At 37.1% G+C, this 72,089-nt stretch overlaps 1 protein-coding gene across 1 annotated transcript; it reads right to left on the bottom strand.

Annotated features, from left to right (window-relative positions):
• Positions 1–16,995: 16,995 nt before the first annotated feature.
• LOC131065596 (golgin candidate 2) lies at positions 16,996–42,909 on the bottom strand. The gene is made up of 6 exons (XM_058000158.2): positions 42,425–42,909; positions 37,207–37,329; positions 18,818–19,000; positions 18,631–18,712; positions 18,354–18,418; positions 16,996–17,876 (listed from the first exon to the last, which is right to left on the bottom strand). The coding sequence occupies exons 1-6, from the start codon at positions 42,707–42,709 to the stop codon at positions 17,472–17,474; spliced, it is 1,143 nt and encodes a 380-aa protein (XP_057856141.2). The 5' UTR covers positions 42,710–42,909; the 3' UTR covers positions 16,996–17,471.
• Between the last annotated feature and the right edge of the window lie 29,180 nt (positions 42,910–72,089).

Below are 72,089 nucleotides of genomic sequence, written 5' to 3'. Positions count from 1 at the left end.
CTTTTCCCAGTGAAATGAATTTGTAATAAAGAATTATAAATAAATGTAATTAAGAAATATTATTATAATTATGAAATGGTGTGACTTTTGTAACCACCCTTGGGATATTATTAAAACCAGTAAATTAAAATAAAGAGGATACAAACATGGGGAGAGAGATAAAAATGAATTAGAGGACACAAGACGTAAAGGCTAGGGCCATTGGTTGGTATTGACCATTAGAGAAGGGTCACATAGTGTGTTTCCAACTCGAGGTACATTGTACACTCAGGAGTGTCCTAGCCAAGGCTATGTATTTATGTCATGAGGCATGTGTGGTTTTGTGTAAGAATCAATTCCTTCAAGTGTTCTTATACCATCAATCTTATATTTGATCTTAATCTCTTATCTTTTCTCTTCCTATTTTGAAAAATCTTGATAAAACCTCAATCTTGATATCATGGTGGAGAATGAATAATGGAGTATGGTCATTGCTTTTTTATTTGAGTCTTGTAAAGTCACATTCAACACAAGGGGATACCAAATTCACTGGAGTAATACTTTGGTGTACATATATCCATTTTTCCTAATAAAACAATAGATGATGATACAAAGTATAACAAAGAAAGAAAAGAATCAATCCTTTCACATATCCATCTATCTTGCATATCTCATCCATTTCACACACTTGCCTTCCATTTCATTATTCATTTATATGCTTCACCTTACATTTGATCAATGGGTGTGTCCTTGCTTCTAGTTGCACTCACTCATTTCTTGCACACACAATCACGTCCTATTCTTCAACCTATCATATCCTTTGTATCATGAGATTGACTCAAAGTTTATTTTTCTAGTCGATCTCTCAAGGGGGTATCCATCCATCCTTCTATCATATTTCTATCATGCTAATGGAGTATATCACTAGCTTCATTTTTCTTGAAACAATACCATAAAAAGTGTAGTACCCCTTCTCGATCATACTTTTTAGACTCATGTTTGATTGTAGTTGACTATTCAGTGGATACATTATTGTTATATTTGATTTAGACTTTATGCGATGTTATTACATGCTTTAACTTGATATGTAGTGTATGCTTTCATGCAGTATTTCATTACTTATGGTAAATGTGATTTTTATGGATTACTGACATGGACTGACACATTTATTTTATTTGTGTGATGCGTTATTTACATGTTTCATGTTTGCAAGTGTATGGGATGCGAGGGGATGATTTTCCTTCACTCACTCCAGTGAGACGAGGAACATCACGACTCTCCTTCATCGGTGTGTGTGTGTCAGGACTATTTATATATTTTTCTATATGCACGTGTGGCTATTTGATGTGAGACATTGCAGGTACAAGTATCGGGTAGGTACGGGGTATCGACTCCACCTGGTTTCACAAGTTTGAGCGTGCCTTATTTGTCCGATGGGAGTGGAGGAGATTGTTGTTAGACCCTCAATTGAACCGCAGTTACACTCATGTGAGTGTTGTCAGTCGGTCATCATTTTCTGTTTGACTGGTATGCGAGTCATAGTGCTTTGGTATTTTTGTTTTGTGAGTCGTCGTATGGTCTTCTCTCGTTTTGTGTGCTTCTAGTTATTGAAAAGATTTAAATTGAGTAAATAGTGTTATTTAGTGTTGGCGTATTTAATTTAATTATATGCCTTGAGTTTATTGATTTAATTAAATAAATGGAGTTGTTAAATTAAATGGTTAAATTGCATGTTATATTGTGAAAATAGTTGTATTAAATTATTTGAAAAAGAAAGAAGTTAAATGCCATGCTAATTGAATTTTAGTGCAAATGTTGAGTTAAATTCATGTGGGAAAAAGAAAAATAAATAAAAAGAATTTCCATTTACCTTTTTGTTAGCTTTTAGATTTTATTTTTGTTTAAAAAGAATTGTGTCATGGAAAAGGGAAATTAGACTTTATTACTTTTTAAATATCTTATTCCTATTGGTGGAGGAAACTTTTAACCTAAAATTTTAGGTTGAAAATATTTTTGGCTATATTACCTAGGAGTTCACAGGAAGGAAGGAGGCATTTTTGAAAACCAAAACTTGGAAACCATTTGGAAGGAGGAATCTGGATTTTGGAATTGGTATGCAGGATTGAACTCTTCTATAGTTTTCTTCCTGGATTGCTTTTCAAGTTGGATAGATTGCCCTCTCTTGTTGCAATAAAAAAATTTGAATGTTTTGAGCTTTTTCCCTGTGTGTGTGATTAAAATTTGTTAAATCTTATTGGAGATTCTTGTTGAAAGTTTGATTTGGAAATAGAGTAGTTTGCTACTGAATTTAATTAAATCCCAAATCAATGTGTTTTTGTTCAAGAGATTTTTCCAATATCTTGTTGGTTGTGTGCTTTCAAATTCTTGCAAAAATTTGGGTTTTTTATTGTTTCTCAAATTGAGTAGTGAGAAATAGATTTTGTTTTCTGTTTATTTACAAGTTTTTATTTGTTTAAGATTAAGGGGGTTATGCTGGCATAATTTTGTTAATTTGCCTCTTTGCATGATGCAAGGATTTTTCCTATGTGTGAAGAAATAAAGAAATGAATCAAATCCCCTCTTATTTCTTAAAATTCTTTTGAATTTTTGCCCAAGATCTTTAGATTTGGGTCTTTTATGCTTTATTGGTTTGATAGAACTCCTTATTGAAAAATTTCATTGCAAGAATAAAATTATGTTCATTTCCAGTGAAGTTATTTGTTATAAGTTTAAAAAGAAATGTATATCCAACAGCATGAGGGCCACTTGCGACAGGTATTGCAGTGCTTGAGGGAGAATCAGCTTTATGCCAACTTGGCGAAGTGTGATTTCTTCCAGTCAGAGGTGAACTATCTTGGTCATATAGTTTCAGGAGGTGTATCCATGGATCCTTCTAAGATCCAAGCCATTGTAGATTGGCCAGCGTCGACCAATGTCTCAAAGGTTCAAAGTTTTATGGGTTTGGTCGGATATTACCGTCACTTTGTTTAGAGTTTTTCCCGGATAGGTCACCTAATCACTTCTCTTCAGACAAAAGGGAAGAAGTTTGTTTGGTCAAAGCAGTGTGAGTCAGCTTTTCATACCTTGAAGGAACTCCTTGTTAGTGCTCCAATTTTGGCAATTCCTGATCCATCCAGAGTATTTATGGTATGCACAGATGTCTCTTTAGAAGGTATAGGAGCAGTGCTTATGCAGGATGGTCGTGTGGTTGCCTATGAGTCTCGCAAACTCAAGGAGCACGAGCTGAACTATCCAGTTCATAACTTGGAGTTGGCAGCTATAGTGCATGCGTTGGTTAGATGGGGACATTTTTTGTTGGGGCGTCGGTTTGATCTGCATGGTGATCACCGTAGTTTGCAGTATATTTTCACGCAGTCGAACTTGAATGCTCGACAGCGAAGATGGATGGAATTCCTCTATGAGTATGATTTTGAGGTTCGATATATTCAAGAAAAGGAGAATGTAGTGGAAGATGCTTTGAGTCATAGGCGACATGAGGTTGCAGCATTGTCCCTTGGAGTGGACTTGAGACAAAGAATTCCTGAGATTCTTCCTCGGGACACCTGGTATCAGGATGTTAGAGTCGTGACGAAGTCCAGAAGACCATTAGAGGGTAGATATTCTAGATATAATCTTGAGGCAAATTGTCTTCTTCAACATCTTGGACAGATCTATGTACCTCCTTTGGAGGGTCTTTGCATTTTGATCATGACTGAGGCCCATCGTGCACCTTATTCAGCACACCCTGGTGTCAAGAAGATGCACACAAATCTTAGATAGATATATCATTGGGCTGGTATGAAACATGACATTGTTGATTTTGTGTAAAAGTGTTTAGAATGTCAACGAGTGAAGGCAGAGCATCAACACCCTGTAGGGATTTTACAGCCTAATTTGGTATCGGATTGGAAATGGGATATCATTTCCATGGATTTCATAGTGGGGTTGCTTGTTTCTTCACGTAGTCATGATGCCATCATGGTCATTGTTGATAGATTGACCAAAGTTGCTCATTTTGTTCCTATTCGATCTTCTTATACAACAGCAGTGCTGGCATGAGTTTTCTTGGAAGATGTGGTGAGGTTGCATGGGATTCCTAGGCGGATCATTTCTGATAGAGATCATGCCTTTACTTCAGCATTGTGGACCTCACTTCAGCATGCTTTGGGGACCCAGTTGAACTTCAGTTCAACTTATCACCCAGAGACCGATGGTCAGACTGAGCGTGTGAATCAGGTCTTGGAGGACATGCTTCGCATGTATGTTATGGACTAGCACTCGCAGAGGGAGGAATATCTTTGCCTAGTGGAGTTTGCTTATAACAATGGATATCATAGCTCCATAGGCATGTCTCCCTCCCAGGCTTTGTATGGTCATCCTTTCTGAACTCCTTTGAGTTGGGATCGGTTAGAGGATAGGGTGTGTTTAGGACCGGATATGCTTTGAGAGATGGAGTAGCAAGTTGAGCAGATTTGTGGGCATTTGGTAGCTGCTCAGGACAGGCAGAAGAAGTATGTCGATGCTCATAGAGTGGATCGTCAATTTTCAATTGTTGACCATGTGTTCTTGAGAGTGCATCCGTGGAAAAGTCCGATCCATTATGGAAAGGGTTCTAAGTTGGCACCCCGTTTTGTTGGCCCTTTTGAGGTCCTTGAGAGGATAGGACTCGTTGCCTACCATCTTGCTTGGCCACCGAGTCTATCCCGCGTCCACGATGTCTTTCATGTTTTTGTTCTTCAACCTTATCATCCTGATGTGACTCATATTCTTGATTGGAATGCTTTGTGGGTCGAGGATGGGCAACTTTCCATGGAGCTCGTGCGCATTCCTCAGCGTCAGGATTTGACCCTTAGGGGTTGTACCATCAACCAGGTCAGGATCCTATGGGACCCAAATGATGAGTCCTCAGTGACATGGGAGGATGCAATGAAGATGAGAGAGCTTTATTCTTATCTGTTTTAGGCTTCCAAGAGTAAGCCTAGTTTTGGGGGAGAGAATGCAGTACCCCTTCTCGATCAGACTTTTTAGACTCATGTTTGACTGCAGTTGATTGTTCAGTGGATACATTATTGTTATATTTGATTCAGACTTTATGTGATGTTATTACATGCTTTAACTTGATATGTAGTGTATGATTTCATGCAGTATTTCATTACTTATGGTAAATGTGATTTTTATGGATTACTGACATGGACTAACACATTTACTTTATTTGTGCGATGTGTTACTTACATGTTTCGTGTTTGCAAGTGTATGGGATGTAAGGGGATGATTTTCCTTCACTCACTCTGGTGAGACAGGAAACGTCACGACTCTCCTTCATCGGTGTGCGTGTTGTGTCTGTTTATATATTTGTCTATATGCACGTGTGGTTCTTTGATGTGAGACATTGCAGGTACAAGTATCAGGTAGGTACGGGGTATTGACTCCACCTGGTTTCACAGGTTTGAGCGTGCCTTCTTTGTCTAATGGGAGTGGAGGAGACAGTCGTTAGACCCTAAATTGAACCACAGTTACACTCATGTGAGTGTTGTCAGTCGGTCGTTGTTTTCCATTTGACTGGTATGCGAGTCATAGTGCTTTGGTATTTTCGTTTTGTGAGTCATCGTATGGTCTTCTCTCGTTTTGTGTGCTTCCAGTTATTGAAAAGATTTAAATTGAGGAAATTGTGTTATTTGGTGTTGGCATATTTATTTTAATTATATGCCTTGAGTTTATTGATTTAATTAAATAAATGGAGTTATTAAATTAAATGGTTAAATTGCATGTTATATTGTGAAAATAGTTGTATTAAATTATTTGAAAAAGAAAGAAGTTAAATGCTATGCTATTTGAATTTTAGTGCAAATGTTGAGTTAAATTCATGTGGGAAAAAAATAAATAAATAAAAAGCATTTCCATTTACCTTTTTGTTAGCTTTTAGATTTTATTTTTGTTTAAAAAAAATTGTGTCATGGAAAAGGGAAATTAGATTTTATTACTTTTTAAATATCTTATTCATATTGGTGGAGGAAACTTTTAACCTAAAAGTTTAGGTTGAAAATATTTTTGGCTATATTACCTGGGAGTTCACAGGGAGGAAGGAGGTATTTTTGAAAACCAAAACTTGGAAACCATTTGGAAGGAGGAATCTGGATTTTGGAATTGGTATGCAGTATTGAACTCTTCTACAGTTTTCTTCCTAGATTGCTTTTCAGGTTGGATAGACTTCCCTCTCTTGTTGCAATAAAAAAAATTGAATGTTTTGAGCTTTTTCCATGTGTGTGTGATTAAGATTTGTTAAATCTTATTGGAGATTCTTGTTGAAAGTTTGATTTGGAAATAGAGTAGTTTGCTACTGAATTTAATTAAATCCCAAATCAATGTGTTTTTGTTCAAGAGATTTTTCCTATATCTTGTTGGATGCGTGCTTTCAAGTCCTTGGAAAAATTTGGGTTTTTGATTATTTCTCAAATTGAGTAGTAAGAAATAGATTTTATTTTTTGTTTATTTACAAGTTTTTATTTGTTTAAGATTAAGGGGGTTATGCTGGCAGAATTTTGTTAATTTGCCTCTTTGCATGGTGCAAGGATTTTTCCTGTGTGTGATGAAATAAAGAAATGAATCAAATCCCCTCTTATTTCTTAAAATTCTTTTGAATTTTTACCCAAGATCTTTAGATTTGGTTCTTTTATGCTTTATTCATTTGGCAGAACTCCTTATTGAAAAATTTCATTGCAAAAATAAATTTTTTGTTCATTACCAGTGAAGTTATGTGTTATAAGTTTAAAAAGAATATATATATATATATATAATGAACCCCACATGGGATGGTAGTTGTTGCTACCGGTTGGTAGCAGCACTACCGGTGGGTAGTGATTGCTACTGTAAGGTAGCAGCACTACCAGTGGGTAGTGATTGCTACCGGTTGGTAATGTCTGCTACCGTATGGTAGCAGCACTACCGGCGGTAGTGACTACTACCGGTTGGTAATGTCTGCTACCATATGGTAGCAACACTACCAATAGGTAGCCTTATGCCACCACTTTTGTTACTTTTTCCCTCATCGTAGTTGCATAATGAAATGTGTTCTCTATTTAATAACAGCGTGTGATTAATTTATGTTTTCATTTTCAATATTATTTTATTAATATTTTTATAATTATATATATATATATATATATTAATCAAAGCATTAGTTCTATGAGATCTAATTGGTAAATTAGATTTATTCTGGAAATAGATTAAATATTTTAATATAATTCTTATGTTATATCTTTGATATGGATTTTTTATTATTTGGATTATTGTATTGGAAATAAAAGTTAAATGATGTCTTAGGATAATGTATTATAAATGTGGGTGTTTTACTAAATTTTAATTGATGAATTTGCAAGTGTTTCTGATGTTGTTATTCTCAAAGATTGTCTGAGTTCGGTCTTAGTGAATTTAGCATTTCTTGCAAGGGGATTATTTGGTTGCAATTTCTTGTCTATGTTCAGTCGTCTTGTTGTGGTGTATATAGTACCTCTTGATCAGGTGATGTATTTATGACCTCGTTGTTTTAACCATATTGTGTTTATTCCTTATGGTTAACCAAGGGTTAGTAAGTCTTTGTTTTGGTCACCTGTATGGTTGTAGTGGTGTTATGGTTGTCTAGTTTGCCATAGGATCCTCGTAGAGCGACCATGTTTGTTTAGTGTCCTATGAGAGAGTGGCTTTCGAGTGGGGATCACGCCCGAAGTGGTTGGCAGGATAACCCCTTGAAAGTCAAATAATAAGTGATAACCTAATAATTGATTAGGGATGGGTAGTTTATAATTTAATTAAGATATTATACCTCGCGCATGGTTGAGTGGTCGTATAGGCTCAAGATGTAGTAGGAAGGCCTAGAATGGCAAACCGACCACCTTTTCTTCACGAAGGGTTGGTAGGGTCCGCATGAGACTTAGATGGAACCGGGGGTTCGGGAAAGGTTACCAAGATAACCCAGGATGGGGGTCGGGACCTATGGAAGCCTACCTAGGGTAACCATCATAAGTAATGTGATGACACTCTCTCTTTAGGGTCACTAGTGTAATGTGATATTGAGTTCACCTAGAGTATCATGGAGTTGTATTGTATTGTCATACATGTCTTTCTTATGCTTGCTTGAGAGTCTTCTGCTATCTCCTAGCACGGTGGGGTGATTCCGTTTTGGGATCACATGGTTGGGTGGTAGTGCCACTTCCCATTGGATGTTTCTTGTTCGTGCCTTCATGCGAGGATTGGCTTCGCAGGTGTTCCTGTGGTTCGTGATTCGTGCATCATCTCATGTTGGAGATTATTGCACTTTCGAGACCTGTGTGGTCATTTGTATCTATGGATTTATGTAACCTTGTATTTGGTAAAGATGTAAACTTTATATGTATTATCGGAAGCCATGTATTTGATGAACAATGTAATCTTAAGTTTTGGATGTTATTTTATTAGTTATCCTTATGTTTTGTGCAAATGCTTTATTGAAGAGAAAATTATATTGTAATACTTTCAATCTTTAAATGGTGAAATATGTTATGTGATTATGGTTTAATGTATTCATTAAGTAAATGATGGTTAATTGGATTAATCATAATTATTGAATTTAACCTTTCATTTAATTCTTCGTTGGTAACCCTTTAGGAATTCTTGTGTTAGTCTTCCACTAGTGTTATTATTTTGCAATGTAGTAATTATAGCACTTAATGTGATTTATACTTCTTTTTTTTAAATCACTTCACCCTTAGTTGCTTAGTTGTTTGGTTTTCCTTTGGGGTTCATGGCGAGGCATTTCAAAAAGCATTGTGTCAAAAGACATATAAAATTGGCTAATGCATTTTCATGTCATCAAGCTAATTTATTTATTTAATCAAGCTAAATTTTTCCTCTATAAATAAATTATACTTACTATTTAATGTATTCATCACTTGCCCTTTATTATAAATTAAATAATTTTAATATTTAATTAATTTCTCCTATACTTAAATATTTTAAAATATATATATTTAATTAGCTAACGCTTCATCCCAAAATTAAATAAATTAGAATAATTTATTTAATTTCCCACAAATAAATAAAAATAAATGATTTATATATTTCCTCTATGCAATTACACCTCTATATTCTTCCACCACATTAATCCATGTGCTTATTATAGGTTATATCCTCTCACAAGTTTTTTTATTTATTGATATTTCTAATAGATCTCCATCATTGATGAAATGTTGTGTGAGGCATATAGATAATACCTTCACTCATTAATAGTTCCCCCTAGCACTTTCAAGAACATCATCCCTTAAACAATATTTGAGCATGCTAGCACTATTATGATTATATCCTAGCATTTTCATGGGCATCATCATTATAAAGCAAGCAAGCATCTATCAAGCATCATTTATCTTTATCAAGCATCATGCATCAAGCCTTCATCTTATCATGTTGATATCAAGGCTATGCTAAAAATTTGAGAGAATTGTACATCAAACATTCAAGTTTCTATCAAATAAACAATGAAGCAATCTAAGGTTTTTTCTATGGTATTATTGTTTATCATTTGATTTTATTCATAGAAGTTTAGTCTTTATTGAGTGAGTGTGAATGTGGGTTTGGTTCTTGCATTGCATTGTTTCCATTTTGTTTTGATTCACATTTTCATCATTTATAGTTTGTGTGAGTGTGAATGTGGGTTTTGGTCTTGCATTGCATTGTTTCCATTTTGTTTTGATTCACATTTTCATCTTTATAGTTTGTGTGAATTGTTTTTTATTAAGGGTAAATAGGTTTTGAGAGGACCAGAAACCCCGTAAATAGGTTTTGAGGGGACCCGAAACCCCCAGGTTTTGAAGGGACCTGAAACCCTTAGATTTTACCAAGATCTGGAACCCACATAATAATGTTGCTAAAAGAAAAGAACATCAGCGAACCAGCAACCAAGCCACAAACTGGACATAAAGTGTCCCAAACACATAAACAAGGGTTTTACAAGGCTCCCTAAACCTACATAATATTGGGGTTTTGAAAGGCTCCCCTAGCCTTCATCAAGGGTTTTAAACTGGCTCCCCAAAATAGAAAACAAGGGTTTTCCCAAGTCCCATAACCAGTAACATAGTCATTAGCTTACCAACAATACGACTAACCCTTAACCGAAAACCATCGCTAGCCAGACTGGGCCCTTTAAAATTGTTAGCATCCAGCATGCCTGTGGAACAAACAAAACACACATGAGGGTTTTGAAAGGCTCCCCTAACCTTCATGACATACACAAGGAGGGTTTCTGAAGGCTCCCTCAAACCCTAAAAAAACTGGAAAGCATGGTTAAAAAAAACCTAGCCCTGACAATGAAAGTAATGGCAGGTGGCCTCAACCAGCAACTCGAGCAGCATCCTCACCCAAAAGACCTTCTCCCACCAACTTCCCACCTTAATAGGGAAGAGGTCCACCTCGATAGGAATAGAAAGAAGGAAGAACTTCAGCTTCGGAGACTCTCTTGTAGCAAGCAGAAACCTGACCGCTCCCAACCACCAAATCTTCGCCTCCATAGGAGAAAGGGCCACTTCAAACAGGCTGGGAAGAGAGCAGTCCAAAAGCCCCCATATAACAGTCATGGTCCAGCAAAGAAAAAGCTCCTCCACCTCAAAAGGAGGACTATCCAGAATAGGGAAAAGAAAAGGGGATTGAGCAAAGGAAGCCCTAACCCAAAATAAAATATGAGAAGACCAGAGGGTCTGCTCACCCCTGAAACAATGAAACCCCTCCAAAACAGCCATACTCTGCCAAGACCACACAGAGCCCTGCTTCCTGAGACCCACAGAAACAGCAAGGGATAGGGGATCCCCCCCACAGGCCCAAGAAAGGAAAAGCCACGTAGAACAGTTTGCAACCCTTCGCGAGGCACCAAGGAAAAACCTGCACCACCAAAAAGATAGGACCAGGCAAAGAGGGGGGGAAAACTCTGCTAGACCCAGAAAGGGACCCATAGCTTGGCCTAACATAGGGCACCAAAGTCAAAACATCTCCTTGCGAGATGAAAGAAACCCAACAAGGAACATCTCCTGTGGGCAAAGAGTCGCAGCCAGCCAGAAGCACAGCGATCTCACCACACAAAAACACGAAAAGGGGCAAGGACACACCGCCCACCTCAGCGCAAACAAACCACATAATCTGCGAACCACAGGGGCCTGCGCAGAAATCAAGGCAGCCAACTTGGGCTAAAGAGAAGAGGCCCCCCCCTTCACCATCTGCCTCGTCGTTGTCTTCGTCTCCATCGCCTGAATCAATAGGTGTCGAAACCCTAGCTTGCCCTGCTCCTCCTTTCCCGCTCATGTTTTTTGCTATGTGATTTCTCTATAGTTTGTGTGAATTGTTTTGGCATTTTTTTGTGTTAATTGTAAACTAATTAGTGCCTCATTTTTCAAATCTCTTTCATCTTCTGATTATTGATCAAAAAAAATCATCTTTTGATGATGCTTCAATTTATTCCTTAGTGGGATTTTATTTTCAATTACTTCAGGAAAAAGAGATTCAATATACTCCAAACTACATGTCCTCAACTTAATGTTTGGAATATCTATATTTTTATCTTTGAAAACTTTAAATTTTATAAATTTTTCAATTCAAATCAGTTGTTTGTCAATGTTGGTTGCATCCATTTTTATTTTATAAAAAATCTCTCATCTAATGAGAAATTTCTTGTATTCTTTTCAAACAGTCTATAAAGATTTGAGGATTCAAAATTTGTCAAATAGATGCATTTTATAAGCTTGTGGTATATATTTTTTTTTCCTCCTTGGGGATCAATGCATATCCAAAAACCTACAAATGTCACCCTAATGGAAGATAAGTACACCAAATGTCATAGAGTCTTTATTTGAAGAGTAGTTGAGGGTAACCTATTATAGAGATAAAACCTATTTTTGAGTTGCTTCTACCTGGAAAGGTGTGTTTATTCCTTTGAAATACCATTGACCAAATCATATTCATCACAATTTTGTTCATCTTTTCAGCAACTCTATTTTGTTGAGGAGCATGAGGGTCATTTTTTTATCAGTCTTAAAACATTGTTGATGTGAATTCACCACCATTTTCAATCCTTAGTGTTTCAATATGGCATTGTGCATCATTTTCAATCATTGTTTGGAACTTTGGATAAGTTTCAAAATAACTTTTAAATATTTTCTTCAAAAAATAGATTCAAAATAGCTTTTAAATATTTGCTTCAAAACATAGATTCACTTTCTTCTATTGTAGTTAATAATTAACAATATGAAGTATGCCACATAAATCAAATTGAAGCGATTATAATTCCATTTAGCTCTCTAATTTTATTGTTTATGGCTCTTTGTTGTAGCCAAGATGCTTGTTTCACATTTTTCAATTATTTTGAGAGAAGTTAGTTAACCTACACTGCCATTCTTTTGCATTGTGTGAATGTCGTCATAAATTTTATACCTCAAAAGACTTGCTAATTTTCCTCCTTCAACAAGGTGAGAAAAGTTTCTTAAAATTGAAGGCTCACCTTTGAGTTTCAACAACTTTCTTTCCTCAATTCTAGTCAAGTCAATTGTATTATCACATTTTCTTTTGATTATTACGTTTGTGTCATCCAACAAAATGGAGTGGCCTTGTTGAATGAGTACAAGGAATAAGATTTGTTTTAGTTGCTTGGAAGGTGGACATTTTCGAGAAAGAAATCTAGAAATCCTAGTGACTCGAGTCAAACTATCCTTTTTCTTTGAAACTGTAAACTTGTTTTATCTACCGAATATACAAGACCATGTCTTTCTTAATAAAATCCCTCAAATAAGTCTCTTTAGAAATTCATCTATCACATGGCACTAGTATTTAGAAACCAAGAATCATACTAGGTTGAATTCATTAAGACATAGTTGACATCATCCAATGTGGAGAGCACACAATCACTAACAAATTGGGACAAATTTGATTCTAAAAACTTGTTTTCCCCTTATTTGCTTTTGTTTGTTTTTGACGGGCCTATATCTTATCCCATGATCTTTAGCATTCATGAGCCTCTTGACCTCTTTTTCATCAATCATTTGTAAAAAAATGTTTCTCTATAATTTTTCTTATTGCATTGACCATTATTTTTGTCAATGTATCTTCCTTGTCCTCTATTTCCTCCTTTGTCTTTTCATTTCCGTCATTCTTGAAAGATGACACTTTATTGGAGGAATTTTCTTTTTTATTTGCCTAGCAAATACTCTCTCATGATTTTAGTTTTCTTCCAAAATCCTTTTCTTTTTTAGCCAACTTTTCAACCAACTAATCAAAAGTCACTGAATTCAAGTAGTTGCTTGCTTGCAATGACTTAAAATAGGTTGAATATATAAAAAGAAAAACTTTTAAGGCTATATATTTAATTCAACTATAATTGTATGAATTCTAATTTTGAATAGGAATCTTACACATTTTAAATTGTTTCATGCTTCCCATAGTGTGTTGCAATCTCATACATGACAAAAGACTTCATTAGTGAGGCCCTTATCAAGGCCAATGCCTTGAAATAAAAAATTCTTTCAAGATTTCTTATTCCACATTTATTGTTAGCCCAACTAACTATGTGACTTCACCACAAATATCAAATCAAAAATCAATGAAGATGGGAGTGCTCTCAACTTGCCTTGATCATTCTAATCAAGTGTACTTCTCACTTAATATTGTACCAGCAATTGATGTGAGTGAATACATATTGTTGTCAATAGGAGATGGGTTGATTTTAAGTTTGTAAAAATTAAATTTTAACTACACCAAAATAACTTAATTAAAAAAAAAAAAATTAATATTCTCCAAAAATATTTTTTCTTTAAATTGTGTTTGCTAAAGGATTATCCTCAAAATGTTGTAATTTATCGTCTTCCACATTAACTTTAGTAGTTAAGTAGATGATGAGGGAAGTGAAATGCTAATGTTGAGAAATGAGCAAATGTTGTGCACAACATAGAAATAATAGCCATCAATAAAATATTGTTTCCTTTCAACATTTGCATATAAGACATGATGTACAATCAACATAGTCGTCGTGCTTGATAAAAGCAGAGCTGTGGTGAGGGCTTCAGATCCTATTTGAAAGATGGTAGAAGACTGAGGATGTTTTACACTAAGCCCTGTAGAGTATTGTAGGGTATTGTGCAAGGGGCATGTGGAGTTCTATTGCTGGCACGAATAATATGGGTGCTGTGTGAGTATTGATGAGGATGAATGAACTACTGAAGAGTGTAGAGGGCATGGAATGGAACAAGCATGAAATGTTGAGTGCGGGAATAATGAACGTGGAGGAAAAATTATATTCGAAATGAGAATATATGCTGGAGAAAATTGATATTTGGAAACAAACGGTGTCGGCTTCCTATTTGTGTTGTGTAATATGGGTGGTGTGTATTGATGAGGATGGATGAACTACTGAAGAGTGTAGAGGGCATGGAATGGAACAAGCATGAAATGTTGAGTGCGGAAATAATGATCATGGAGGAAAGGTTAAATTCGGAATGTGAATATATGCTGGTGAACATTGATATTTCGAAACAAACGGTGTCAGCTTCCTTTTTGTGATGGGTTGTGTAGGGCAGTAGCAATGGACTTCATGGGATTTGCTCAAAGGATTAGCAAGCATGTCATCACAAACAACAAAAGTGTATTCCTGGGCTTTGGTTCATATTATTTATTGGAAACCTTAAATGAATAGAGGAATATGCAACAAAAGAGGATGAATAGTTTGTGCCTTGATATATCAATCTCGACTTACAAAATAGATTGTGAAAATGTAAATCCAGAATGAGAAGTACACATGTAACAATAAAGTATGAGCATTTAGGGGAGAGGATCCAGTATCTGAGCGTGTTCTAATGACACTGATAATAATTGTTGATTTAATATCTACACTTGTTGATTTAATGTCCAATTTTGTTGACAACATTATACCAATAGTTGTGACTTTAAAGTTGTTATTGGTGAAGATGACCACCCATAGTTGTTAAAGGCAACCAATCATTTGATGCCACATCAGTTGCACAACTATGGCTCTCTCTTTCGCATGACCATTGGTCTCATCTTTTCTTGGGCAAAAAGCATGCTGATGTAGCATCATATTTGATGATGTTGCCCTGAAACCTTAGTTATAAGCAGGGGGCTTGTCAAATAAGTTGCCATAAAAAATTGGGAGTGATTTGAAGTTTCCACATAAGATTTTGAGAAGCACAAAGTTAGGCTACTCAACTACTGGGTCCTCTCTCCTAATTCATTTCAAAATGACTATTTTTATTCTACATAAAATTAATGTTTATAAGAAATAAAAAAATATTATTGTTCTAAACAAATTTAATATAATTTGAGATTTATATACATAAAATTAAATTCTACACAACAAATATACACTACCCATGTCTTTTGTTTTCCTTCACATATTTAACGATCTTATTTCTGCTTAATAGGATTATGTTTAAACAACCTTGTAAATTCCAAAGAACAATTTTAATTATATAATATTGCATATGTTGTAATATTGGGCTCTCTTCAAATGTGGTGCCACACATGGGAGAATCTTGAGTTCCCCTAGGGAATATGGCAGATACAATAGAACGTGTAAGAAGGGTGTTACTAAGAAGACTGAGACTAGCATCTTTGACCATTTTTAGTCATCTCTAAGAGATGTGTAAAAGATGTAAGTGCATATTTAAATGAGTCCAATGTGGAGCATGCAATTTGGAATCTTACACATTGGGAGCTACAGTCTATTTCAAGATCATTGGCTACTCGTGAGGGGTGTTTGAATTGGCCATGGTTTATATAACGAAACTGTATAAATACCCCTTTTAAAATATCAAAATGGCATTGGTTTTGATTGTGTTGCAAGGCTTTCCAAGTTTTGATTTTGGACCTAAGTATCATTTATTGAAAAATAAGGTGAAATTATTACAATAAAATCTTCAAAAAAAATATATACAAATCTTTAATATGTTTCTTTATTCATAATGATAATAAAATAATATTATGTAGATGCATAAATCAACAATAACAATAAAATCAGCAAACCATATAAACATAAGATTTATGTGGAGAAACCCTTTCAAAAAAAAATCCACCAAAGAAAGGACAAATATGTATTAATCTCAATATCAACACACTTAACAACCTACACTCTGACAACATTGTGTACTTGTAAACAAATATGAAACCAATATTTCATACCTCCAATATATAGGCAAGGAGAGAGACCAAAACCACAAATAGTTTTACCAAAAAATAATGAATACCAAAACGAAGTATCATACAATCCCACACCCACCGTCCAGAGCATCTTTTGAGGATAGTAAATGCATCAAAAGACTTCACATGGTCTCAATCAATGAGTCCCTAGATAGAAAACATAATTGCAAAGACATTTTTGACTAATAAATCCTTGACAACTAACATCCTCAAGTCTAGTGCTTCGTTTTGGGGTCCACTAACTCATGTGGAACCCATCCATCATAATAAGATTCTCTACTTCTTCCTCTAGCACCTAAGAATTGGAAAGTGTCTTAAATGAACTCAAAGTCAACCATAATTGCCACTGTTGTGTTCCACCTTCTTCATAAATGCATATAACAACAAATGTCAAGAATCTAAGAGAATAAATATTACAAATTATTTCTCCAGTTACACCTTAAGCATCCGAATACATCTTCCAAAGTATTGGAACACACGTAATATATACATAGGATTGCAAGGTAAGTCGCACCTTAATCCTAATATAAATTGATTGTCCTTGGTTTAATTATGCTACAGTCACAATGCACTCCAAAAAATATACTCTTACAGGTTGGAAGAACTAGGAAGTCCCACTAGGAGTGAACAACAAAATGGTATCAATCCAAAAAAAATGACAAGGAAATGACAGTGTATATTCTATAACAAATAGGTACATTAAGGCTGAATGCCCAACGGAAAATACTGTCTCAATTATAATTCATACATTAACTTGCTTGTCTTGCACCAACTCTATACTTTTAGATATGAACAACTACGAGCTCTCAATGGAAACTAAGCCTTGCCATTTAGAGAATTACAATTCTTAATCCTTTCCTTAAAAAGCTGGAAATTAGTAAGCAAAGCATACACCATCCAGCTGTTCGTTCAAAGTAAGATGATAACCATCTGATAATAGAGTTTCCAAATGTTCAGCAATACATAGATAACACTCTAGCTCCATATAACATGTACATACCAAAACACATAATAGTGGATGTTCAATGTACCAATTGTCTCCAACTCTCCAATCACCAGTTTTTTAAATCAAATTCCCACTAGAGTGAAAATGATCATCCAGTGCCTGCCTTTAGAAGTACGAATCGCTTTCCTCATTAATTATAGACAATATTTCCAAGTATAGAAATAAAAGAAATTGTAAGATTTAGCAGGGTAATATCCTCCACAATCTGCTAGCATCTCTTCATGAGACAGACATCATGCTTGAAACATCTTCTCTAGAGAAGTCAGTGTCATCAAACCAGCTTTGCAAATGAAATTATAATAAACACAACAATGTGAAGTCCTAAGATGTACCCAACAACCAAAGAACGTAATATCATAAATCTCCGATACCCTCCTGTCCTTAAGCCTAGAGCATCTGATGCAGCATTTATAATCTTGCTTCCAAACTCTCCAGCCACTTTGTTGAACCTTGGACGGGTTGCAATAGTTGAAACTTGTGGATGAACCTTTGATTCATCATATCTGGCATTTATAGACGTTAATGCTGATGATGTTGTCGATACAGATCTCCCTACTTTATTCCTTTTGAAGTTTGTCTCCCCATTTTCAAGATGCAGTTTCCTTCTGGCCTCATTTGCATCTTCTAGTCTGAACTCAAGGGCGTTCCTCTCATTTGCTAATGCTTCTAACTGTGTCTGTCAGGGTTAAGGTTTCAAACAAGTTACAATAGATGTGCATAGAAGAAACTTTTGACAACATTACAACCTAAATAAAACTTATGAATTTCTACATTTTTACAAATCATTTGAGGAATCAATTAAACTTGATTTCTTTTATTAAAAAGTTGCATCCATATAATTTTTTAATTTTTATATATGACAATCCCAGGGAAACAATGCAGTTTTTCTCAGCCCATACATATCCATCTATAGTAATCCCACAAATTTCATACACATTAGAAACCTTCTTCCCTGTTTGTTTTTTCATTTGTGGATCAATAAGTCAAAATCTCCCCCAAAATCCAATTGGATTGGAGCCATAGAACTTCCATAGACAGTATGGTTGACCTTGAAAACTTACAATTTAACACCTACATTCTATTGCTTAGTATCATCTGTACTAGTAATCAAGTTTAGGCTCAACAAAAAAATGGTCAATTATCTATAGCATACCTGCTTGGCCATTAACTGCTCTGTCAAACTCCGTAGTCTACGTTCCAGCTCCTTTTCCCTTTGTGCTAGATAGATAAACAAGAAGGTTTCATTTTTCGATGAACACTATCAAATGCATTTTCATTCTCCACATCTTAAAAACTCTGGCAAATATAAAATATTTGACATAAATCAAGTCCATATAAGATAATCATAATATGATTTATAACATCCTTTAGGCCAAAATGATAGGTACGTGACTAATCAAAGGAAAGCCTTGTATCATTTACAGACATACCTGGTGACAGCTGATGAGATAAATTATGCTGCAAAGTGTTCCACTTTTTCTCTAGTTCTATCAACTTATCTTCCCAGAATTTCTGGGGAAAGAAATCAAATATTAGTACGCCATGTTTCAGTTTATATCCTAATGACAAATAAAATATGTATATTTTGCCATAAATGATAATATACAAGAGCCAAACCAGCTCATTTCTCTTGTCTTCTATCTCATCTTCCTTTGTTGTTGCAGCAGGTGATGAAGAACAGGAACCAGTTTTGCCACCAGTTTCAGGTTCATTTCCTGACCTGTTCTTTTCTCTTTCTAGAACTAAATCTTGTAACTCCTCAAACTCAATCCTCTGATTCCTGCTGAGTTCATTAACTTCCTGTGGAGTATGCATGGTTAGGAGACAATTATCAATAAAGATTTGAACCAGTGAATAGACAGTAAACAATGTGACCAACAAAGCTGAAAACAAGGGTAAAAGTGACAAAATCAACCAAAACAATCAAACTTTAGCCCTATCATGTTCTGATTATATAATTACTTGCATGTGCCTGTGTGATTATCCACATTGGGTCAGATGAAGGAGGAGCCCAGAGTGATAAGGTAGAAAAGAGTTTCATTGGCTTCTCCGTAGTCTTTGCAAGTGGTCTAGCTGGTTTGTTCATTAAGTAAATTCCCTTTTGGCAGGCATTGCGCTGTTTTTATATGCCTGGGGTATAGGGAGAGTGATAAAAAGTTCAAGATCATTTTGGAAAAATTGGGAAGTTGCCTCTTGGTGCCAGTGATACAAAGAGTTAGTACCAACAATTACTTCTTAAGGAGTACCTACTCCAGCTTAAGCCAGGAGGGGAGGTTGGAGATTGTAAGGTATGGGGAAAAAATGGCAGATAAGAATGACGTGAGGTCTATGGGTGATGGAAGAGGTGGGACAAATGATCTAAAATTTCAATTCTCAAGGTGTCACCTCAGCAAACATTGATGCTAAATAAACTGCAGCTGTGTTTACAGATATTCATTTACTGAGGTTGTTAATAGAAGAGTGGAAATGTAAGTGACTGATAAAAGTGTATAATACTCGCAGAACAACCAAATATATGGGCAGAGGATATGGAACTGAAGTCAGAGGAGACAAACCTTCAAGTAACGTTTTTTCATTCTTTGGCTCAAGTGAGAGACCGGCAAGCTAAAATATATTTTTGTTATGAAATGGTTCTTGATACACCAGACTAATCTAAATGCTTCTAACTTCAGACTAACAATTGCACCTCTAGTTGTCAAGTTTACACTAACAAATTATGAGAATAAGAGAGAAAAGTACAACACATGTTTATGGAATAAAAAACAGAAAAACACACATGTACAGATGTTTAAGCGAAACTAATAAAGAACATATGCATATACAAGAACATGAAAATAGAAGGTTCTTTTATGGAAAATATATAATTTATAATTAACAACCCTCAGGGTAAGAGAGAGAAGTTATGGACAAGAGAGTACATTTTAAAAGAATACAAATATATATATACATTGGTTTATTGGTGAAACACTGAAAATAGATATAGGGAATTAGAAATCAAAATTATTATTAAGGAGAAAAATCACACACACATAGACAGAATTGATAAGTTATAGACATTAGTTCTCTGAACTTTATTCACGTGTTACATGTACATCATGGGAATTGAACACCGCAGCACCATTGGCAATGATCATATAGTCTTCTAAGTCTTCTAGATGGCCATTTCCAAAACAAGAAAACACACCTTCTTTCCCTTAGACTGCAATTACAACAAACATGGAAAGTAACGACAAAGATGAAGAATTTTCAAAATGCCTGGTGATTATGTTCTAATGCTAAATAACACTGGAAAAATCACACGATAATGAGAACTTCAAATGTACAAGCATACATAGATAATTACCAGTGTTCCACGGGGATGCGTCCCCCCCCCCTTTTTGGCTGCGTCTCGGAGATGGGGACGTCTCCGGGACGAGGGGACGGGGACGCGACGTCCCCCGCCGTCCCACCACCGCCACCCAAGCACCGCCAGAGACGGGGAGACGTCTCCGCGTCTCCCAAGGAGACGTGGAGATGTCTGGCCGTCTCCCCGTCCTTCATGAGACATGCAGATGTCTCTCGAAGGACGAGGAGACGCCCAGACGTCTCACATCGCCCCCACGTATATGCAATGTTTAACATTAAAAAAAAATTTAAAAGTGACTTTTGGGGGGGTTAAGGGGTAACCCTAATTGGACGTGGGCCAATAGAAAAATAACACCCAACGCCTTTATAAAATAATAAAAGTATTTTTGGCCTCGCGGGGCGCTGCCCCCAAACCTCCGTTGAAAAATATAGGGGGAAACTGTGTCGATAAAAGTAGGGAAAAAAATTTCTCCAATCTGATTAGGCTCCATACAACAACACAATTAGCATTGAAGAAATCTTGGTATTTAGATTTAGTATTTCAAATTTCCTATAGTTTCATTTGAAATGTAATTCTTATACTGTTATATTGTCATACATCTTTTCAAAACTAGTTTTTCAAGTGCTATATGTATATGTACAACTATATCAGCACCACCACACCGCCAACCCCCCCGTCGTCCCCAAACTTAGACCCTTGGTTCCCCCGTCCCCAACACCGGTGGAACACTGATAGTTACACCTTCAAATCAGTCTTTCATTCATTCAAAAAACTCACAAGGCAATTTGAACCACAACAAACACAACTCACAGTTACATGGAAACCACCAACATTTGCTATGTTGTTTTGGTATGTTGCATACATTTTTACATTCCTTCAAAAGACAATCCATATCATCAAAATTCTATCTTGCTCCTATCTTTATACTTGTAGACACCTAAAAATGTCCACTTCATTCATATCACCTAATCCATATAAACATCACCTAGGTCTAAGTCATCTGATCATCATATCACCTAGTACCCACATGACACCACCTTATCACCTAATGCCTAACAAATTAATTAAATAATTTTAAGTTATTTAATTTAATTACATTCATCAATTTATCCCTTTTCATCCTCTTTAATTAAATATTTTTTAATTATTTAATTAATCCATTTATTTATTCCTTTTATCTACATTAATTACATAATTTTAATTATTTAATTAATTTCATCAATTTCTTCTAGTCTACAATGATTAAATAATTTTAGTTACTTAATTAGCTAGTACTTCCTCCACAATGCTATTAATATCTCCATCTCATCAGTTAACTAATACTCACTCTTGGTATACTAATTGATTATTCCTCCATGCATCTAGTTCACTCAATCATGAAATCAAATAACTTATATTTCTAGCCTTCAAATCCTCTCAATCATTCTAATCTATGGATTCTTCTTCGTTAATCAACCTTAGGTCCAATCTATAAATCAAACCTATCTTTCATCATTCATCAAGCATTCATATCAGATTCAACAAATCATATTCATATCAAGTATCATTCTCATATCCAACCAAGCAACCAACATGTCAACCATTCAAGCAAATATAAAAAACAATGGAGCTAAGCCAGGTTTGTGGGTGAAGGTATTAGGGTTTTGATTTGTTTTTGTTTCATGTATTTATCTTATGTTTCGTCAAGTGAATTGATTGATGGTGAATTGGGTTTCATTGACTTGCCTCTTTTGATTATTCATGATTTTTCTGATCCATAATACTTATTCAGCTAAAATTCTAATCTTCTAAAAATCAGCTTAAATTACAAAAGCATCCTCATCATTTCAAAGGATGAGACAAAAGATAAGTCTAAGTCATTATTGATTATCTACATTTTATAAGACTTAATTAGCTAAATAAAAGACTTTCACTTTAGTCCTTTAAAGTGAAATGCAAAATTGACTAACTCAAACCACTTGAACCTTTCCAAATGTTCAAACTGAACCTATGCAAAATTCCTATCCAAGCTAAAAACTCAACAAAAGTGACTTCACCAGTATTGTTAGTTTCAAAGGACTTTAAGCTCAAGTAAAAAGGAATACCGGCAATGTAGACTAGAATCTTAAATTATCTACCTGCTAGTCTTCTTGTTCTTCTTTGTCCTTATTCGTTTCATGTACACAATCTCACAATGTAACTTGATGACAATAGTCAATGGGGGAGATAATGTAATGTCCCCGTTTTCGTGAGCATCAGAGTTCGAGGGATTAGCCTATTATTTGGACTCTTGTAGGCTAACATTTAGGATAGAGAGTCCCAGTGACAGTTCCACTTCTTCAGTTCAATCTTGGTTTCAGTTACAGGGCCTTTGCAGTCAATGTATGGGCTTAGTTGAGGGACTTACTATTTATAGTAAGTCAATCTGGCAATTGTGATATTTTTAGTCAAGGCACCTGGACACATGGAGGTTATTCAGTGTTGACCCTAGATTCTGACGACACGTCAAAAGACTAAATATTGAGGGAGATATTAATATTTTAGTGGTTAAGTTATATGATTAACTTATATGGATGTTATAAAGTCATAAAGTGACTTTATTAAAATTATAAGCCACTTAAATATTATAAAGTGACTTTATAAAAAATTAAAAGGTCAAAATATTAAAAGTGATTTTAAATCATTTAAATGCAAAAGTGCATCCAAGATGAATTTAAACTATTGAAAAACGATTTAAATACATTTAATGTATTTAAAATTCCATTTGGGCGTACTTTCTTGGAATTTGTGCTTTTGGGGGTATAAGGGAAAAAGAGCAATTCAAACTCCATTATTGATTATTTGACATTGCTTGTTATTTTCTCTGTGGATTGTCTGAGACAAGGGTTTCAGAGGGTTTGCTATTCAAGAACGTTCATTCTTCATGGATCTATGATTCTGAGGCTGTGAAAGATCAACTGAATTATTGCAAACTGAGAGGGCTTCACACAGAAGTTTTCAGGTGCTTCATCAGAGGTTATTTGCGTTAGTTATTTGCAGATTTGGAATAAGGGAGGCAATACAACTTAGAAGCCTCATTAGCAACATTCTTTCAGTTCAATAACCAGTCGTACAGGATTCATTGCTGGTCGTACCAATTTGGTTGGCACGTGGGGCTCCAAAAAAGAGGCGTTTTGCCTGGGAGGCTGGAATGCCTACCCAAAGTGCATTCTGAATGCACAATTCCCAACGCCTAGTCCTTTCAAGCTATTCTACCTACTTTCTGGCTTAGAGAAATCATTTCCTAGACTTGTACGGCCCTTTTGGTCAGTTTCCCAGTTTAGGCTGGAATACACCAAATTTCTTCATTAAAAATAAGCTAAGGACCCACAGGTATGCAATTAGCAATAGAATTTATTGTATCAGGTATCTTATTCATAATATAGTTGCAGTCGCTCTCAATTCTAGTTCTATTTGGTTTTATGTGCATTTCTTGCTTGGCACGTGTTATTTTATACTTTAAATTTGTTCAAAAACCTTGAAAATCCAAAAACACAACAGCAATAGCATTTCAGGAGAGTTAGAACCACTAGGGTTCCTACAATGGTATCAAAGCTCTGATCTTGCCTTCCTGGAGGGTTAGAAGTTCTTAATCGTCAGTGTCAGTTTGGGCCTCACATGTTTTTACACACGCAAGAGGCTTGGTTTACAAGTAAACCAGGATCAATTTGTAGAGATTCCGTTGGGAATCATTGAGCTCACACGGTTGACATTTGAGTGACCAGCACTCTTGCATTGTTTCAGTATGGGTAAAATGAAGTCTATACAAGATCTCATGCCAGAGCTCATGTAGGCTTTTCAAAACAATGATAAGAATCTAACAAGGCTTCTACAACATCCGGAGATATTGGATCCTTTGTTTGCAAAAGAAAGGAAAACACATGCTAATGCAAATGATTTACCAATGCAAAAGATGCATTAGGGAAGGAGGAAGTCCTTGGAGATGTTGAAAACATGACACAAAGGTATGACGATAATTCTGATTTTTGCAACTGTAGCCAAACTTTTGAGCATAATCATGATGTAAATGTGTTAGTAAATGACCAAAATGTTGCGGAAGGATCTACCAATGTTGGCACGCAAGTTGGAAGTGTCAAAGATGAGGAATGTGCAAAGGATACAAGCTCTAACAGTTCTGATTTTTGTAGCAGCAGTCACAATTCTTTGCATAATCATGAGGTAACAGCCATTCCACGCGTGGAAGAGGGTTGTATGAAGATTCCTAGCAATGACACTCAAGATTTGGGTGTTAAAAATGATTTATGCGTTAAAAATTAAGTCACGGCAAGCCTGATTTTGTATATCAGACCTTGGAAGAGGTGAACAAGACACAGGTCATGTGTGATGGATGGTTGCAAAGAGCTAAAATGGCAAGGTTATTGGCTGCCCAAGCGAAACAGCATTTGCAAGAAATCGAAGAACGTTGCAACCAGCTAGATCAAGCAAAGAAGCAAGGGGAGTCACACCTTAGATCTCTAATTCTTCCAAGGGAAGAACATATTAAAGTTGGGCATACAAAGGAGGAGCTTCGTGAGGTAAGCAATCATAAAGAATATGCAATTATGTGTGAACAAGAGAAGAGGTATGATTTAGAAAATTTTATTGGTACACATAACTTGCATCTTGAGACCCATGAGTTATCTTTGGTTGAGAGGCCATTAAATGCTCAAGCCTTAGAGATGTGTGACCACGTTGAATACATACTTAGTGGATCAGCCACTAATGTCATTGCTACACATGAGCCTGGGAAAGAGTTAGATCATTTCCTCGTCATATGAGAGCAGCATGGGGATGATACTCTATCATCCTATGTACCTGTTGGTATCCTTAGCATCCCCTCAGGTCGGTCTTGCAGTTTTGAGGGTGCTGTTTGGTTTCACATCAGCAACATAAGAGGGGAGATTACATGTTATTCAGCACCTATGGGGGGAATTTGGCACATCTAGGACAATTCAGCGGAGGGTGGAGATTGTTGTTGTGTTGTGTGTACTCTTAGTTATTCCTGTCTCGACGGAGCAGATGGATGTGTGTATTGTTTGCATTGGGACTTGGGTGTTGACAAGGTTGGCACTACGGTTTGGATGGGTCCCATTGGTTGGCTTCACCACTTCTGGCATGGTGAAGTTGAGATCAGATTTGAGCAGCAAAGGTCTGGGAGTGTTTCTCATGGCAAACTTCAATACTGGCTATGGGATCCAGGGATTGTTCTAGCTGGTGGATTGCTTCTTCCTTCTGTTGAGGTTGACTTAGTTGCACTATACAATGGTATCATGTTGATGCCACATGTTTTGGAGGGAGTACTCCATAGAGTGATTTGGGATCCTGGCATTCAACCGAGCATTGAGTATAGAGTTTGGGATTCTTTGGGTACATCGAGATTCCACACAGGGTTTACAGTTGAGCATTGCAGCATGTTTAGTGTGTTGAGAGTATACCGGTTCATCCTTGGCCTTCTTGAACATGTTTTGTTTTTGATGCACTATTCTTGTGCGCAGAGGTTGGATAGTTGGCATGATGTTTGTCCCTGCGCAGTTGTGTTTATGTTGGTGCCACAAGAGTCGGTTGGAGATGTGTGGGACATTTCACAGTTCATCTTTTGGACGTCTGGTGGAGTGAAGTTGCTTTGCAGTAGAGATTGCTTGAGGACAAGCAATTTCAGGGAGGGCGGATTGTAATGTCCCTGTTTTCGTGAGCATCAGAGTTCGAGGGATTAGCCTATTATTTGGACTCTCGTAGGTTAACATTTAACATAGAGAGTCTCAGTGGCAGTTCCATTTCTTCAGTTCAATCTTGGTTTCAATTCCATGGCCTTTGCAATCAGTGTATGGGCTTAGTTGAGGGACTTACTATTTATAGTAAATCAATCTGGCAGTTGTGATATTTTTAGTCAGGGCACCTGGACACATGGGGGTTATTCAGTGTTGACCCCAGCTTCTGACGGCACGTCAAAAGACTGAATATTGAGGGAGATATTAATATTTTAGTGGTTAAGTTATTTAATTAACTTATATCGATATTATAAGCCACTTAAATATTATAAAGTGACTTTATAAAAAATTAAAAGGTCACTTAAAATATTAAAAGTGATTTTAAATCATTTAAATGCAAAAGTGCATCCAAGATGAATTTAAACTATTGAAAAGTAATTTAAATACATTTAATGTATTTAAAACTGCATTTGGGCGTACTTTCTTGGAATTTGTGCTTTTGGGGATACAAGGGAAAAAGAGCAATTCAAACTCCATTATTGATTATTTGACATTGCTTGTTATTTTCTCTGTGGATTGTCTGAGACAAGGGTTTCAGAGGGTTTGCTATTGAAGAACATTCATTCTTCATGGATCTGTGATTCTGAGGCTGTGAAAGATAAGCTGAATTATTGTAAACTGAGAGGGCTTCACACAGAAGTTTTCAGGTGCTTCATCAGAGGTTATTTGTGTTAGCTATTTGCAGATTTGGAATAAGGAAGGAAGCAATACAACTTAGAAGCCTCATTAGCAGCATTCTTTCAGTTCAATAACCAGCCGTATAGGATTCATTGCTGGCAGTACCAATTTGGTTGGCAAGTGGGGCTCCAGAAAAGAGGAGTTTTGCCTGGGAAGCTGGAACGCCTACCCAAAGTGCATTCTGAATGCACAATTCCCAACGCCTAGTCCTTTCAAGCTATTCTACCTTCTTTCTGGCTCAGAGAAATTATTTCCTGGACTTGTACGGCCTTTTTGGTCAGTTTCCCAGTTTTGGCTGGCAAACACCAAATTTCTTCATTAAAAATAAGCTAAGGACCCACAGGTATGCAATTAGCAGTAGGATTTATTGTATCCGGTATCTTATTCATAATATAGTTGCAGTTGCTCTCAATTCTAGTTCTATTTGGTTCTATGTGCATTTCTTGCCTGGAACATGTGTTATTTTATACTTTAAATTTGTTCAAAAACCTTGAAAATCCAAAAACACAACAGCAATAGCATTTCAGGAGAGTTAGAACCAGCAGGGTTCCTACAGATCAATGCACCAACAAGTTCCCAAGGCTTCTACCACTTAGTCCTTTAGATATTGCTCTGGAATAGCTACATGCAGATGGAGAACAAGTGGACTCAAAACTTCACAAGTCCAAGAAGTTCATTGATAAGATCCAGCAAATTCATCTCCATGTTTAAGAGAAGTGGAAGGAATCATGAGTGAGGTACAATAATTGGCATGAACTGCATCAGGTTGAACACAAGTTCAAAGTTGGAGACCAATTTTGTTCTACCTAGGTAAAAAAAGACTACAAGGGTGAGCAGGAAAGCTCAAGCCCTTAAGATATGATCCATTTCAAATTCTAGAACAAATAGGTGAGAATGCATTTGGCCTTGATTTGCCTCCTTACATGAAGGTTACTCGGTGCTGAATGTGAAGAAACTACAATGGTTTGAGCTTTTGATACTTGATGACAAAGAAGAGTTGTTGTTTGCTCCTATAGAAGATCTTTCTCCATACAATCAAGGGGAGCTGGGAGTGATGTGATGTTTCAGAAGAAGGGGAGATGGACTCAAAAAAGAGTGCACAAAACTTGCTTAATTGGGCTGAAATGCCAATTGCCAAGCAAGGCAAAATAGTATTCAAAGGGGGATATGGAGAAGAGGTTTCTTCACTTGCTGAGTCCCTGAGCTTTTCAGGAACAAAAGCCTCCTAATTGTGGAGGTGTGTTCCAAATATCAGATCTAGTTGCATGGCCGAGAGGTGAGTATGGTCACAATCATTCAGAATATGTTGCATAACTACAAAGATTCGAGAAAGATCATGGCAAACAACAGTTTAATAGCAACTAGACATTCCTCAATGATGTAGATGACCTTCAATTGAGCGAGAGCTTCTCAAGCAAGTCAAAAGTTGCAAGAAATGTTAATGGAACATAGCATTTTTGTGTTGGAAGCAAATACATCAGTTTTTGCAGGCAGCAGTTATGTTTTTGTCACTAGTGGTTTGAGGTTTTGGAATCATTCAAGTGGTTTCAGAATCACCCCAGCGGAAATGTTTTTTCCCTGATGGTTTTGAAACTACCAATTTGCCTAAAGCAGTGGTTTTGCCCATTTCGTCTGTACATGTAGAATATTGGTCTTATGGTATCTCTTTCCAAGCATTGTATTTGAAGAAACTCTAGTGCAGAGTTGGAAAGGCATAAAAGCTAATGCAACTCCTTGTACAAAGGCTGGCACTTGTTTGTACCTTCCTATATTGTTCATTTTCTAGAGTTGTAGGCTGTAAAACGGAGTTTTCATGGAGTTCCAGACACACTGTAGAAGTTGAGCTAAGTGGTTCAAGTTCTATGAGTTTATTGTACTCCTAGTGATATTCATCTACTTGTAAGACTGAACATGGTTAAATGCGGAGCTAAAAGCTCAGTCATGTTGATGATCTTCTCATTTCTGTTTCACCAGGGTAAAAGTTGTGTTTCAAATTTTCAACCCTTTTCTTTGCATGTTTCCTTTCTTTTCCAGTCATTTCCAGAAATTTATATGCTTTGTTCGATTTTCTCTAGGAACTAATTTCATCTTCTAAACACATTTGTAGTGATGTCAGTAATTTGGGAGGTTGGTTTTAGAGCTAGTGTAATTGTATCTATTGTTGAAAAGCTATTAGTGGACTATCCACATCAATTTATAGATCATTACACCTCAGACTAGCCCCTCTGCCCCCTAATGCCTTCAGCCTCTACACCATCAACAATGTCATACTTTCCATTAAATCCGTAGTTATGCTATGAATATTCAGAACTAAAATTAAAAAGGGTGCCATTGTTTAAAGTGTTTAGAGAGGCTTAAATTTCTCTGCTAGGGAAAGCCACTTCCCCTTCCAATTATAGAATTTTCCATGTACTCTGTCCAAAAGGTTTTTCTGTAGATCAATCTTGAGGCTACCTTAGAAGAAAGGAAAGCTGAGATATGTTCCAGGAAAAGAACTTGTTTCAGAACCAAAAACCCTACAAATTTTGGTTTGATTATTATATCTGACCCACCCTATTCTCATAGTCAGCCTAAATCCTAGAGAATGCCTTCGGTTCCATTATCATGACTTTCTCTTCTATAAGATTGTCATCAACAAGCTGCAATGACGCAGGTTTCACATTACTAATTAGATTGATTCCATGAATTGTGCCTAAAGCTTTGACCTGCCTGATGCTTTTCCCTCGGGATTCTACTACCATCATGATAGAGATAGGTGTATGATCCCCTTATCAACCACCCTTGGAACAATGAGCAAATCCTGCACTACATTCATTTACCATTTAGTATTGCAGAGAATCTGTGAATGCTATAGCACTTGCTTGTCCATTTCCTCCATGTTACTCTAAAAGACTAAAACCAAACCTCTCCAAGAAGGGCCCTCTGACCTTATTGCATGCCTTCTGCATATCCAATTTTATTAGCATAACCTATTCTTGCCAACTTTTAATGAGTGATACATTTCATTGGCAATCCCATCAAAACAAATTATCCACCCATAAAACCTCCATGTTGGTCAATATTATCATGGATAAAGGATCTCTAAATCAATTACCAATAACCTTCAATATTATTTTGCAGCTCATATAACAAAAACTTATTGGCCAGAACAAGTCTAGGTAAGTGGCATCTTGTCTATTTTGGAATGAGAACCAAGAATGTGTTATTTAATTCCTCCAATTTCTAGATAAATGCAGTCAGTAATTTTGGAGAAAACAAAAGATATTAGAGGAACTAAATACATCCTTTCCCACAATATACAGTTATGTCTAGAAGAAACCTGCTAAAGGTCACCCGTGCTAGGACCTTAGCTCCTGTTGAAGGAAAAAGCAATTTTACCCACCTCCTTGGGATTTGCACCATGCATCAGATTATCATTATCTTCTTGACTAATTGAACTTGGGATATGTTGGGGCAAGGATTCTAATTTCTCTATTGAGCTCTACCTGTGGGTGATGATAAAATGGCAGAAAAATTTGGTCCTTCTGTCTCCATCCATTAACAAATTTGCCTGACATTTGCACATCTTAGACATCTCTTCATTTGTAAGGAGTTTAGGATGTTCTAATAGGGTTACATTCTCCTGGTGATGATTTTATTCTGTTAGCCCCTGCTTATCAATGGCATGTTGAATCTCTAAGAACTTGAGTCCTCTTCCCTTTTTCTGCTTACCAATATCCAAAAACAATTTCCTGTTCCAGCCTTCAATTTCCCTCTTCACTCTTTAGTTTTGATGCCATAACAAACATTCTGAAGCCCTTCAATTGCCAATCCTACCATTTCCTGAACCATTTGTTTTAGGTTAGGGTCCAGGATCCACATAGTTTGGACTTTAAGCTGATCCCTTTAAGCTAGCTCAGAAGATATTTTCAAACTTATTGACCAATGCTTTGAGCTGGTTTTGGTCAATATTTAAGCCTCTAGTTCAATGCTACCTTGCAGAAATCTACGATGGACCAGAGTTCTGATGGTTCAGCTACAAAGCTCGCGCATGCAAATTTATTGCTTCACATTAATTTACCAAATTTGGTGCAGAAAATCCTATATGCTATTCTCCAAAATTAACTTGCCAGAGTCATTCATGGACTGAAGCAGAGGAGACTTAGTTGAACAACAAAACTTTTCTAGAGTGCTTGAGAATTTAATTAAAATACCCAGCTATAATACATATATCCTGCAAGTGTTGGTTCTTGACAGAAGTTTATCTCTTTCATGCATGATTTCCTCCTATTCCTATAAAATGATCCAAATACTCTAATAGTAATGAGTATCAAGATGGTGGAGTCCTTACAAGTCTACCTACTTGCAAATACTGCCAACAAGTTATCCTTAGCCTCCAAAAGATTTGCTTAAATTGAACTATGGTTCCATAGATACCATGCTCCCCACAATGCCCCAATCGAGTCAACTGTTAAACATTCACAATGACACCATACACTTTTTGTTTTATCCTCGTGTTGTCCCTGCTGGCCTTAGTTTCCAAATGAAGTGGCATACAATCAGATTTACTGGATAGTTAAATTTAACAAGACCTGAATAGAATCCATTGCTTTTATAGTGTTAAAATCTTTAAGTATTCAAACTCCTTAGCCATTGAATCAAGTGTGAAATTGTATAAAAGACCATTCTTTCATTTCTAAACTGCATAATGAACTCGGCCTGTTAATGGGCATGCCCGGGTTAATCCAGCCTCAACGGGCCAGTCAGATGTGGAGTGGAGTAAGCCCGAAGATAGATGGATCAAAGTAAATTTTGATGGGGCATCGAAGGGAAACACAGGCCCATCCAGAGCTGGTTTTGTGGCAAGAGATTGGGATGGAAACATTATTGCTTTGGGGACAAAGAAATTGTTATAGTTATACATATAGTTATACTTATACTTATACTTATAGTACTTGAAAAACTACTTGTGAAAAGATGTATAACAGTATAAGAATTACATTTAAAATGAAACTATAGGAAATTACTAAAATTATAAAATAGCAAAATTTGAAATACTAAATCTAAATACAAAGATTTCTTGAATGCTAATTGCTAAATAAAATTTGACAAATGAAATTGTCAAATTGGAGATTTCTATTATATCGAAAATATGAATATCTGATATCACAAAGTCTATAAAGATGATTACATGATACATCATTACAATGAGTAGCAAATAGCAATAGCATTACAAAAGACAAAATGCCAAAATGTCAAAACTCAAAATGCAATGAAGGGAGGCCTCTAATCATCCGCAAACTCCTCATCACTGGAACTGTTGGACTCCTCACAATCAAGATCCCTCAAGCTAACACCAACCAACCATGCATTTAAAGTAGTAGGATCATCCTCATCAATCTATGTTGGCTCCTCTGGCTCTACATCCCATCATGCCGTTGGACTCTCCTTGTACACAAGTGTCTTGCGGTCAATGAGATGCAAAGCACTATGTACAGACACAAGCTTCTCTGCTCTCTTAGAGGTAAGTTTGTTCCTCTTAAGAGAGTGGATGAAGCTATATGTAGACCAATTCCTCTTATCAGCTAAAGAACTAGAAACTTGGGATAGCATACAGATAGCTAGAGTGGTGGTCAAAGATTTTTGACCATGACAATTCCACCACAAAAGTGAGTCCTCCTGTGCCATAGTTTCTATATCCATCTTTGCCACATCTAAATAAGCCCTAAGAGTGACAAATTTCATCCACTCAATGCAAATCATGCCAGCATCTCTAGCATCATACATTTTCTCTATGCACCTAAAGAACCCCGCCTTCACCTTATCATCCTGCATCAGTGTAACTCTACCGGGCCTAGCCTTGTACCACTTAGGATTCAAGGCATAGGCATCCATATGCAAGGTAATGTTGAGCTTGTCCAATCTACATTGAATGATTGATCAAATGTGCTCATTATAGAATGCTAGAGTGGGGTCCTTCACTCACACAATAGCCCTCATCTAGTCAAGCATAGAATCGATGCACTCATACACCTCTCAAAGGTTAGGTGCATCCCCATCCCCACATTTGATGACTTGGAATACTGGAGTAATGATGGAGATAATGTATTTTGCATCAGTCCAAAACACATCACTCTTCACTATCTCCTTCACCTTTCTCCCATGCTCTGTCTTGGCCTTGGCCCACCTATTCCACTTTGTTGTTATAACTATTGTAGCGTCGTAAATTGTACGCACTTGCTAGGGTGGTACAATTTCACACCTAGTTTAGCACCCGCCTTGGTGCATTTTTCATTTTGCATTGCATTTCCCCTTTAGCACTTAATTAATCAAATTAATTAGGTCTAAGGTCCTATTTCATCATCTTCCACATTATAAAGTTGGGCACTTTTTATTAAAGTGTGCCCCTTTCATTTTATTCTTCCAATACATCATTTAATCAAAAACCCTAATTAGGTCCTATTTTGAACTTGGGGGCTTGATTTCGGGGGTCAAAACATCTCGAAATCAGCTGTAACTTCGGAATTCTCTCTAAAATCATCATATCCGACAGCCCTGAAAATTTGGTGAAAAGTTGTCGGGACCATGGCGCCCGGAGTGCACATGGTCCCGAACATTTTTCCCAAAATTTTAGGAGCGCAATCCAATCATAAAATAAAGCTTAACCCCAAGAAATTGGCGGGAGATTCAATCTCTAGGTCGGCCAAAAGTTGAAATTAAGACCTAGGGTTTCATATATAAGAACTCTCTTTCTTCATTTGAAAGGATCCGGGATTTTTGGTTTCAAGGGCCTTCTATGCAGCGAAAGAGCAGATCTTTGAAGACTTCAACAACATTCAACATCCATCCATCAAGCATTCATCAATTTCATTCATCCATTTAGGGCTTTGAGACATTGAAAAGCAATAGGGGATCACCGACTGAAGATTGGCTTGTACCCCTCCCTTGGGGTTGGGTATGATTTCATGTTGTTTTCATGTCTTTGCATGAGCCTCATTATATCATTTGTATTCATGCTTTAGATCACTTTGCATCTTGATTTGGAGCATTTACATTATCATTTACAAGCAATTAGGGTTTACTTTCTAGGTTGCTCTAGTTTGCTTACTTGCATTTTAGGATCTTGCACACACACAAGGTCTGCACACACAACTTTTACTATACAACTTGGCTATTCGTGGAGGTGGAAATCACCAAAGCGGGGGTTTGACTAAGGCAAAACCCTATATAGCCGCCCACCATACCTTTTCAAATATAAGTGCAGGTTTCGGGATTCGAACGACGCCACAAGTTGCAGATCCGACGGAAGCGGACGGAGACTAAACTTCCCACTGAAATTCAGAGCAAAAGACCAGGACAAGGGCGTGGGGCGCCCTGGTCCTGCCAGGACAGGGGCGCTGGGCGCCCTGGTCCTTCTGTCAGACAGCAAGTTTCAGACAGCTTTTCAAGTGGCAAAACAACAGTTTCAGGAGCAGTTTCAGGAGCAGAATCAGGACAGTGGCGCCCGCGCCCCCGTCCCGAACATTTTCACTCAGATTTTAACCCCAGGTACACATCTGCATTCTCCTTTTATCCTTGTGTTTACAACTTTTCATCACTTAATCTCAATCTTGCAATCTTGTTACTAGTTCATACTTGCACTCTAGGGCTAGTAGTTGAACTTGCATCATTCTATCTATCATTTGCAACAAAGGAATAGAAATCCTAATAGGTAGCCCGTGGCTCTCTCTTCTACAAAAAGAAGTAGCCAATTGTGTGATACCTCTAGGCTCTTTCGTATTCCACAAGTGTGTGATTGAAAGTGAGATTAGGGCATGTTTGCTTAGTGTCACTTTTTCCCCTACACAACTATGAGTTGCAATGCCTCTTGCAACTCAATCATTCTCTACAAGAGAATGAAATAGATGCATATCTGGTCTCAACAAGTTTCAAAAACTCCTCCTTTGAGAAGGTCCTGAAGAGTGCATGTGAAGTGTGGTGGTTGCAGATAAACATCTGCACATCTCTCGCATCACTGACCACTCCTCTAATCCAATCAATCTTATAGAGTCCATTGAATATGTCTATAATTTTCCTTGCTACTCTACACACATGGGCTACATCTGTCACTACTTGGACCACATTTTGTGGTCCAACCTCCTCAATAGCCTCCCTAAGGACCTCAAACTGAAAATCAGCATCTTTGCAATGCCCTGTACAATCAACTGCTCTAAGAAAGTATGGGCCCTCTGCACATGTGACCATGATGTTGATGAGTGGACGATGGCTAATGTCCGTCCACCCATCCATAACTATGTTGCACCCAGAGGCCACCCAACATGCCTTCATCTTCTCCATCAAAACATTGATCTTGATGTAGCTCTTATCCAAGATCGTGGTCCTCAATTTCATCTCCCCTGGTGGCACATATGTGGTCCTCCCTTTGCCACCATAGACATCATCTCCCTATAATAAGGAGACCGTGTAACATGAAATGGGATGCCATTGGCAAAGAAGAACCTACCAATGGAATCATCTATTTCATCCTTCAACTGCACATTAAACATATTAGCTATGGGGTTACTTTGCATCTTGCGTTTCCCTGTCCCCTTAGCCTCACGTGAATGGGGCATGGCACTAGAAGTGAAAGTGGAAGAAGGTCTACTCATCACTCCTCTCGTCTGCAATGTATGAGAACTAGAAGTATGTTTGCACTTGCTGGCTCTACTGAAGGGCTTTCCTGGCAAACAAAGTAGTAGGCACTGTAGTTGCTCTATCATCTGGAATGCCCCAAACTTTGTTGATCTCAATTCTATATTCTATGTTTTTAGCTTGTTCCAAAAATTGACATGGATTCACACCTTTTCCTCTCCAAAAGAGGAAGTATGCATTCACTCTTGTGATACTACCAAACCATGTAAGACCACAAATGTTGCATTGCCACTTCTTTGTCCCCCACATGTACTTGATGTGCCTTGTATTTTTTAAGAACATTATTTTTTAGGAGATTTAGGATCATAAGGACCCCTAGCATACTGTGCCAATAACTCTAAAGGGCAACCTATACTAGATGGTACACTTGCCATGGAACTAGATTGGGCTCCAAGATCAGCCCCATGGTCACCCCCCTCAGCGTCAGGTTCAAAATCTGAATCATTTTCACTATGAGAATGGATTTCCATCTCATCCTCACTCATGTCATGGGAGCTCATTGTGATAGTGACACTGCATTTCACAAAATAAAAATAAAAATAAATTCAGCCTCGTTTAACAAATAATAAATTTGAAATTTCAATTTTGAAAACAAAATTTTAAATTTATTATTTAAAATTTGATGTTGAATAAGATTCAACATCAAATCTGATTTTGAAATGAATCAAACAAAAACAAGTTTAAGCAATCAAAAAATTGAAAATCAGAAAATAAAACAAACAAAAAACAAGAAAAAACCTACCTTGTGCTTGAAAAATCTCTTCAAAATATTGTAAAATCCTTTTCCTCCTCTTCTTCTTGCTCCTTCTCACTCCTCTTACACTTGTACTCACTCTTTTCACTCCTTAATTAGTCTTCTCCAAGTTTTTTCTCCTCTTCAGCATGCTGGTAAAAAAAATCAGACTTAGAAAAGTGAATGAAATCACTTGTTTTAGTGATTTTGTGTTGCATTGGGGGAAGGGGTAGGGCACATGTCAAATTAGGGTTACCCCCCAACCCCCAAAAATTGCTCAATTTTTTAAAAAATTAACAAATTTAGTCGCTTTTTCATGTGGTTGGACGGGAGACTCTTGGGCGTCTCCCAAGGAGTCTTGGAGTCCACAAGATGTCTCCAAGACTCCTTGGAGACATCAAGACGTCTCCACATCTCCAGCGGAGCACTAGTGGCGGTGGTGGGATGACAGGAGATGCCAAGTCCCCATCTCGGAGTTGTGGGCTTTGGGGGGGGAGCGGGGGGGGAACACGTTTCCGTGGAACACTGCTTAAATTTCAGTTCAGGTTAATGAAACTTGTATATGTTTTTTAAATTTTTGGTAAGTTGCACCACAAGAGTGCTATAATTTCCATATGTTTCAGTTTTCTCAGCAGTTTGGATTTCAAATTTTCAGTGATGTTAGACTTAAGTTCAGAGTTTCCGTTTCAGTTTTCAGTTTTAGATTTTTGTAAATAGGGCCATGCTTAGAATCACGACACTTTGAAATCATAGAAACTAGAAAGTAATGGCATTTAGAATGTAATAAAGAGACCTTCAGCTTAGCCTCCAATTGACGAGCTTCATGAGACTTTTCCTGAATTTGCTGCTGCCCAGCTTCAATTGCTTTCGTATATGCTTTATTTTCTTCTAGCAATGAAGCCTCCCTTAGTTGTGCCTGAACAAACAACGAAATACCACTTATTCAGAAGAAAAATGGATAAAGAGTGAATAAGCAATAAACAATGATCCTTGAAATAAGTTGGAAAAGAAGTTTTTTCTGGAATAAATGAGCCATATGATAACACAAATCCACTAGCTAATTCACCATTTTAAAACAGCATCCACATTGCTCAGAAGCATAAACTGTAACAAATGGTATAAAATATTTGATTGAGATGTCATAATTAGCATGCAAAAAAGATCAACAATTAAACCTAGAAAACCTAAGGAAATAATTGATGTGTTCTATTCATTACAATTTTAGGCAATAGTTGGAAAATCTACAACTGAAACTGTAAAAAGTACAAGAATGCATTTAAATAAAGCCAGGCATAACAAATAATCAGTTGATTTCAGACATTGGCCCATATATTGGAAAATCAGCATCTGAAACTGTACAAAGTACAAGAATGCATTGAAATAATGCAAGACATAATAAATAATCAATTGATTTCAGACACTGGCCCATGGCTCAATGTCATGAACCTAGTCACACCCTTTTAACCACAGAGGCCAGGTCAATCAGGGTTTACACAACAATTGAGGAATGTAAAGTTAACTGGAGTTGCCCATCAGTTGAAATAATTTCTGGATTTGTACATAGTACCAGTACTAAGTGTGCCTAATTATTCTCGCATGAATATGGCATAATTCAATTCTTGGTGTCTTATTTCCAAGGGTGATCATACTAGAATTCGTCATTTGACCTTTCAATATTCCTTTTTCAGTTTTCATTGTCTAATTGTACACAATGCTTGTCAACAAGTGACCTTGGTACTTCTGTATCGAATTTGTAAAGATGCAGAGCTTTCTGCCAGCTGGTTAACGCCTTCCAGTTTAGTAATTTTTTCATCTTTGTTATGATCTTTACTATGGGTCACCCAAGGGCACTGGAACAAATTTCCTGCCATGTGAATTGCAAAGCAATTTTGCCAAACATCCCAAATATTCAACAAGATTCTAAGATCCATGCAAAGCAAGGTAGCATTGAGGCCATATCGATATGGAATTGCAAGAAATTGTTATAAACTGTTGAGAACCTTCCCAAAATATATTTGATTCATGGAATTTGCAGGAGCACAAGCCGAATATACCATCTTTTTCAGTTTTCTATTATAGATCAACTTCATTTGTAAGTTATGGAAGGTTCTCCAGAGTATAGTTAATTCCATATTGGATTGTGGATATTACGCACTCTCCCAGTGTTGTCATTGGTCAAGATAGACACGAAGTGAACAAGAAAAAGTGCAAGACAGTACAAATACAAAGGAGTGAGAGTGTCACGCAACAAGATAATGGGCAAGAGGACTCACAGGACAAAGGAACACGTGGCAATGCTGGTAAGCAAAGGACATTATTTCACAAGGACGTGAGGTGGAGATTCGCAAGAGCATCCTTGGGTAGTGTGGTAATCTTGCATCATGAAAAGGTGGAATTTGTGGTTTAGTTTAGTTCTTTGTCTGTTTGTGAGGTTGTGGTTACCATTCTGTAGAAGAAAAAGTTGGTGCATTTCACCACAGTTTGAAGTTGGCTATTGTAGTTCTGAGCATAGTTGGATTAATGTTGAGGAATGTCATGATATCTTAAAATTTGGATGAGGCAGCGATTGTAAATTGGCTTGAGGGCATCTACAGGTGGACAGTTGTGCATAGTTGATAGTAGTGATTGTTTCTCTTTGCAGCAGGTTATTTGGAATTCGCACCAGCAAAAGAATATTTATTAAGGATTTTTTCAACTAGTGAGAAGTCCTGACTTTGAAATATAATATTAATAATAAAATTAAATACAAGGACAGAAGAAAGAAGAACAGGAAGAAGCACAGAGGTAGAATGAAAGCAAAGCTAAGCTGTAATGTCCCGACTTTGAAATATAATTTTAATAATAAATATTAATAATAAAATTTAATACAAAAGAATAAAAATAAAATATAAAAGAATATGATATAAATTTGATTAAAGTTAATGAATGGTCAGAAGGCATGAAATGATAAGTTGTGACTCCCCCAAATATGAGGTATAAAAGGGAGAAGAGAACTCATTTGAAGGGGGGATAATTTGGGAATCAGAAGTGCAGATCTGATTTAAATTAGAAGTGCAGGTCTGATTGTGAAAGGTTGTGTCCCTTTCAAAGGGCAGAAATAATAAAGTGTGGCACTCTTTCAAAGGGTGCTAATAGTGAAAGGGTGTGCCTCTTGCCAAAAGGCATACATGATGAAGAGGTGTGACCTCTCCCTCACATTGAGAGATATAAAGGAAAGGAATCAAAAGCTTCCAGTGATATCACCGTCGATTAGATCAGATCAGAACTGTTATTAAGTTACAGGCAGTAACATCCTTGTTCTTGGTGGTATGCATGGGGATGTGCTTAATTTGTATGCTTAATATATGATGCCTAGTGATGTTCTTATGCAGAATTTAATAGTAATATTAATATAGACTGCAGTATGCATGACAGTGTAATAATGCCTTTCTATCACTAACTGTTCACATGATTAAGTAAATTATATGATGGAGTCTGTAATACCTTTCAATCTCACCATCCAATTGCACTAGGCTCCAGCAGGTACGCCAACCCCGAGTGTGGGCCGAGAGGCCAAGTTGACGAGGTCCTTGGTGCTCTTGGGCTTGTTGGAGAGGGATAGGCTCAAGGCACCTTGTGACTATCCTTGAGCACCATAATGGGGGCAGGTGTAGGGAGAGAAAGGGTTGTTGAATCCTTCATAGAAACTGGGCAATATATAAAGAATGTTACATATATGATTTATCGTAACATAATGGAAATGTTGACCAAACTGTTGTGCAGGTTCCAGTTATGCTTTAGTTGACAATAGTGTCCCTCTATTGTATTTACTATGCACTAAAATAGTGATTTTAGGTCAGAATATAAGAGGGTCCCATTAGGGGGCATTACATAAGCTGTGAGGTGTGAGATGGAGATTGTGAGCGGAGAACAAGGAATATGTTGTGGAGTGTAATCCTAATGGAGCTAATGAAGTGACATAGCAGAGTTCATTAGAGTTGTGCCCAAAGTTGAGGCTATTCAGTAGTGTGATTTGTATTGAACTGTCATAGTAAGTGTGATGTAACAGTTAATAAGAGGGCCCATGCAACAAAGTGAGAAGTTGTAATCTTGATGAAATCATGCAAGCTCAAATAAATGAGAATGTGTTATTGTCTTCCACAAGATTTCTGTGTTATCTACATATTTTAATGTTAGGTTGCATGGCTGGATAATTCTCCATTGGACCCTCTGAACATGACTCACATCTAGACCCATAGAAAACAAAGGTCATGTAACTACAAAGCAAAACTGCAGAGCAGAATTCAAAATGCAAATATGTAAAACAACTAGAAAAAATGTGGGAGCCTTGGACGAAAAGCAATATAAAAACCCACCAAGATAATGACACAATTGTTCCGCACCCTGTGGCAGAGACAAAACTGAAGTGAAAGGAAATGAAAACCTTCCATTCTAGGAAAAACAAATCCTGCAAATGATGTGTGTCATGCATTTCACATCCCTCTCCAATAAACAAGTTTTGTTCATCAGACTGAATAAATGAGTTGTGTAACCTGAAGATATAGCTGGGGCCTGAATCTCATGTAAATGTAACGTTTTCTTTTCTCTAGGCTTAATGAGTTAAAATGGTAATTTGCAATCCGAAAAAGCAATCGGCACTTTTTACTGCAAGGCATACAATGATAAAATAGGGATCAATAGCCCTATCTAAGCAAGGTCCACTTAATACCTTGTGACTGCAAATTTAAAAGAAAAAAACTCGGAACTACAAATTAAGAAAAAAACCTTCCCGCTGGAAATTTAAAAAACCCTCATGATTGCAATAAAAATGAACCTTGCAACTGCAAATAAAAAAAGCATTATTCTGCCCGCAATCCTGCAACTCCACTATGCATTTGTTGCAAAAACGTGATGACTTCACCACGGTTTTGTGCTTCGAAACTTTCAGTGCTGCAATTTAATTTGTGTATGTATTGATCGTTTATTGTAAGGAATAAACCAAAGGTTAGAAAATTATTATGTGAATCAATGTTTTCTGTTGCTTAAGTTTTCTGCATATACAGAAAACTCGGAAGCAGTTTTTGTGCTTTGGATTTAATGTTCATAAATTTTGTAGAATAGCCGAAATTGACTCAAATTTGGGACAGCTAAGTTTAGCTGAGTCATAAGGTTTTCAACCATGCTCCAGACCATCAGTTTTGAGTAAAAATACTGAAATGGTGCTACCAATCTCTGTACACATCAATTTAATAATATGGCAAAACTTTATCTTATCACTGACCAAAAATAATATAAGAGCACTAGTCGTAAATGCAGAGTAACAATGTAATTGAAAGGAAACCCATATCTCAAAGACTATTGCAGATTGGAAATGAATTGGGAAAATTTGTATGCATGCAAAGTCCACAGAGATAGAGCTGTTGTTATATGCAAGAATCTGTGTCAATATGGATACTGAGCAACATATGAAGCGACTCGCTCTATCTCTAATCTGCAAATAAAAAATCATTATTCGTTTGTTTTTGAGTAAGTAGGTTATCTAGGGCTAACTCCTTGTCTTCTACAGGACACACATATCTCAAAGACTATTGCAGATTGGGAATAAATCGAGGAAATTCGCATGTATGGCAAAGTCCACAAAGGTGGGACTGTTTCTGGTATATGCAAGAATCTGTGTCAATCTGGATATAGAGCAACATATGTAGTGAAACACTCCAACATATTATATGAAAATCAAAACAGTTAATCTTTTGTTTTTAAATCAGTGGGTTGTTTTGTGGTTAATCCCGTGTTTTCGAGTAAGTGACCCCTATCAAACTAATATGTGGTGGCGGGGATCTTAAACAATCTCTTTACGATGGAGAGGGAGGGTTCGAATTAATTTGCTAATATCGGATGTTAAGGAGGTTGATCCACAAGCATTAATTATCTTAACTCAACGCTAGGAAGCAATTCACATGAGCTTCACAGTGAAACCAATCTGATGAGAAAAACAAAAACACAGAATCACTAGAATGGGCATAGACAAATACTTGCAATCGGGTGCCTTGGTGGGCGTTTCGTTCGAGGGAGAGAGCGGAGGAGGAGGCGAGGGTGTCTTTCAGCAGATGGGGTAAAGTGTGCGCTATAGTCCCAGGAGGGATCCTACGCCGCAGCTCCTCCAACTTCTTCTCGAGCCAACCACTTCTTTCATTCAACCGCCTTATCAAATCTTCTTCCTCGGGGCTGAACTTGGGTACAATCTCATACTCATACGCTTCCTCTCCATCCCCATTTCCTCCCACCACATCTGCGGCCCATGCCAGCAATCCTGCCATTTCTTATTCTACATTTGTATTACAGTTAGTCTTGGCATTACTGACGCCAAATTGAATACCAACACAGCCAACAAACACACACCGATCCACTCAAGACTAGATTTATTGAACAACACTCTTTCACAATACAAATCTGAAGGTTTCAAACTGAAACTGCCTGCTTTGAGGGAATTTTTATGGCCAAGTCCTTCTTTAATGTTTGGTACACCTTCATTGCTTGGGAATCGTTTCAGGATTAAAACAAACCTCATATTCCTTATTTTAAAATTAGTTATAAACATACCACCTAGTACATTTGCCAAAATCAAAGCTTTCCAACTCTTCCAATCATGTTAGTGCATTTTTAAGCTCCTGAAATAAAAACGGCTAATCATTAATTTTCATAATTAATTGAATGATCAAATTAAAATATACAAGCACGTGCACTTTAACAAGGGGTAATGGTTACATCAATAGTAAAATATACATAAAATAATTATATATTAGTGTTATTATGAAATTTTTTGTAGTAGTAATTGTTATGTTTGTTCAACAAATGATTATAAAAATAGACTAGCACATGCACTTTAACAAGGGGCAAAACATGGGTTTGATGAGGATTGTGTCCATGGCAAAGATGGGGGTACTATGTATGGGTCTGCGGGTGGTGAAGATCTTAAGGTTTCTATGTCTGGGATTGATGTGGGTACCTCAGGGCCCCCCGCCAATGATGTGAATGTTGAATCGAAAGAGGAAATTTTTGATCAAATCAACCTAGTGGACCCTAATGAGGTCATGAAAATGATGGACCCGAAAGCTACTGGAGCCCAGGTTGTTATGGCCCCTAAGGAAGATGTGGTCAAGGAAGCGGCGATTAGTGAGGAAGCTAAAGTGGACATGGGTGTTGAAAACCTGAACATCCAAGAGCAGAAGGAGGATAATAGGGAGGTGGAAGGGGTCCCCAAGGGGTCCCAACCCTGGAACAAATCCAGAACATTAGCAATGAGGTCTCTGACCTTCTAAAGCATATTGAAAGCATGGGCTAGCTCCTGGATTTAAAGGCCATCACTGATGAGATAAATCAAATAAAATGCAGGTTGCATTCTCAGGACAACCAGATTATTAGCTTTAACAAATTATGTATGCAGGTTATTCATAGCTCGGCGCTGACTCTTTCCCTCCTAAGGGAGCGTACTATGGTTGAGGATGTAGACAAGGAGGAGGCCAAGGAGTTGTATAAGTTTTTGTACAATGATTGGAATAGGGTCATTGAGATGTTAGTGGTTCACAAGTCTGCCCCTTAGTTTCCTTCTGGTTTTGTTTTGGTTGGGGTCCTCTGTTTTTTGCTTTTCTGAACTCTTAGTATGTTTTTATGTTATGGATGATTGTTCTTAGTAGTGTTGTTTATGCGTTGTTATAGTATTGTTGTGGTGTTGTTTATAGTTCATACTATGTAAAGGGTCAATGTCGTGATTCTCACTGCTTTCTTAATAAAAAACAAGGGGCAAAACATTTTAACTTTATATACAATAATAATTGATTGGAGTACTCGAGCTCTGCAACTTTCCCACTTTGCCAAGCTTTTTGAATTTTGAATTCCCTGCGATCATGGAGCCCGTGGAAGGTGGGGGCCAACTCCCCCCGCTTGTTGATCCTCCACCGAACTCTGCCATGGTGACATTTTTTGTCACCAAACGTCCCATTGTTAACTCTTCCCTTAGGGAGAACCCGAATGCACTTTCCAGGGAGAAGACCTCCTTGTCTTCTCCACCCATGAAAAAAGGTGATTGTGAACGCTTTTGAAACTGTAATTTTGTCCAACAAGCTTGGGGGTCCTTCCAACGGGACTACTTCTAATTCCAAGGATTCTGTCGTGCTTGATGAGATTATTTCCAAGTCAAGGGAAACAAAGAAAGAACAACCTAAAGGTGGTGCGGTGTGACAAGGGCTAGAAGATTGTGCTTCTAGGTAGTTCTCAAGATGGGGTGGACCCCAACTTTGTTCTAGAAAGACTTCAAACCGAGGAAGGCACGACTATTGTTTTGCTAGACACGGTAATGGACTGTATTATACTCAACATGAACAATACTCTGGTGGGGAAATTTTTCTCTCTTCAACCAATTGTGGAAATGGTTTAGAAATGGGTTGTTGTCAAATGGAAGCTTCAAGGCAGTGTTTCTGTTAGCACCACACTAGGGGCTCTTTTCCTGTTCAAATTTACGAAAGAGGAGGACATCATCATGGTCCTTTTTGGGTTTTAGATTTATGGTAAGCATAACCTTTCCCTTTGTAGATGAAAACCTGGTTTTGATCTGACCATTGACCCTCACAAAATGGCCCCGGTTTGGGTTTGCCTCCCAGGGCTTCCTATGGAATATTGGGATGAATCTATCTTTAGATGGATTGGTAACACGTTTGGACACTTCATTGCTATAGACGATGTTACTATGACCAAATCTAGACTATTGTATGCCCCCTTCTGCGTTCAAGTAGTGGTTAGTAAGAACCTTCCTAATTTTATTACTCATGAATCTAATTTGGGAAGCTACACTCAAACTATAGTCTATGAGAATGCTACTCTTTTTCTGTCAAAAATGCTCTAAGGCTAGACACTTAATTTCTAACTGCAAGGCTCCCGACCCCGAGCTTCTCAAGCTTAAAGAACCCATGGTCAATGAGGACCCCTCAACTCAACGTGCCCCTCACTCTATGGAGGACCATGAGGATTGTCCCTTTAGGGAAAGTCTCAACAATTTCCTTGACTCTCCTCTTAAGCCGGCTAATGACACTATTGTTACTTCTGATTATTTTGTTCCTGTGTCAGTGGTTGTTGAACCCCCTGGGAAGGCCCCTCAACCCCTTCCTAACTCGTTGGAGAAAGTGTTATGCCCTTCGGGCATGCCAACTATTTCCCCCAAGAGAGAGACAACTCTTTTGGAACATGGAGAGATTGCCACCCACCCCTTCTCTCCAAGCAACTTGGTTGAGTCGGGCTCAACACCCAATTCCAAGACTTAATGTGTGGAGAATACACTATCTAGGGTGTTTGGGGCAGAGGCCCCCTCCATCCCATTGAAGACCTTCTCTTCACTGGGAGCTTCGTCAAGCAGTTGCATTCCCAGTGATGAAGGTTGGATCACATAGAGGCGAAAAGACAAGACACGTGAAGACTAATGCGAGGAATGACTTAAATTTGGGTCGCCCACCGTAAAGACTCTCATGCCAAAAGGAAGCAGTAAGGGAAGTCACCAATGACAAACAAAGGACCTTGGAGACATCAATCAAAGGCAAAAAATGAAAATCATTTGATGGAATATGTGGGGCCTCAATAGCTCATAGAAGCAGTATGCCCTTGAGAATTGTATTCTGGAAAATAAGATTGAAGTTCTTTTGCTTGAGGAGGTCAAAATGATTGACACCTCGTTTGCTACCATTGTTGACAAAATTTGGCCTAGCTCTAAGTTCTTCATCATAATGCTACTGGAGACTTGGGTGGTGTGGTCACTACATGTGGGATCCCACACAGATTTCATGTACCTTTGTTTCCTCCTCTCCCAACTTTCTCTCTACCAAGATTTCTACACATTTTGGCACCCAATTTCTTATCAACATCTATGCCCCCAACACTAGAATGGGTCATCTTTCCCTTTAGGATGACATATCTTCTCTTATTCATTATGACCCTAATGCCCACTAGATAATTGTTGGGGACTTCAACTCCCCCTTTTCCCTTCAAAGAAACTTAAGGGGCTCTAGGATTACTCAGATAGTATGACGGACCTGGCAAAATTCATCAATAAGAATGGACTTCTTGATGTGGAGCTTGTTGGACAAAGATTTACCTGGTCCAACCATAGGAAGGGGGAGCATCTCATTCAAGTCAGGCTGGACAAATTCCTCATTTTGAGTAACTAGGGTTTAGGCTTTAATGCCTCCTTAATTGCTTTACCTCACACAATGTCTGATCATAATTCCATTCTTTTTCTATGCCCTCCTCAATGTGTTAAGGGAAGCTACCCTTTTTGGTATAAAATCATTTGGGCCTCCCACCTTGAGTTTAAAGACTGTATAAAAAGTTGGTGGAACTCACCAGTTCATGGTACACTTATGTACAAGATCTCTCAGAAATTTGAGTTGATTCATAGGAATGTCAAGGGATGGAATAAAACCACCTTTGGAAACATTTTCTAACAAAAAAAGGAATTAAAAGACAAGTTAACTACAATTCCAGAAAGAATTGATCAAGGGGACCTCCAAGAAGCTACCCACATAGAGGAGGAAACACTAAAGAGAAAATGGAAGGAAAATGCGGCAAGGGAGGAAATCTTTTGGAAACAAAAATCCAGAATCCAATGGTTGCGTGAGGGTGACAAAAACTCTTCTTTCTTTTAGTGTTCAACAAGTATGCATAGGAGAAACAAGTATGCATAGGAGAAGGAACCTCATCTCCTATCTAAGAAATGATCACAACTAGGAAATCAAAGATGACGAGGCTCTTGGGAAATTGGCCTCAAACTTTTTCTCTCAACTATTTGAAGAAGACAATAGGCCAAGGGACCCCCTCTTGTAGGACTCCCTTCTCCAATGCCTCCCAACCCCTCTCATGGAGGAAGACAATGATATTCTAATGGCATCGGTCACTGAGATGGAAGTTAGGGATGAGGTTTTCTCGATGGGTGCTTTCAAGGCTCCTGACCCAAATGGCTTCCCCCTGACCTTCTTCCAAGATTTTTGGAACATTAGTGGACCTGATATTATTTTGTCCACCAAGGACTTCTTTAGATCAGGCAATTTGCTAAAGAAGTTAAATAACACTTTTATTGTTTTAATTCCTAGAACATAGGAACCTACTCTTCTTAAGGATTTTAGACCAATTATTCTTTACAACACAGCGTATAAAATCTTCTCTAAGGTTTTGGTCAACAGACTTAAACCATTCTTGGGTAATATTAAAAGTTCCTACCAAAAAGGTTTCATTCCAGGAAGGCAAATCTCGGATGCGACCATTGTCACTCGTGAAGTTATTCAGTCATTGGATAAAAGTCATCAGCCTAGTATGGTGTTGAAGTTGGATATCTCAAAGGCCTATGATAGAGTGAGCTAGGCTTTCCTATTTAAGGTCCTTATAAGGCTTGGGGTTGGTGACAAGCTACTAAATTTCATCAAGGAATTCATTTCCATAGTCAGATACTTTGTCTTGTTGAACGAGATCCCTAAAGAACCCTTTGAGGTTTCTAGAGGAATTTGACATGGAGACCCCCTGTCTCCCTACCTCTTTATTATTTTGGCCGAAGTCTTAAGAAGGAACTTCAGTTCCCTCATCAATAAGGAAGCTCTTATGGGGATCAAACCGGCTTCTTCAATCTCCCTATTGTCTTGCAACAATTTGTCGATGATACCATTCTATTTGGGGTTGCTTCAGTGGTTGAGGCTAGGGAATGGAAATCCTTCCTCAATTCCTATGTTGTGGCCTCTAGTCAACATATCAACTATGACAAAAGTAATATTTATTTCTTCCACACTGCTGAAATACTCCAAACCAAGATCAAGACTATTCTAGGATGCTAGATTGCATCCCTCCCGGACACATACCTTGTGAAGATGAGAAAATGGTTAGAGTGTTCACATGCATATATTAATCATAAAAACACAAATATGCAAATGACACTTTGTATCTTCTTCTCCTCCCTCAGATTGAGCCTTAGGTGAAGTGAAGAATGTGCCCCTTCTCCACTTGATTGGATGAGCTCCTTGTAGAACTGTGGATTGCTCTCCACTACACAACAAGATAGGGTATGATTCAAAGGGTGATTGTGGATGATATGGGTTGGCTATGGAAAGATTTTGGCATTATGAGGGTGTCATTGATGGATTTTGAATTCAAAAGGCCAGCATAAAACTACATGAAAGGTGGATGATTTGTGAGGAGAGGAGACTCCAATTTATAGATTGGAGGAGGCCAAAATGGAGGGCTAAGATTGATTTTAAATGGAGGAGAGGATTGAGAGGGCAAGGTGGGGGATTCAAGAGATATGCCATAAAGGTATTTCTTGTCTTCACACCTCTCAAGGTACACGGGGAAGAGCTCCCAAGTACATTGGGAAGAGAAAAAAAAAAGGAATTAAAAATTCCTTGGAGAAAGGGGAGAGGAATTAAAAATTTCAAAATAAGAGGATGTGTGGGAAGACTAAATGGATAAACGAATTAAAAATTCCTTGGGAAGAGGAGGCACGGGTAGATTCAAAGAATTTGAACTTCTTTGAAATGATCAAGGTGATTAGGGGTGTGCAAATGATTAAGGAGATTGATTAGGTGACTTAATGAGTGATTAGAGTGCAAGTGGGAAAATTAGGAAGATGTGACATGAGGAGAGAGAATGAGTGGAAGAATTTAAAATTGAGGGATAATGATAAAGGAATTCAAAATTCATTGGGAAGAGGAGGCATGGGGAGATTCAAAGAATTTGAATTAGGAGGATGTGACATGAGGAGAGAGAATGAGTGGAGGAATTTAAAATTGAGGAATAATGATAATCATGCTTAAAGGTAATTGATTAGGCTAGATGAGGATTAAGAAAAGTGATTTGTAGGAATCACATAATTAGCTTATAGTTAAACTGGAATTAATTAACTAAGTAGGGTTTAGAAGAAATAAATGATTTTTTAGAAGAATGGGAAATAATTAATTTATAAGATTATAATGATAAAATTGATTAAATAAGATTTAATCAATTTTAAGAGGAAGAGGACTAACACAATTAATTAAATTAATTATGTGGAAAGACATAAATTAATTAAATATTAATTTAATTAATTTTAGGTGTCTACATTTTGCCCCTCTTTGATATAGCATCATAAAGTGATGTTATATCAAAGAAGAATAAAATATAGTGGATGGAAAGGATAAGGACTACTAGCATGATGCCCCAGTCATAGGTGAGATGAGGAAGTATGATGAGGATGTAGTGATATGCCCCCTAGAGAGGACATGCGGGTTTTAAGAACACGGGTGTGCTCTCAAAATGAATTAGAGGACTAGAGGATTGAGGATGAAATCGTGTAAAAAGGATAAGGATGATGAAGGGGGAATGAGTGAATTGGAGTCTCCAAGATAAATGGATGAAATGAGATGAATGAATGAAATGAAGTAAGTGGATGGGATTTCTTGTTGTGTAGATGTGGAGAGCAAACCTAGTTTTGATTTTGCAACAGATTATATGCACCACTAACTATAGAAGTCGGGATGTGGTGAATATCCGATGTGTGGACTAGACTCTCAGACAATAGGTATCTCAATGCACATAGGTTCACAAACACTAATGGTGGTGTAGATGCAAGACTATAGGATCGTACAAGAGAAACCATCAAACATGCCATACCACAAAAACTATGCCCCATTATGCACCAACCAAGACATACCAAGATATAGGATGATCAAGGAATCCCTAAACAGGTATAGTCCTAGGACACAAGATTAAAATCAAAGTGAAAAGATTGATCATGCAAACAACATGCATATGACCAACTGATATCTCTTGCCAAGAGTAGGACATGGATCTGGATAGACTACCAGACATGGGAAGGATACATCTCGATGGGCAGATGATGGATTTGGATAAACTGCTAGACATGGGAAGGATGCATCCCGATGGGCAGGGTGTGGATGGATTGATGGGAGGCAACATATAAGGTGGTTGTGCAATGTCTGCAAATGGGAGGATTTACGCTTGGATTTGGTTAGCTCGGTATGGGTGGGTGTTTGGATTATGCACAAGTCTTGATATAAGCTCAGATAGATGGGAAAATTTTAGTGTGATGGGGAAAGCTCAGTGTGATGGGGAAAGCTCAGTGTGAATGGGATAAAGCTCAACTTGATTGGATAAATATCTGTGTGATGGGGGATCATAAATGGATTGGATAAGATGCAAGGAGAATAAATGATTGGATATGATAGGATTGGGTTGTGGATATAGGATAAATGGATGGGGACCAATGACAAGGGAGAACCAAGGCTTGGTAAAAGGATGGATGGATGAAGAGATTGCTTGGATAGGAGATGAAAGGATTAAGTAGATGGATGGTGATAAGATGTGGAGGACTAAAGGATGAAAGATAGGTGGAATGGGGATCCAAGAACTATGTTTCAAAAGAGTGCAATGCCCCACATTAGAAGATAATACAATTAAGAATGGAAGGATGGTGGATGAATATGTATGAGAAGGGCTATGGATGGACGAAAAATGTAGGCTTGTGTGTTCCAAAGAATTCATATACATTATTTTTGTCTCTATCTTGATCAAGATCAACGGTATTAATGAAGGATGTATTTGGATAGGATGAGGGATCTGAGATGGAGGATATGGATAAGATAGTCAAGATCAAATATATGAAAGGAGGATGGACGTAGATAGGATATAGATAGAAGATAAAGAATATGGTAGATGTGGATGGTAGGATGGCATGGATGAAGCTTGCCCCCAATTGTAGAGTGCAAGAGGATGAGGGGATTACACATGACGCTTGTTTACCAAGTTTTCATCATGGTACTTACCCAAGGCGCCACTATAAGTGATTTTCACCATTGGATGGATTTTGTTTCTTTTTTTTTGGAATAATTTGGATGGATAAGGACGAGGATAAGTGGATGTGGAAGATAGTGGATGAGTGAAAGGGAGATGGAGGGAGGACTCAAGCATCTAGTTCCATTGTTAGTATCCCTTAAAGATGTGCTTCTTGAACCAAGATAATTGGAGGTATGCTCATAGATGTTGGAAGAAGTAGATGTGGAGATGGAATAGATGGAAGATGGAGGGGGATAAGGATTTATGCAAAGGATGGGATTATCAAAAATGGATGTTGGATAATGGATGGGAATGTTAGGAAGATCAACATTGGCACATAGCTTGAAGGGTGTTGGAGTTGTGGAGGAGAGGGTCTTGAATTAGATGGAGGATCAAATGTTGATTTTGGGACACGAGGACCCAAAATATATGGAGGCGATGGTTGGATTAAGATAGTAGTTTTTTGGGACATAAGGGCCCAAAATGGATTTTGAAGATGGTGGATTGGAGGACTTATGAGTGGAGGGAGCTTTTGGATTAACAAGTTTGGATGCTAGTGTGGATTTTACTTTGAGATGCATTTCTTCTATGAGTAGCTTGGGAATCCACATAGTTTATTTTTTCTTTTGGGGCCTTTGTGGCCTTTTGGATTTTTCTTTCTTTTGGATCATATTCTTCTTTTCTTGAGAATGTCTTTTTTAGGAGACATGTTCATCCTTGAATTTTTGTGGATTTATAGCTTTAAGAATTTTAGATTTGGCATCCAAATTACTTGCAATAGCAATAATGTGGGTGCATGAGGACAAATGACTTGGAGATTTTATGGATGGGATGATGGAGGGAAAATGTTGGATGGAATTCAAAGATGTGTGCCTTTGTTTATCTAGCTTAGGGATCATTTGAGGTGATGAAGTGGTGGATGGAGGGATGTAAGGACCCAAAATGGATGGAAGGGATGAAGGGTTTAGCTTGGGAATATAAGGAGCCAAACTAGATGTGGATGAGGAATGAATGGACTTTAGGACTTAAGAACCCGAAATGGATGGGGAAGATGGGTGATGGAAATGTTTGGATTTGGATGGAGGGATTTTAGATTCAAAAGAGATGGAAGGTATACCAACATCTTGAGCATGAGCTTTGTAGCCAAGGCCATATGAATTTGTATTTACTTTGACTTGAAGTGGTTCAAATATTCCTTGTTCATGGAGGCCTAACCCTTTGCCTTGATAATTCATTTTTTCACAAATTCTTTTTCCAATAGGATACTTATTATTCTGGAAACAAGATGCGAGTCCATTTTGAGGGGGGTGGGATGTGAAAGGGACTGTAAGCTCTTGGAGGAAACTCGAATGGATGAAGGTGGAAGAGCCAAGTTAATAGGTATGGGATTCATGTACAACTTGGATAGGGGTGATGGGATCTTGTGGGGGATTAGGAGGAATATTAGGGTCATGAGAGGTATTGGGATCATGACATGGAGATGGAGAAATACTTTGATTTTGACTTGGGATGGGATCATGTGGTGGAGTGGAAGGGATGATTATATCTTGAGATGGAGTGGAGGGGATGGGATCATGAGATGGAGTGGACCGGATGGGACCATGAAATGGAGTGGAGGGTGTGTGTGAAAAGTGGAATTGGTATCTGAATACACAACACTTCAATTAAGTCATTAGATGCATGGTTGGTAAATCAATAATCAATAATGAACAATAAACCATTTCAAAGTGACCTATTGCCTTCTAGTAGATGTGATTTTAGATTGCTCTCAAATTACTAAGCTATCCAGTGACTAGACAATACCTAAACAAAGGATTTAATCTATATGAGTATGGATTTAAGCTAGATGGATGCAAGATTTAAGCTAGATATGCAAGATTAATCTAACATGATTTAAGCAATAGATGAATATTTAAGCTAGATGATTAACTAAGGATGCAAGAACTAATATGCAATATCTCAATGCAAATTCTCAATGAACCTAGAGCAAAAACAACATAATAACAATATATTCTTCAAGATCCTTGAATGAGAGATGAGAGCCTAAATTTATAGAAAATTCAGAAAGAAACCAACAACTGAGATCAAATGATGATGAGCGGTCAATATTTTACAAGAGGAAGCACAATCCAGGTGAATTGATGTGATTGGCTGAATTTCTCAGTTTTAAAGGAAATTGAACTAAAATTAAGATAAAATCAGAAAAAATCTGATTTCTTCTCTATTTCATTGAATTTTAATATTTAATTATTTTAATTGCTTTCTTTGAGATTATTCCTTCAATTTTTAGTTATTTTTTCAAGATTATCTCCATTTAAATTATTTTCTCAATTTTTAATTCTTTTTTCCAATTAATTTCTTTTTTTGAAGATTTGATGGCAAATTGATTCACTTAATTAAATATGCTAGGATATTTAATAAAATAAATGAGATATTTGATTTTAAAAATATTTACTTGGAATAATCAATTAATTAAATAAATATTTAATTAATATTGAGTGGTTAAATTGTCATGTGACATTTGATGATTTTAGAAATTAATTGTGTGCTCAAGATTGATTTAATTGCCTTTGGTTAGGACCTTGGTGCTGTTGTCAAGATTAGGGGCTCATGGTTTAGGTGACAATTTTTAGGGTATTACAGAGGGTAGACATGGATTTTAAGATGTAGAGGCATCATGAGATAGAGGGATTCCTTGATCTTGAGGTGGAGAGGAATCTATGATAGCATGCTCTGGAACAAGCACTTGACATATTTGGGGTTGGGGAGATGGTTTAATGGAGGATGGGGTGGGTACTTTGACTTGGATAGATGGGGGGACGGGAGTATCATGAATCATAGGGGATTGAGGTATGTCTTGATGGGGAGGGGATGGAGGTGGATGTAGGACTTGAGGAGATTGGGAAACTTTGTTTTGAGGTGGGGATTTTGTCTCCTTTGCTAATATTTCTTGGATAAAATTGTGGAGAAAGGACTTAGAGGATGGGGATGTTGTGGATTTTGGAGGATGAGGATTATGCAGAGGTTTAGTGTTATATGGGGGATTGGGATTATGGATTGGGGGATTGGGATTAGGGCTTGGAGGACTATGATGTAAGGGACTTGGATGAGGAGTGGATATGATGGAGGTGTTATAAAAAGATGGGGATTGAGATGTGGATGGGTAGAAATATGGAGGTATACATATTGGATCAAAGGGGTATGTGGATGAGGGATAATATGAGAACATGGATGGGGGATAAGATGGATTTCCCTTATCAAAGGTAGGGGAAGGATAAGGAATGTGAGATGAATTGGTATTGACTTGGTAAGTGGGTTGGGGTGGGAGACATGAATAGGTGGAAGTTGTATAGCTTTGAGACATGCATGAATCATATGGGTATGGTTGATAGGTGATCCTTGAACTTTCATAACCATTTCCTCAAACCAGCCCATGATGTTTGAATGTGGGTCTTGAATAGCCAACTTTTGCTTTTGACAATGCAAGGGTAACCTCAAGATGATGAGAATGGGAAGACAATTTGGAATTGGATGGATAGACTTGATTGAGAAAAGTGATGAGACGATTCTAGATGAAGATGAGGATTAGGACTTAGAAAATTTAGATTGGATTGAGGATTGATTGGATTCGACTTGATTTTCTTGGATTGGATTGGGTTTGATTTGATTTGATTGGATTGGGTTGATCCTTGGATTATGACAATATTGATTTGGATTAAGATGAAACCTTAGCCCTTGGATTAGGACTTAGATGGGAATTGATGATTTTAACCACAAAGCAAGGTGACAACCAAGCTAGGTAAAATTCAGACCCTTGGATTAAGATGCAATTGATCAAGCCTTCTTCTACTTAGGATAGCCTTTCATTCCTAAGCATAAGATAGTAAAAGGATTAGGGTTTTGATCAACCCAAAATGATTAAGCAAAGCTACTTGGGGATATTCTTTCCCAAGCACAAAAGCTAATTGATTGATTGATTAAAGATAAAGGTCTAAATTAAATTTTCACAAAGTGTCAGCCTTAGGATGAGGTTGATTGATTGATTGATTGGATTAATTAGGATTGATTAGGATTGATATGCTAAGTCCTTGAGGATGGAATGAAAATAATTATGGAAGAATAGATTGATGATAGGAAGAAGAAGGGGAATGTTACTTGAGACTGGATTGATGATTGGATAAAGATATTAGTTGGGGATTGATGATCGTTTGGATGGATGAAAACTGATTGGGGATTTGACTAGAACGGAGATGGCGAATAGGAGTTTGATAGTGACAAAATTAAAATTGAAGGGTTTGGTCAAATTTGGGAATGTTTTGGATGTTATCTATTCTTGGAAATAAAAATCAAACAATGACAAGCATATTGGTCAAGGCAACATTTTATGACAAGCGTGAAAGTGAAGGGGGCCTAGATTAGCCCAAACAAAATTTCACTGGGTTTGCACAAATGAAGACACACATCAGACATACAACTTAGGGTGGAAGATGGAAACCATTCAATAGGCTTCTCACACAAATGATACCTTAAACAAGTGGATAGATAGAGATTCTGGTAGCACTGGCTCCCCCTTACAACACACTCACTTCTCGAGCATCCAGATTCTCTTACCCCAAAGATCCAAAGATATATTATATGGGGAATTCCTATCTCATCTTGAGTGGGTACATGAGAGGTAACTTTGGGGTGCAATCCGCATCCCCAACACTATGAATGTGGGTTTTTTTGCTATTACAACAAGGTTCTGAGTGTAATTTATGAGGGATCACCAATCCAACGACAGATTCTTGAATCAAGACACTTAAGGCTCTAACTGAGCTTATCGATGCAGAGGGGGGCCTCCACATACATCTAATTCGCTCAGTACTTCAGCCGCCTGACCAACTTATTTATATAGTGGCTTGAAAAAACCCACTCAGGATCACGCTGGGAGAGTTGATATCCCCAACATGTCCCAATTCGAAGTATTCTTGTGGGGTGATTAAATCCTCAATAAAAAATACCGGCCACTACAAAAATAAAAAAAAGTGGGTGTTATTGATTTCTCTTTCTCTTACACCCAAGATACGTGAAGGCGAGGGGAGACGATACTCAAGCATAATATTGTGTCCACCCAAACATGTGTGCAAGCGCACAAGACATGAAAGACACTAGTTAATTTTAATTCATGCAAAGGTTTTATACACTAAGATACAAAAAAGAAACTAAGCTAGTGAGAAGATTAATCTTTGACAAGCGGGGCTGCAAACAATTGTTAGTAGTCTCAATTTTTGATCTTGGACTAGCGGGGAAACTTGCAAAAACTGAAAATATGATCAGTAACAAAAAGGTTCTAAGGTTACATTGTAAATTTTTGAACCATAGGTGCAGACGCTGAAAGAGTCTGTGCACAACCTAGCAGACAAAAAGCAGGAAATTGTGACAGAAATTCAAAATTTGAAAATTTAAACCTAAAACTACAACCACAAAGACGTCAATCCTAAGCACAGACATTAAGCGTCTACATAGACATCAAAGCAAGAACATTAGATGTTGGGAGGGTTAGTTGAAATTTAAAAATCTAGGCGAGCTTTCCTGCCTCAACGTAGGTGTTGAAGCAGTGCGCAGACATTGATGCATATGTGCAAACTTTGGTGCGCTAAAAACCCGAGGAAACCTAACTAATTTGCTTGAAAGATTGCTAAAATAGAAAAAAAAACTAATAACCTAACTTATTTTTGTTCTTTTTAATCCTTTTGTGTTGTTTTTGTATTTTTAGTTTATAAAGAAAGCAAGAAAATTAAATTTAAGTTCAAAAACTAAGTGTCAATAGACACTAGACGAAGGCGTTAAAGAAAGTGGCAGATGATGTACAAAAAACCTACAAAAGGCAGGTTAGAAAATTTTAAATTTCAGCATATACGTCGATTTCTAGTGGAGGCATTGAACCAACAAGGAGGATGTGTTGATCTGCAAGTGCAAATGTTGAACCGAGACCTACGAGCTAAAAAACACAAAAACTCCAAATTTGATTAGAAGTTAGGGTTGTGGGTCCCACCGAGCATGCTAAAATGAAGATGAGAAAATGGTTAGAGTGTTCACGTGCATATATTAATCATAAAAACACAAATAAATCATTAATATGCAAATGACACTTTATACCTTCTCCTCCCTCAGATTGAGCCTTATGTGAAGTGAAGAATGCACCCCTCCTCCACTTGATTGGATGAGCTCCTTCTAGAATTGTGGACTGCTCTCCACTACACAACAATATAGGATATGATTCAAAGGATGATTGTGGATGATATGGGTTGGCTATGGAAATATTTTGGCATTACGAGGTTGTTATTGATGGATTTGGAATTCAAAAGGCCAACATAAAACTACATGAAAGGTGGATGATTTGTGAGGAGAGGAGACTCCAATTTATAGATTGGAGGAGGCCAAAATGGAGGGCCAAGATTGATTTCAAAATGAAGGGTTGATATTGATTTTAAATGGAGGAAAGGATTAAGAGGACAAGGTGGAGGATTCAAGAGATATGTCATAAAGGCATTTCTTGTCTCCACACCTCTCAAGGTACATGGGGAAGAGCTCCCAAGTACATTGGGAAGAGAAAAAAAAAGGAATTAAAAATTCCTTGGAGAAAGGGGAGAAGAATTAAAACTTCCAAAATAAGAGGATGTGTGGGAAGACTAAATGGATAAAGGAATTAAAAATTCCTTGGGAAGAGGAGGCAGGGGGAGATCTAAAGAATTTGAATTTCTTTGAAAGGATCAAGGTGATTAGGGATATGCAAATGATTAAGGAGATTGATTCGGTGACTTAATGAGTGATTAGATTGCAAGTGGGAAAATTAGGAGGATGTAACAAGAGGAGAGAGAATGAGCAGAGTAATTTAAATTAAGGAATAATGATAAAGGAATTAAAAATTCCTTGGGAAGAGGAGGCATGGGGAGATTCAAAGAATTTGAATTTCTTTGAAAGGATCAAGGTGATTAGGGATGTGCAAATGATTAAGGAGATTGATTAGGTGGCTTAATGAGTGATTAGAGTCATGAAGGTGGGAAAATTAGGAGAATGTGACATGAGGGGAGAGAATGAGTGGAGGAATTTAAAATTGAGGAATAATGATAATCATGCTTAAAGGTAATTAATTAGGCTAGATGAGGATTAAGAAATGTGATTTGTAGGAATCACATGATTAGATTAGTTAATTGAAATTAATTAACTAAGTAGGGTTTAGAAGAAGTAAATTTTTTTTAAAAGAATGGGAAATAATTAATTTATTGATAGATTAATTATAAGGTTATAATGATAAAATTGATTAAATAAGGTTTAATCGATTTTAAGAGGAATAGGACTAACACAATTAATTAAATTAATTATGTGTAAAGGCATAAATTAATTTTAGGCGTCTACACCTTCTACTATCTCTAACCGTGAAGGAAGTTTCTAACTCCTTTTGGGTCTCTATTCTTGAGAGAGTGCAGAAAAAAAATGGTTGGATGGAAGGGAAGACTTCTAAGTAGCGCAAGGAAACTTTAGCTCTTGGCTTCCTCCCTCCAGGGGACCCTGGTTTACTTCCTCTCTCTTTTTAAAATCTCAGACTCAATGACTGAGAAACTAGAAAAAATCCAAAGAGCTTTCCTTTGGACAGGCATGGAAGAAAAGAGGAGGCTTGCCCTGTTTGGTTGGGATAAAGTTTGTGTCCCAAAATGCTATAGTGGGCTAGGGATTAGGAGAATCTCTCATTTTAATAAGGCTCTTATGGCCAAAACCTCTTGGATGTTGAACTGTCAAGACACTAAATGGGGTTACATTCTAAATACCTCACCCAAGATAGCTTCTACAAGTTCCTAGAAGTGGAAAGGGTCCCAAGGGGAAACAAAATTTGGAATAATATCCTCAAATGTAGAGACATTGTTAAGCAGGTATAGCGTCGTAAATTGTACACCTTTGCTAGGGTGGTAAAATTCTACACTTAGTTTAGCACCCGCCTTAGTCTGTTTGCATCTTGCATTGTAATTTCCCTTTAAGCATTTAATTAATTAATTAAATTAAATATAAAGTCATAGTTCATAACTTCATACATCATAAAATTGGGCCCTTTACCCTAAGTGTGCCCCTTTTAATTTTATTCCTCCAATAAATCATTAAATCATAAACCCTAATTATATCTTATTTTGACCTTTAAGGCCCGATTTCGCATATCAAAACATCTCGAAATCAGATATAACTTTGGGATTCACTCTAAAATCATCGTAACTAATGACCCTAAAAATTTGGTGAAAAGTTGGTTGGACTGGATGCAAGTTGCACCTGGTCCCCGACATTTTTCCCAAAATTTCGGGAGCATAAATCTATAATATTATAATGCTTAACCTGAAGAAATTGGTGGGAAATTAAAATCCTAGGTTGGCCTAAAGATAGAATTAAGATCCAGGGTTTCATATATAAGAGCTCTCTTTCTTCATTTGAAGGCATCTATCTAATCTAAGGAAGTTTTTAGCAAAGTGATTACAAGGAGCCTTCTATGCAGTGAAAGAGAAAATATTTTGGAGTCTTCAACAACATTCATTAAGCATTAATCAGGTAATAATCAAATATTCATCATCAATTAGGAGCCTTGAAGACATTGAATAGGAGATCAAGTGGCTTATATCTCTCCCGTGGGGATTGGTATGGTTTCATGTTATTTTCATGTCTTTGTATGAGCTTCTTTACACTCATTTTCACATTGACATCCATGCTTTAGATCATTTAGTACATATTATTTTGAGCATTCTCATTTACATTTACATTTACATACATTTAGGGTTTACTCTCCAAAGCGTAGGATAGCTCTAGTTTCTTATCTTTCTCATTTTAGGGTCTTGCACACACACACAAGATTCTTGCACATACTATTTTACTATACAAATCAGCTATTTGTTGAGGTGGAAATCACCAAAACAGGGGTTTGAATAAGGCAAAACCCTATATAGCCACCCAAACCCTCTCTTTTCAGTTGCAGGTGCAGGTATAGGTACCCAGGAGACTTTCAGGATTAGCAGAAGACACATGCACAATTGCAAGCCTCAGATCTACCCTAAAACCATTAGGGATAGGGGCGTGGCACCCTATTCCTTCCCAGGATAGGGGCATGGCGCCCTGGTCCCTCCACTTTCAGGTGATTTTCAGCAAGGTGGAAGCTAAGGGCCTCTAGTTTGCAGTCTCTCAGTTGCAGTTTCCTGTCAAATATAATAGGACCAAAGCGTGGCATCCCTGTCTAGGTCAATTTGGCTCATTTTTCAACACTAGGTACACATTCAAATTCCTCCCCCTTCTCTACTTTCAGTATCTTAGTTTCAGATCTGCAAGTGTATGTAATTTCAGTTCATATATGCTTCATTGTTCATCTCCTAGTCTAGTTGATCAATCTTTCACATCTTATCTTCATATACAACAAGAGGAATAAAAACCCTAAGAGATAATCCTTGGCTCTCTCTTTCTCACAAGAAGTAGCTCAAGTGAGCTATCTCCCTAGGCTCTTTCGTATTTCCAATGTGTTGGCTAAAGTGGGATTAGGTCCTAGTCACCCAATCTCGCTTTTTCCCCTCCACATTTTGGTGAACCCGACGTGAATCCAATCTTCTTTAATTCTGATTTATGTTCTCAGATCTAAGTGTTTTTGCTATTTCAAATTCGAATTTACATTTAAAAGCTTCAATTCCTTGCAAATTTCAAAAATTTAGAGGTCAATTTTGTTAAAACACTAATTTTTCAATTCGAAATTGAACTTCTGGATAACTTAATTTGGATCATTAATTTCAGATCTGATTGAGGAACACATTTCACTCATAAATTTTATTTTCTAAATCAACATTTAGAGTGCTTGCATTGGTTAAAATTGAACATTTCCTTCTCATTTACATTTACATACATTTAGGGTTTACTCTCCAAAGCGTAGGTTAGCTCTAGTTTCTTATCTTTCTCATTTTAGGGTCTTGCACACACACAAGATTCCTATACATACTATTTTACTATACAAATCGGATATTTGTTGAGGTGGAAATCACCAAAACAGGGGTTTGAATAAGGAAAAACCCTACATAGCCACCCAAACCCTCTCTTTTCAGTTGCAGGTGTAGGTACAGGTACCCAGGAGACTTTTAGGATCAACAGAAGACACAGGCACAGTTGAAAGCCTCAGATCTGTCCTAAAACCATTAGGGGAAGGGGCATGGCACCCTAGTCCTTCCCAGGACAGGGGTGTGGCTCCCTGGTCCCTCCACTTTCAGGTTATTTTGAACAAGGTGGAAGCTCAGGGCCTTCAATTTACAGTCTCTCAGTTGCAACTTCCTGTCAAACAGAACAAGACCAAAGCATGGCATCCCTGTCTAGGTCAATTTGGCTCATTTTTCAACACTAGGTTAATTTTTCAGCACTCAAACTCACTCATAAATTTAATTTGGATCATAAATTTAAGTGGTGAAATTGAACTTGTGGATAGCTTAATTTGGATCATTAATTTCAGATCCGATTTAGGAACACATTTCACTCATAAATTTAATTTTCTAAATCAACATTTAGAGTGCTTGCATTGGTTAAAATTGAACATTCCCTTCTATTTTGCATATGTTATCATTTGAAAGAGGAAAATTGTTGTCATGATGCATTCATTTCATAAATGTGATAAGGGGTTAGCTTCCCTTGCTTCAATTTTTCCCTCTTAAAGAACCTCCTCCTATCTATGACAACATTTTAGTGCCTAAAAGAGTTGTTACCAACCCCTTTAAAACTCTCCCATGCTCTAAGGATGAATATTTGAAGAGTGATCTTTACAATTCTCCTAAAATATGCCCTTCCCATCTAGCTATCTTAGAGGAAGAGGATAATATCATAAACACTTTTCTTAGTGTTACTTTACCTTCTTTAAATGATGCCTCTCTAAGTGAAAAGGTATTGATGGACATTGACTTATCTTCTCCTAAATTTTGCCTTACCAATGGGGGCACGTTAGTAGAACAAGAGGTTATGAGCACTTCTTTCAAAGATCTCCTTTATAAACATGAATCTTTGGAGAAAGATGTTCATCTCCCTCCTAAAGAATACTCCCCTCACGAGGATCATTTTGTGCAAGAAGATGGTATTGTCCCTACTTTTCCTAGTGATGGCATTTCCTCTTTTGACTTCAACAAAATTCCCACTAGAGATGATGCATTAATGAGAAATGCTTCTCCTTGCCCTGAAGCTTGTCTTACCCATAAAGATGCCTTAGAAAAAGAAGATGAAATCATAATTAATTTTGTTAATTCTCTCTCCCCTAAACATCCTATTGAACACATTTTGAGGAAAGAGGATGATTTAAACACATGTAGTGATGCTCTCCCTCCTAAGGATGAATAATTAATGAACAATGTTATCCCTCCTCTCAAAATTGGCAATAACAATAAGGACATCTTTGTGCAAGATATTTCTAATAATTTTTTCAATGGCCTCACTATTTGGGATGAACAATTAGAAGAAGGTGTTGATTATTCTCTACCCCATGAGAGAACCCTAGCCAAAGAGGATGAAATCATGATTGATAACTCTCTTGATAGCATCTCACCTTCCATGAATCTTAATCATTTTTCCTCTAAAGTTAAGGCATCTCCCTCTTCTCAACTTTGTTCTACTCATAAGGATACCCTAGTTCAAGGTAAGATTATTGACATCTCTTTCAAAGATCTCCCTCTCAAAGGTGAGACTTTAGAGGGTAATATTGATCCTTCTTCTAGAGAGTCTATTCCCCATGTAGATCCTTTGATGAAAGAGGATGATATGACCTTTCCTACTAATAGTCTTCCTTCTAAAAAATCAATGCCTACTCCTAGTCTACCTCCTAAAATTGATCGTATCCATGATAAAATTTTAGTGCAAGAAGAGACTATCAACAATTCTTCCAATAATCTTGTCCATTCTTCTTCTAAAATTAATAAGGACACCTTTGATATTCCTAAACCATCTTCAATCAATTTGATACATGTGAATGAAACACCTAATAAACCCCTCTTCATAGTTCAAGGTGCTTGTCCTTCTCAAAGTTCTCAACATAAGCCTATCTTAGTGGTTCAAGGTGGTTATGCTAATGCTTCTTTTTGCACTCCTAAGAAACCTGTTATTACTGTGCAAGGAGGTTATCCTACTAAGAGCCCTTATGAGTATGCTAAGAAAATCACTGAAGAAAGTTATCATACAGTTGCTCATACCTACAACACAAGAAACAATAGGCAACCTAATTCTCTTCCAGTTATCCCAACTTCACTCCCTCCCTCTCAACCTACTCTTCCACAAATACCTCGTATATCACAGACTCTTAGTAAGGAGTATGATCTCATTGAACAACTTAAAGATACTCCTGCCAAGATTTCTATTTGGGATTTGGTTCAAACTTCACCTGCTTATCATGGGATGTTACAAGATGCTTTGAAAAACTTACACTAATACATTTGGACTAGATTTCTGACTGAGGTTTCCGACGGAGAAGGTATATTGTGGCCAAATTTGATTTTTTTTTTGAAAAAATGCCCATGTTCGTTGTAATTCCAATGGAAATTTCCCATTTGGTTTCGATGAAGAAGGCATTAGCAATGAGAGTTTTCTTTTTTTCAAAAAAGTGCTTGAGTTTGTCGTAATGCTGACGACAAGGGCCATTACTTAAAAAAAAAAAAGAGGGAAATTCATTTGTGCATTGCATTCCCGCGTAGGCGTCCGTGGCGACTTCAACCCCCAAGAACATCAAACCCGCGTCAAAGGCATTTGTGGCATTGCTTGCAATCCCGCACAAGAGGTAGATTTAAATTGCCCTAGTTTTTAATTTCATGTTGCAAAAAATATACATGTGGTGGTTAATTGCCCTAGTTTAATCTCGTAAAACCATAGAACTATGATTGAGGAGTGAGCGTTCAATTTTGTAGCAGCAATCCCTTCCTCCTATATACGCGCATGTTGATTGTTCACATGAGATCACATCTCTTTGCAGCATCGTATCAAACAATTCATGAGCCTTGTCCATGTTTCCACATTTTGCATTCATGTCAAGCAGGGCATTTGCAAGTACAACACCTAACAAAATTCCTCTATCTGTTATGCTTTGATGGATGTCCATACCCTGTTCCAAAGCTCCCATTTTTGCACAGGCAGGGAGGATGTTGGCAAAGGTTGTGGAATTTGGCTTTATGCCTTTCAATTTCATTTGCTTGAAAGTGTCTAAAGCCTTTTCGACAAATCCATTTTGTGCATATCCAGCAATCGTTGCAGTCCACGAGACAACATTTCTTTTAGGCATTCTATCAAATAGTTCACGTGCCTTGTCTATGCTTCCACATTTTGCATACATGTCTACCAGGGCAGTTGCAACTACAACATCTGACAAAATTCCTCTATCCTTTATGCTTCGATGAATTTCCATACCCTGTTCCAAATCTCCCATTTTGGCACAGGCAGGGAGGATAGTAGCAATGGTCGTGGAATTTGGCTTTACACCTGCCGATTGCATTTGCTTGAAAGTTTCTAAAGCCTTCTCAACAAATCCATTTTGTGCATATCCGGAAATCATTGCAGTCTAGGAAACCACATTTCTTTGAGGCAATCCGTCAAACAATTCCTGTGCCTTGTCTATGCTTCCACATTTGGCATACATGCTAACAGAGCAGTTGCAACTACATTTGACAAAATTCCTCTATCTTTTATGCTTTGATGGATGTCCATACCTTGTTCCAAAGCTCCCATTTTGGCACAGGCTGGGAGTACACTGGCAAACATAACTAAAGAAATGCAATGATCAGCTCCAAAGACATCAAACCACTACTAACAAAACCGAGAGTCTAAAATATGATAGGGAATAGTGTGAGCTGTCCTAAAATAAAATATTTTATTTTCAATTTCAACTAAAACATAATTACTCAACCATTTAATGTTATAAATAAGTGTTTAATTTGTGAAAGAGATAAATAGTTGGCCACAAGTACATGAGTTACTAAATGCACACAAATAAGTGAATTTGATATTCAAAACTATCTACAATGAATTCAATTTTTGTCCATTAGTCATTTATGTTTGCAATAAGCATCTTTCTTTGTTTTTCTTAATCTTTATTCATAGTTATGTGCATATTTCATATTCTATAATTAGGATATCAATTGTTTTGGTTGAACACTAGCATGATGTTTGTGTTGTGGTATAGATGCGTGGAAACATAATTATGAGATTGTTATATTATAGAGATCATAAATCTAGATATCGCATATTAGTTCTAGCTCTTCTTGGATTGAGTCTAAAGTTGACATACAGTCATAAAGCCATTATTAGCAGATCTATCCATTTCTAGTAAAGACAATTGAGAAAGTCATTTTGATATTGAGAGTTTCTTATCTGTTTACCTATTGATCATTATTAAGCCATAATATTTAGGTCTATTTATCTCTCTTGCAACACCTCTGTAAGTGTCCTAGATTGTCCCTACTACTCACTCTTCAATGAAATAGTGGAGTTCTGAAGATTTGTTGCACAAGATGGTGTTGAACGTATCAACAAGGCTAGCATGGAAGGCATGTTCAAGCTTCCACTTGTACAACTTACAACAAATGATTTGTTGATAGAAGAAATTCTTGAAATAGGGATACAATCGAAAGACAAGTAAGTACATACAAACCTCCTTAGTTGAAAGTGAAATCTGTGTATAAAAAGAGTACATTGAATCCCAATCCATAAACACAATAGAGATACCGATGGAGACTTAATTGGATGTAGCATGTCGCACCAAAGTTGTTAGAGTATGCTAAGCTAGTACATAATGTTTCCTAAAGCCACATTAGTATTTTACCCAGATCATTATCTACCAAAACTAACTATAGTAATCCTTTTGAGGATTCATTTCATGGTGCTAGATCTTCATTTAGTTCCACTTCTTGTTGGAGAAAAGAACAGTTATTTTTTGAGGTAGATGAATATCCCATCAACAAAGGACAAGATCCTTTCTAGAATATAACAAATTCTACTCCAACAAAATATCATGGGGGTTTCACTAGAGATATTGAATAAGAGATAGACTTCTACTGCTGCATTAAAAGCATTGGCATGTTCTTCATTTATTGATGTAAACTCTCTGTGATGCCACCACAACCAACAAAGGTGTAAAAAGTTGTTTTCAATGCATGGATTTTTAGGATTGTCCTTTGTGAAAACAAAATTAAAGTATGGAAGCAGGATCTGCCAGCTCCTGAGGGAATCTTGATGAAAAATAACTGTAAAATATTTGGGCGAGCTTATATGCAAAAACTCATGCTTCCTGATGGGTCTATGTACATAAATAAGCACGAATTAAGTGGTAAAGGGGCTTCTGGAAATAAGAGGGACAGAGAGGCAGTGGAAGTGAAAACTTTTGGTGTTGTGTCTGCTCCATCTCAGAATGGGAATGGCGAAGGTGCTGTAAGAGGAGCTGAGAAGGATGTTGGAAGAAGTGGGGGTGTTTACATTCCCCCATTTAAGCTAGCTCAAATGATGAAAGATGTGGAAGACAAGAGCAGTGTGGAATACCATCGCATGACATGGGATGCCCTTCGGAAGAGTATCAATGGGTTAGTAAACAAGGTAAATGCATCTAACATCAAGAACATCATTCCAGAGTTGTTTGCAGAGAATCTCATATGTGGGAGGGGTCTATTTTGTAGGTCTTGTATGAAATCCCAAATGGCATCTTGTGGATTTACAGATGTTTTTGCTGCGTTGGTTGCTGTGGTAAATACAAAATTTCCTGAAGTTGGCAATCTTCTTTTGTGAAGAATTATTTTGCAGCTTAAGAGGGCATACAAACGCAATGACAAGCACATGTTGATAGCAGCAGCCAAATTCATAGCTCATTTAGTAAATCAACAAGTTGCACATGAGATCATTGCCTCATAACTTCTCACCCTTTTACTAGAGAACCCCACATATGATAGTGTAGAGGTTGTTGTTGGGTTCATGAAATAATGTGGTTCTTTGTTGCAAGACCTTTCACCCAAAGGTCTCTATGGGATTTTTGAAAGATTTAGAGGTATTCTCCATGAGGGGGAAATTGACAAACAAGTACAGTTTTTAATTGAAGGCCTTTTTGCAATTCGCAAAGCTAAGTTCGAGGGTCATCCAGTTGTGCGTCCAGATCAGTTAACACATCAAGTTTTCCTAGAAGATGAACTTGATCAAGAAGCTGGTTTGGATGTTTTCAAGCTAGATCCTGATTTCTTAGAGCATGAGGCAACCTATGAAAAACTGAAGAAAGATATCCTTGGAGATGCTTCTTCAGATGAAGCAGAAGGGGAGAATGATTCAAGTGATGATTCAGATGATGATGATGAAGAGGAAGGTGAGGAAGCACTGAGAATATAGGATGAGACAAAGACAAACTTGGTCAATTTAAGACATACAATTTATTTGACAATCATGTCAAGTGTTGATATTGAGGAAGCTGGTCATAAGCTACTAAAGATCAAGCTTGAACCTAGTCAAGAGAGAACATACCTTCGTTATTATGGTCTTCTTGGGCAAAGATTCTGTATGATCAATAAAATTTATGAGGAATTTTTTGATAAGTGTTTTGTACAACAGTATTCTATGATACACAGACTAGAAACAAATAAACTACGTAATGTTGCAAAGTTTTTTGCCCACTTACTTGGCACAGATGCTCTTCCATGGCATTGTCTTGCTTATATACGTGAGACAGAGGAAGATACTACTTCCTCTTCCCATATTTTTATAAATATTCTCTTGCAGGAGCTGGCAGAGCAGCTTGGTATATTGTTGCTTAATGAAAGGTTGAATGATGCAACAATGCAGGAGTCTTTTGATTCAATTTCTCCAAAGGACAATCCCAAAAATTCATGGTTTGCTATCAATTTATTTACTTCTATTGGTCTTGGTGGTATCACTGAGAGTTTACGTGAGCATTTGAAGAATATGCCAAGGCTTGTAATGCAGCAGCAAAAGTCTATTCTTGAGTCAGATGAATCTACCTCTAATGATGATTCTTCTAGTTCATCAGGTTTGTCAGAGTATGATACATCAGACTCATATTCTGAGAGTGAAACTGATAATGAGAGCAGTAAGGAGTCACCAAGAAAGAAAAATAATTCAAAGCATGACAATGAGTATGAAAAAACAAGAAGAAAGAAAAGGGTGAGGGCATCTGACTCAGAGGATGGAAGTGACAGTGAAAAAATCAGAAGGAAAAAGAAAAGGAATTAAAAATCTTTCTAGTCAGTTATTCAAGGCTCCAGTAGACACCATTTTCCTGGACTGTGACAAACAAAAGAATCACTCCCAAGTGCTTTGGTTTTATAACAAATGATTATAAGATGCTACAATGTTGTCTTATGTATTTTAATAGCCACGGGTTTTAGAGTTCTGTACTTTATAGGTAATGGATAAACAGTGTTAGGAGGAGAAAATATTGAAGGCCAAGTGCATATTGTGATAATACTAGATCAATGAATCCTGTTATTTATTGAGTATTTCTTGTTTTCCATGTTGTGTGATGTACTATAAGCAAACTAGAAATCTAAATTCAATAAGATGCTTTGTTCAATGATGATAATTTCTATTTTCTTGCCTGTGAAGAAAGACCATGTCAGACAATATCAACGAACAACAAAATAAGGAGACAATTACTAGATTGTGGTCTAACTTGAAAAGAAAAGGTGATGGAAAATGTTATTGTCCATGCAAAATTTGTAAGGGTTTAAAGACTAGAAGACTTCTAATCAAAACATCAAAGAAACATTGTAGGCTGCATGGTCACATTGAAGGTGGACATGATTATCATCCATTGGTAAGTTTTTCATTATATCATTTTGACAATTTATATACATAATAAATCACGTGATGATGAGATCATGATCACGGTTTATTTATGTTTATCAATTTTATATAGGTCGAGCACCCTGGAGCACATGGTATGGATCAACACAACCCTGAGAATATGGTTTTCGAAGTGGATGAACATGCAGGTGTGAATATCAAAGCTGAAGATAATGATCCCATGGAAGATGATGATCATGAGCCAGAAAACACAATTGAAGATGATGGTACAAATACATTGATCCATGACTCATTTAGTACTTGTGCAGCTGATCATGATGATGAAGATGACCTTGATGTTGTTCATGATGTCCCTCTACTTGAGAAGGCATCTGAGGCCCTTTACGAAGGCTCGCAGGCAACTCTTCTCTCCGCTGTATTGTTGTTGGTGAACTTGAAGGTTATGAATGGTTTATCCAACATAACAATGTCACATATGTTAAGGTATGTCATATATGTCATAATAAACTATGAATCATGTTGTACCATTAATATTCTTTATTATAACAAATTATATTTTTTGTTGTAGATTGATAGGTGAGTTTTTGTTACCACCATCAAATATTCTACCTCGCTCATACCGAGAATTATCTGCCGTTATGAAAGATATTGGAATGGAGTATCAAGGAATAGATGCTTGTCCCAATTATCATAATATACATCACAAACAATATGAATTTCAAACTGAATGCCTTGAATGTCATATCAGTAGATATTGAACAGATCAAATAACAAAAAGGGTTCCTCGCAAGGTTCTTCATTATGTTCCCATTATTCCACGTATGCAACGATTATTCAAGTGCACTAGCTTGGCACAATATATGGATTATCATGCACGCAATAGAAGTCAAGATGACATTATTCGAATGCCTACGGATGGTTCAACATTTATGGACATAGAGGAAAAGTGGCCACACTTTAAAGAAGAACCTCGTAATCTTAGGCTTTCATTGGCAGCAGACGGTGTCAATCCATTTGGAGAGATGAGATCTGTTTACTCAGTGTGGCCTGTTTTTGTTATCAACAATAACATTCCTCCATGGATGTCAATAAAGAGGGAGCACATAATGTTGGCAATGATTGTTCCAGGTATTTTATCATTTAAATATAGTCGTCTAAATTTAATTATAAATATTGCAGTAAAATGGTCATAATAATTATGTAATGTTTTTGTTCGTTCAATTAGGTAAGTACCAAGTTAAAGATATGAATGTATGTATCGAGCCTCTTATCGACAAGTTGTTGGAGTTATGGAATGGTGTCACTATGTATGACGTCTCTAGACCAATAGGACAAAGACAATTTCAATTCCATGCAATGCTTCTATGGACAATACACGATGCCCCGGGGCTAACACATTTTTGTGGTATGTTATAGTGTTTAAGTTGTCATGAACATTATAATTCATAAAATTATCATATTTAATCCAATTATACATTATCTTGTAGTTCTTCAAACAAAGGGAAAATTTGCATGTCCTGTTTGTGGTCCAAAGATGAAATCTCGTCATTCAAAAAGTTTAGGAAAGCAGGTGTTTGATGAGTATAGGCACTTTCTCCACAAAAATCATAAGTATCGAAATACTGAAAAACATCTTTTCAATGGGAAAGAAGAGAATACATCAAAGCCACAAAGAATGACACCTCACCTGTGGAAGTTGGAATATAATAGAATTAATCGTCAAGGTAATGCCATTCCATCTATTGGTTTATCATAAAACATCTTTTCTATTTTGTTTTGTTTACTGATGATGTGATTGATGATCATGAAGGTCGTGAAGGCATAAATGACCACCTTCCTAAGGGACTAAAAAGTTATCCCCGACAATTTAGTAGGTTGCCCTACTACGAGCAGTTACAAATTGTTCATTTGTTTGATAGTATGCATATTGGAAAGAATATAACAGAGACAGTATTGAAAATATTGGATGGAAGGCGTGACAAAGAAAAAATTGTCAAAATATGTAGTGACATTCAGGATTCCAATCATGCAATGATAAATGTCATTCAATCAAATAGCCATGGAGACCATATTAATATAAGTGAGCTTCCTTGGTTATTAACGGACCAGCAAAGCAATGCTATAAAAGAAGTCATATGAAAAATTCAATTTTCCATAGGATTTGCTGCGAACATAAACAATCTCATATCAAAGAAAAGTGAATTTGGGCCAGGGATGAAAATGCATGATTGGCATACCTTCATTAAGGTAATTCATGTTCTTGTGTTTTTAGTATGTATTTAAGTACTGCGTGTACATATACTTTTCATTATGTTACAAAAAAATGAAAAGATAATTTTATAATTGTTGCAGTACGTTCTACCTCTATCTTTCCCAGACGACTTCGACAATAATGTCAAGCAAGTCATATGATCTTGGAAAATACATGAGGTAAGTAGTGATATTTGTTTAGTTCATTGTATAGATATTATATTTGCGATTTGTTTTACTTCTTATGTAATATATTTTTTTGCGTCTTGAATACCTTGTAGGTGGTTGTCATGTAAAGAAATCCATAAAGACGATATAAAATATTGGAAGAGAAAAATTCCTCATTTAATGTGTGAAATGCAAAAGTGTCTACCTCCAGCTTTTTTCAATGCACAAGAACACTACCTCATACACCAAGTTGAGGAGATTGAATTATGTGGACCTGTACACACTAGGTCAATGTGGATGGTTGAGAGGCACATGAAATTTTTGAAGGCTTTGGTTCGACAAAGAGCACATCCCGAGGGTTCTATGGTGGAGGGATATATGGTATACCAGACTATGGTGTACATTTCTAAATATCTTCCTAAGTTTGTAGCAAAGATCCACGTGGATCACATTTGGGATCCCAACACCATTAACAAATTCGAAGGGGAGTACTTGACGGGGAAAGGTAGATTGAGGAAAGTGAGAGGTAATTATAAGATGTTATAGTAGTTAATTAATTCTTAATCTTCAAAATAAATCGATGTAAGATGTCTATTTATTTTTTGTACAGCTGGACAA

The sequence above is a fragment of the Cryptomeria japonica genome, chromosome 7 (genome assembly GCF_030272615.1).
Source record: "Cryptomeria japonica chromosome 7, Sugi_1.0, whole genome shotgun sequence".
Classification (NCBI taxonomy): Eukaryota; Viridiplantae; Streptophyta; class Pinopsida; order Cupressales; family Cupressaceae; genus Cryptomeria; species Cryptomeria japonica.
This window is presented reverse-complemented; position numbering and strand designations above follow the sequence as displayed.

Coding starts and splice junctions, on each gene's coding strand:
- LOC131065596 (XM_058000158.2), bottom strand. CDS start 42,709: ATGGCAGGATTGCTGGCATGGGCCGCAGATGTGGTGGGAGGAAATGGG. Junction 19,001..37,206: donor AATTGGAGGCTAAGCTGAAG/GTCTCTTTATTA, acceptor CATACTCCACAG/GAAGTTAATGAACTCAGCAG. Junction 18,713..18,817: donor AAGACAAGAGAAATGAGCTG/GTTTGGCTCTTG, acceptor TTCTTTCCCCAG/AAATTCTGGGAAGATAAGTT.